The sequence below is a fragment of the Ruditapes philippinarum genome, unplaced genomic scaffold (genome assembly GCF_026571515.1).
Source record: "Ruditapes philippinarum isolate M1 unplaced genomic scaffold, ASM2657151v2 ctg4584_1_1_1_1, whole genome shotgun sequence".
Taxonomy (NCBI): domain Eukaryota; kingdom Metazoa; phylum Mollusca; class Bivalvia; order Venerida; family Veneridae; genus Ruditapes; species Ruditapes philippinarum.
This window is the reverse complement of record NW_026855646.1, coordinates 1-67422: the sequence shown is the minus strand read 5'-3', so window position 1 is coordinate 67422 and position 67422 is coordinate 1. Positions and strand designations below refer to the sequence as shown.

Here is a 67422-nt window from a genome sequence, read left to right as displayed (position 1 = left end):
AAGTTTGATAGACTGCAATTTTAGTGCATTACATCGATTCAGGGTCAGCTCGCCCGAGTCAGCTCGGCCCTTTTCCAACTCGGTCCACTTTTCAATTTAATTAACACATTGGTTTGTTTTATCACTCTTTATTGTTGAAACCACATAATTAATATCTGGACTTATTTAGAAACGTGGAAAGATATTTTCTTAAATTATAATTACATTTTTGAGGGCGCTTAACTTAAAACTACCTTTCGAACACATCTCTATTACTGTATTAGCTATCTAAGCTGGACAAAATAGGTCCAAAACTTGCCATGGTATACAGGTAAAATGTAATGATTGGTGAAAAATGATATTTTTCTATTTTGTGATTATGATTTTTGCAAGCGACTGGAGGTACTGCCCCAGTCCTGTAATGAGTTAAATCCTATCCTATGAAAGTCAAAGAATGTGCATAAATATAGTAGTCATATGTGAACTTTCTATCATAGAACGCTACAACTAACAATATATTGCAATATGTTTTGTTTTTAGCTCACCTGACCACGAAGTGGTCAAGGTGAGGTATAGTGATGGGGCTATGTCCAGCGTCCGTCGTCGTGCATCGTTAACAATTGGGTTGTTAACAGTCTAGCAGTCTCAGTTTTGATTGGATCATCATCAAACTTTGTCAGAACGTTTGTCTCAATGAAATACAGATTGAGTTCGAAGATGGGTTATCTCGGGTCAAAAACTAAGTCACAGGAGCTAAAAATAGAAAAAGCTTGTTAACACTCTAGTGGCTGCAGTTTTGATTGAAAGATTCTGGAAATTTGTCAGGAAGGTTGTTTTGATGATATCTAGGTCAAGTTTGAATATGGGTCATCTGGGGTCAAAATCTAGGACACAAGAGCTAAAAATAGAAAAAATTTATTAACACTCAAGTGGCTGCAGTTTTGAACCAAATATCCTGGAAATTGATCATAAGGGTTGTTTTGGTGATTTCTGAGTCAAGTTTGAATATGCTTTATCTCTGGTAAAAGACTAGGTCACAGGAGCTAAAAATAGAAAAATCTTTTTAACACTCTAGTGGCTGCAGTTTTGATCCAAATTTCCTGGAAATTGGTCAGGAAGGTTGTTTTGATGATTTCTAGATAAAGTTTGAATATGGGTCGTGTCCGGTCAAAAATTAGGTCACATTGCCCAAATATGGAAAAAACCTTTTTAACACACTAGAGGTCACATGTTTGACTCAGTTGTCATCAAACTTGGCCATGATGCGGTTGTGTCAGATGAGCGATCCAGGGCCATCATGGCCCTCTTGTTTCAAATCAGATTAACTTTAAAATGTCCAAAAGTGCAAATATATTCCATGTAAGAACTTTGTATGCGTATGAAATATGAATACATACTATTTTCTCATGTACATAATTTTCCTGTATTATAATCACCATGTTGACATGGTAAGCAGGTAAACATTGCGAAATTTTGTTCACTGTTGAATACGACAGTTTCTTAGTATGATATTCATTGTTTATATTTCATTATACCTTGAAAAATAATTGCAATCTGGTATAACAATTACTTAATCCTTTTGTATTTCCCTTATAAATTTAAGTGATTAATAATGCATAAAATCGTGTGAAAGAAATCCGATTCAACTCGGCCCTTGTCTAACTCGTCCCAAAATTCCTGGTAATAATTATAATTGAAATTGTTATACAATATAACTCAAGTTCAGATCTACTTATTTCATATATGTAGATCTGATTTCCACAGTTTTGCCTTCATCAGATATAGGATTTCATGATATTTATAGTCAGTCAATAATTTTATAGATTTTTTATTTGTAAATTTGTAGACATTTACATGTATATGAAAAAAGTAGTTGTATTAAAATTCAAAACCACAGGTCAATAATAATAAGATTACTGATTATATTATTAAATATAACAGATTCGAATAACGTGCGTATTGGCGAATTTTCGCTTCAAAATCAACTAAAAACGCACAATGTTACCAATTTGTTGCGTTCATTTACACACTCTGTAAATTAATTACGCAAAGAATGAAAATTTGAAGCGTTTTTGGTGTACTTTCATTTTCGAAACAGCTGATTGACAGCTTCCATCATACACTAATGAAACTTACCTCATTACCTTTGTTGATATGAACAGTCAATAAAAACAACTTGTCTTTAGCAGCGGGATTTTATATACATCATATTTAGTCATCTATATGATTATTAAACTAATAGTATTCAAAAGTCTTATTGATGGAAGTATGTGAATTGGTAGAGGAAAGAAAAATTAATCATGGCAGTGGCTAGCAGTATGAACCAGTATTGTTTGACAAAAGTGCTGGCTGTATGCGAGTCACATACGACTAGCATATACTCACTGTTGCGGCTAGCCGTACAGCTTTTTTAAAAATGAGTTGCCTAAAACAATAAAATGCAAACTTGTTTTTCTAAAAGAAGATTTTATTGAATATCATATATACAGTTTCAGTCAATGCGAAAGTCAAAAAAAATTCCAGCCGCAAGGACTGGGATCCTTAGACTGATAATTTTTCCCCGGCCCAGACTCTGAAAGGTATTTTTTGTAGGGGTGGGGGAGGGATATTGCCATAATTATAAACAAAAATATTTAGCAAATATGAATTATCAGACTCAACTATAAGATACTATGAAAAAAATATACAGAAACATAATAAATAAAACATTAGCATAATTCACAAGAAAACAATACATCTTTCAAAGATTTAATTTTGAAGATTGGAAAAAAAATATGTTTTGGTAAGGAAATTATCCAAGACAAGATGGTGGCTTACATTACTTAGCAAAAACTGGTCATACCGGTTATCTGGGTCTGTGAATACAAGCAAAAATGAAAAAAATAGATTGATCTTGGAAGCTTTGCATATTTTAGAAGGCCAAAAATTGTTTCAAACTGGCTGAAATTTTATTCGGACATGACGACTGACTATCGAAATTTATCTCGGCTCTCCTGATTTTTAGTTGGCGAGGTCCGAGGACTGACAGACTTTCGCACAGACCGCAATTTACAGTTGGTATAGTAATTTTTAGTGTTTGATGATCAGAAGATTTTTTTTCCTTCTGAAAATCATGGACTTGAATAATTTAAATCTGTGTGAAAGCGCAAAGAAGAAGAGACTGAAAATTAATTTATTATTTTTATGGACAATATAGATGTTATACATTTGTAATCAAACATGTGGGTCAATTTCCAGCAGTAGTTGAATTATGACAAAGTATTTTTGATAATTTTATTTAACTTTTAGCTACTTGAAAATTTCATGCTGGATGTTTGCTTACCATTACGTTTTGCTTTGACATTAAAGACCACTGGCCAATATCTTTCCGATATCTTGTTATAATATAAATGGCTGAACATCATCGTAGAATTATTAAGAAAAAATATATATGTTCATTCTTTGTAAAAATGTTAGAAGACTTGCAAGTTACTGACTTTATCATTGCATTTTGATTTATTTAATTTATTGAAAAAATGCTGAACGGCTAGCCTCAACAGGGTGTTATAGGCTAGAACTTTCAGTTTGCATTTAGGGCCAAAATATATTGTTACAGTCATGACAGCTTTCCCGTTGCCGTCAACAAATTTTAACCTTGTTCATAACTTTTTCAGATCTTGGTGTATTGTCTTCATACTTGGCCACAACATCCCTTCAAATAGACCAGACTAAACTTGACCTCCATATTAACATTCAAGGTAAAATGTCTAAAAAAATTTATTTTTGCTTGTGCAGAATAATACAAACCCAGAACAATTACTTGGTTTTGCAACTTCTGAGACAATGGATTTTAAAGATAGTTGTTTTCTTAAAATTTCAGGACAGTATAGTAAATTGTAAAGGCATTTAGTACATACTGTATATACACTATAATTACTATAGTATACTATAAAAATCTTTGTGCTTGGACAATTTTGAACAAATTGTTTTATTAAACAGTGTAAGAAATTAGGATTTGAATCGACTAGGCTGGTTGGACTACCAGATTGGAATATTCACTAGCCCAAAAGACATTTCACTAGCACGATTCATTTGTTTAAAACAGTTGTTTATATGCCTCTGAAAACACAGTAGCCTGGTCAGGCTTGTTACTGTGAAAAGTTGGTAGCCCGAGGAGAAATTTAGTAGTCTGGCTCTCGGACTACTGCTAATTTCAAACACTGCTTAAATTATTGATTTGATATCAACTAACATAATTATTGGGATACTATATGTATATCTAATAATGATTATATTTTATTTCCAATTTTCTGTTTCAGAAGGTCGGCCTACATGTCAGTATTGTGAATATGAACGGCAGGATATCGATTTTAAGGATGCTTTAGGGTCATTAAGATGAAATCAAGAGAGATAAAGGCTTAAATGTGAGACTGTCAAGCTGACTAACCTTGAAGTGAATAAATGGAAAAATGTTTCTTTCTATAGCATGGGCATTTAAGGAAGAGGTACATGATTATTTAGAAGTATTTGTATATGATATTTCTTAATTATTATATTCTAATAGCTTTTTTTTTCTTGACTTGTAGGCTGACACAGGACAGTTTATTTTAAGTCAGTGAGCTTCTGTCACTGGATAGACTATTGTCACAGAAAGCCACATTTATAAAAAATAATTACAGTGTATTTAAATATCATCTTATACTAGAAATTAGAAACAAAATTAGGTAGCAAGAACATTTGTGACATGTAACATGTATTTAGGAATTCAGCTTTCCTTTCCTTTTCACCTCAGGACAATTCACATTAAAATATTGAATATTCACAGTAAGCACTCTGACATATATGATCATCTTATCTTCACTTAGCTGTGTATAGCTTATCAGAATCACTCACATTTATAAATTTAAATAATTTTGTAGAAATTGTTGCTTAGCAAATACATGTAGATCAAATACTTGGGGTGTCTGTGGCAGGTTGGTTTAGTTTCTTGACTTTAAGCCTTTCACTGCTGTAGGTTCGAGCTCTGCAAGGGTTTACGGATTCTTTCATGTGAGAAAGCTATCCAGCTCATTTATGGAACATTGATGGTACCCAGGTGCCTTAAGTCATACACATAGGTGCACCAAGGTCTTCCTCAACCAGTAAAGCTGGAAATTGTGCTTTAAATCCCCCCCCCCCCAAAAAAAATACAAAAATAAAGGAATTTTAATTATGCAATTAACTTTTTCTAAACAAATATTTCAGGAAACAGAGGCGCTTGTATGATAGAACAGTAAAGGCAGGAGTGATAAGGAAAGATACATGTAGATGTGTCTTCATGTCGAAAACACTAGAGAAATTGAAATATTTGGGTTTTTCAAAACTTAAAAGAAATTGGAATATCAGGAGACTGCCTGCCCTTTGCAATGTTGGATAATGAGTTCTTAGATGTGATGTCGAAAGCCTCATGAATATAGTACCATGACTTAATCTAATTAGAAAAAGAAATGACATTGAGGAGAAAACTAGTCACCAGTCTTTCACCAAGAACATGAGATAACTTTCCAATATTTGAAATATCATAATATGTATAGAACTTTAATGAGCCATCAGTTTTTCACCAGGAAAATAAGATCACTTATCTATTTTTGAAATATGTATGAACAGAACTTTATCAACTTCAAGGTGAGAGTTTATCATGAAGAACATGAGATAACCTATGTATGGACAGAACCACATTTGTCTATAGAGGCGCCAGTTCATCACCAAGAAGATGAGCTAACTTATCAATGTTTGAAATCTGTTGTACCCCCGCACAACAAAGTTGTAAGGGGGTATATTGTAATCAACTTGTCCAGCTGTCGGGCGTCCGTCGGTTTTTTCTTGTCCGTCCAATAACTTAAGATTCCTTTGACCCACAGTCTTCACATGTGGCATGGAGGTTAGTCATTCTTAGTAGATGACCCTTATGGATTTTGAGGTCACAAGGTCAAAGGTCACGGTCACAGGGGCCTCGACTGAAGAAAGCTTTTCTGCCCAATAACTTAAGAATCCTTGGACCCACAGTCTTCATATTTGGCATGGAGGTTAGTCATGATTAGTGGATGACCCCTATTTATTTTGAGGTCACCAGGTCAAAGGTCAAGGTCACAAGGGCCTTGGATGATTAAAGCTTGTCCGCCCAATTACCTAATAATCCTTTGACACATAGTCTTCATATTTGGCATGGAGGTTAGTCAAGATTATTAGATGACCCCTATTGATTTTGAGGTCAAAGGTCAAGGTCACAGGGGCTTTTATTACAATTAGCTTGTCTGCTCAAATGGTCTCATATATTCATAATAAAACACCTCCAGGCAAGGCTGCATGAAGTGGGGGGGGGGGGTATTGAAGTCATTCAATGGCAGTTTCAGTTTTGAGGTCAATAGGTCAAAAGTAAAAAATTCTGAAAGCAAAGTGATCCTTCGGAAGAATTAATCACAACAAAATTGCATAAGAATTGCAGACTCGGTTTGATTGAGTCTGTACATGAGAGATAATGAATAAGTGCAACATCCCTCACGCCCCCTAGCACCGGCTTGAGCAGTACTCAGTTCTCAACACTTAATAGTGCTGGCATCAATGATCCCGAAGGACCAGAAAATATAACAACACTTTGATCTTTTCCACTAAAAACATGTAGAATACATAACTTAGCAATGCACTGGCTTACTTCCCTCAGATTTGGCTGGGAGGTTGTCTTTGAGCTCAAAATGACTACTGTTGATTCTGACAAATTGGTATACAGGGGTATTCACGCCATGACAGTGGCAGTTCTAGTTTGTACAGAAAAGTATCAAGGTGCAAATTTCTGTTATTAAGAACAGACTTATTGTTTAGATAACTTACAATATTTACAAACATTTATAATTAAATACCACACCCATTTAAAGTATTTCAGCTTAGAGTGTATTATCCAAAATACATGTATTGTTATAATGTACTTTAAAGTATATTTATTGATAAATTTATTGTATAGTTTTGATTCTACTAGATTTTAAAAACATTTAGATTTTACTAGATCTTGAAAATATTTTGTTCCATGCTCTTTCATTTAATTTTGAATAATGAATCCAATAAATACCTATAATAAGTATAGGATTAAAATTGATAATGTTTCTATCTTTAACTAATATAAAAGTACAAAAGTAATGTTTAAACTGTTAGTTAGATTTCAATAAAACTTCACAGGAGTGTACAGTGCCATCCCTAGTTGTGCACATTGCCGGCTTGTTCCGTTTCACTGCACAAAATGGCCCCCAGAGTTAAAAATAGAAAAATCTGTCACATGTTAAACCTCCAAAATTCAAAGGAGTGATCAGAACCATACACAGTTGTGGGAGACACGTTTTTGTGACAAAAGCCCTTCAAGTTCATATATGGCATTGACCTTTATTTGATAAAAAAAATCTTTGGAGTTAGCTGGAATTGTCATTACTTTGTTATTTTTTACAGATTTGATTCATGCTTGGACAAACCAACACAACCAACATGTTGAATTTTTCTGATATAACTTTGTACTTTAAATGACCATTACCTCCAAGGTTAAACAATTGAAATTCGCTCACATTGTCATAACTTTGTTTTTGTCTATGATTTGATTCATTCTTGGACAAAACAACACTTATCATTCAACTATGACCTTTACTTAAATGTGTTGACATTCAAATTTGAAATTTACTTTATACATTTATATTATGTTTTCTAGAAGTACTCTAATTGATATTACAATATTCTCCTACTGATGTGTTTGACTTTCAATATAGGAAGAAGCCGAGCATGGCCCAAGCTAGATAGTAGCTCTTGTTTTCAAGGCCAACTACATTATATGTATCCATTCCAATTTACATTCTCACATGTATTTTGTATTGTGCTTGAAAGGTTTCTACAAAAAATAAGTTTGTTCTTACAGTCCTGGTTTTATTTTAGAAATATTTTATAGACAGTTAAATTTTCTGTTTATTTTCTATTTGCATAATCATTTCTGGGAATAAATATAGTAAGTACACTGATTTATGTGTTATTCACTCACATAAGGAAGTCCTTTACATGAAAATTGTTTAAAAAATTATAGTTCCCAACAAATTCCAATGTCATATTTAAAAATGTTTATTCATGATATATCTTATATCAATTATGCATTTTGCCTGGGTTTGTTAGTATGTTCTTGGTACATGATTTCAATTTTGACAAGAGTTTGGAGGCAATACTTTTATATTGTATACAAAATGGGCACTTTTTCTACTTTGAAAGAAGAAGATATCAGCTTGGAACACCTGAAGTAGATTTGCTTTACAAATCTCGAAATTTTGTATGCAACATATTGCGCCCCCATCAGTGCTTTCAGCACTTTGATTCTATTTGCTGCAGCTAGTAATTTTATATTTATTCATTTAAACCTGGGTTATCAGTTAAGATTTCACCATAAAGATCTTCAGGACTCAATAAATATTTTTTGTGGTAATTTCAGAGGAAAATAAAATACTATTTATGCCAAATCAAAGCCATGGCGCTTGCCTATGGCTAAATAATTTAAACATTCATGGGACTTTAAATCAGAAAAAAAACAAAGATGAATGAGTAAATGTATCTATTTAAAGTTGTTATTTTAAATTTAAACATAACTTGGTAAATTTCAAAACATCAACAAAAAATATGTTAAGAGAGAACTGTTTAAAATGATATTTTAATTCTAGTGTAATTATTAATTTTAATGACAAATTGATTTGTTAAAAATCTGAGTTTTATTAGTTGAATATATTTCATATTAAGTAACAGTCACAACTTCCTGGAAAAAAATATTTTGGTGTATGATAATAGAGTAAAACACATTATTCATTATTCTAAGAAAAAAGATCTAGATAAAGTGTAAGAGTGAGATATAGCATGAATCCAGGGAACTTTGATATACAGCAGTTGCCTAGTTTCAGATGCAACCCTGGCCCTAGCAGTTTGGTCCCATCTGTAAGATTGTTGACAAATTTTATCATGATGAAGATGGGATCTTAGCTATCTCATGATCATCGGATCAAAAGATCAAGATGTTACAACTCAACAACAGATCACCACAATAATGGATAAGATTTCCAATTACTTAATTTGCATTTATTCATTGATAACACAATTTTAAAAACATAGTAGACAATGTATTTGTATTTAATTCAGGTAGGATTATGTCATGGTTCATAACTGTTCACTGTTTAGGGGAGAAAATGTTAAGTGGCCATATCTAGCAGGTTTACTAACCTTGCAAACCCGGGTTAACTATAAACTCTAAGGTTTCAATTCAAACAAAGATCATTCACAATTTTAGACGACTTTTATTAAATTACAGTGATTCTAGTTTATTACATTTCAAAATCTACTACAATCTATAAGTTAGTCATGATTTACAGAGTTTAATATGAAAGCAAAGTTAAGTTATTTAAGTTTGTTATTTAACTAAATAGAAATCACTCCTGAGAAAATATAATAAAAATAACCCTACATTGGTAAAAATTGTGGCTTATCTCGTTGACTAGGTAAAAGCTACCTTGGTGTCCTTGAGGCAAAAGCAATTGAGAAGGTCAAAATCTTTCTAATATAGTCTGACAAAAAGTGAACTCACTAAAAATCTCATGCTAGAAAAAAAGGAAATATGAAACAATTACTTAAGAAAACATTATCAATAAATAAGAATAAATATTGTTTTCGGTACTTTCTAGTTTTTGCTTCGTGGTATTTAAAAGTCTTTGGTATGAATAGTTCTCGTTTTTCTCGTGCATATTTCGCGGCTAAATAGTCATTCGAGTTTTACTACTGTACAAGTAACATTACTTTTGTTCAGTTAATTTATGGTCTAAACAAGTGAGATTGTTGCTTTATGTTGTAACAAAACTGTCCAACGGCTCAATTATCTGTATAATTATGTTGATTGAATATTTGTCTTTGGAGATATATATTGTCTTTATTACATGATAAAATACGTTATTACTCATGTATTGTTATGAGAAAATATTTGTCGACTTTAAGAAATAAAAAGTAGCAAACCGCCTTCTAACTCATACTGTCTATGTTTTTCCTTGTCAAGTATAGCAAATAATTGTTTTATTTTCGGACGAACGTAAGTGAGGGAGAAAATAATCAAAGCACAGAAGGCGCTGAATTTGTTTGGGTCTCAGAATGTAAGAAAGGTGCAGGTTGTGAGATTATATGTATAGTGCCACCAATGCTTTCCAGCGTTTTAATTGTAGTAAATTGGCTATAAAACTTATTGCAACACTGATATTTAATCCAATGTTTATTTGACTTAAGGTGTAACTCTCCAGGAACGATGGTTAGGAAACTAGCCGCCTATATAACTGAAATACTGTTGGGAAAAGGCGTAAAATGAAACAAACAAACAAAACAAAACAAAATTTGACTTAAACAATTTGAAAAAAAAATGAGTTGCCTTTACTGGGATTTGAACTCCAGACCTCTCGCTTCCTAGGCGAGCGCGAAAACCCTTCAGCCACGGTGAATTTATATGTGAAAGGCCTGAAGAAAACCATATTATTCTAAATTAGGGCTTGTAACGACTTTAACTGTTGTTTAACACAGATATAAATAATCCTGGAGCTTACTATAAGCATGTATATTTATAAAGAATCAAAGGGATGCAAGTTCTGTGGTATTTTCTGATCTTTGCAATCTTAATCGTACTGTATATATGTATGCATTTCCTGTATAAGTTTATTTTTATGTATTATAATTCATTTTGCAAGGCACCAAAGTTTGATACATACGGAATTCTGCATAACTAGAGATGCATCAAAAAATCATTTATGTTCATTTTTTTACGACAGTCACACTTTATCCTTGCATGTCATGGCTACTTCCTTAACAAAGACACTTAAAAAAGAATTAAAAAAAAAAGTTTCCTCGACTTGGATTTGAACTCCAAACCTCTCACTGCTTAGGCGAGCGCGTTACCCTGCACCACGGAGAAGTTATACAAATAATGTCTGAATAACATCAAGTCATTCTAGATTTAGAACTTCCATTGCATTTCGGGTTTGTAATCCTTATTAATTTCGAGGTATTTTGTTCAGGATAAACCTGTTGTTTAAAGTTGAAGCAAATAATTTAGCGAAAATCTTCTCGCCCAAACAGTCCGACATGTAGAATCTATATATTCCACTACTCGGTTTGTGTAGTATTCGGTAATCGACATCGCTAAAAATAGTATTTTCATTGATAAACCGAATTGATATGCCGAACTTGGCAGGTACCCCTTGAATATTAACATAAAGACTAGAATGATTAATTACTGGAATACACTAGTTACTGGAAAACAAAATAAACTATCATATCAGATATATAAATATATGCTTGAAATGCCAAATTTTGAATCAAAATGGATAAAAGGAATAAAAAACATTTTTAATGAAAAAGGGGCGAAATGATATTTGGATTAATCAAAATAACCTCCAAAGTAAAAATTTGGGAAAAACAGTAAAACAAATATAATTAGACCAGCATTATCAAAACTGGCATGCCTCTATGCAAGTCTCAACTAAAGGACTAAATTATTCAATTTTCAAAGAGTCATTTGACCTTGAGGGCTATTTACTTAATCAAAAAAAGTCTGACTGGCTGTCTTTTATTAAATTTAGATGCGGCAATCATTACTTCCCATGTGAAACTGGAAGGTGGCAAAATATAGACTATAATGAAAGAATATGTCAACTGTGTTTAAATGAGAATAGTACCCCAGAAATAGGAGATGAGTTTCACTATTTATTGACCTGTCCCTTTTTTAATCAGACTAGAAAATTATACATTAAACCTTATTATTTTAGAAGATGTAACATTCTTAAATTTAAAGAGCTACTTAATACGCAGTCAAAAAAGCTATGTACATTTATTAAAATTATTTTAGAAACGGTTAAACAGTAAGGAATCACATGAATATTTTCTCTGTAAAAATGGTAATATTGTCATAGAATCTGTACACCATTACTGTATTAATGTTTTCTTTATTCCATTTGCTTTTCCTTGTCACTGCTTCAGTTTTTATATATATATAAATATTATAATCCTTTTTTCTTAATTCTTTTTTTTGTAATTAATGCAAACTGTCACTTTATTGATACAGATTAACTCATATGGTCATTTTCTATTCTATTTTTTTCATAGTCAAGCTTTTTTTCCTTAACTTCTTTAGTTCTAGTTTACACTTTTTTCCTCATGTTGAATATAGGTCAGGTTTTGTTTTGTTTTTGTTTCATTAGATCTAGCACACTTTATTTTCTTATGTTGAATATAGTCATGCTTTTTTTCATAACATTAAAATACACCTGTCAATATGCCTATATAGATGTAGTTTATCAGTTGTATACAATCAAATTAATCCTTTTCCACGAGTACACAATAACTATGCAAATTCTTATTTAATTGATGTTTACATGTTCTACTTCTGTGAAGACACGTGACACTCATTATCAGGTTATGACATTTCTTAGTCTTCTGCTAAATTTGCTAAACTGATACTTTTTTGATCAAATGGTGAATAATTCCAGATGCTTAGAAACATTTTATATCCATCTTTCGAATATTTAAACTAATCATTCGTTGATAATCGTCTATTAATTAATTTATCTTACTTAACACATTTTACGGTAAGGCTTTACACAGCAGACGATTACACTACCTTTTGGGTATATAGCGCGGTTTCGATGCAGCGATTTAATTCAGGCTGCACAAATACAATACGAATAAACTCTGTTTCTTTTAAAAACAATATAAAATGGTGTTAATAATGTTCAAAATTCACATAACTATTAAAAAGCGTAGATTATTAAATTAGTTTTTAGCCACCCAATATCCGAAAATGGAACATTCCCAGACAAGAATTTATAGTCCTTTTCAAAAAAAAATAAATGGAGTAACACACTATCACTATTGTCAACCCCGTTAAGCAAACAATCTGTCACGTGACCTCACAAGGTATTTTTGTTCAAATGTATTATTCGCTGTATGCTCACATGCTTGTAAACATTGCTTGAGCTAAATAAAGTTTATGTTGTTGTTGTTGTTGTTGATAAAATCATATTCATCCGCGTAATTTGTGATTGTGCATTTATTGACAATTCTATTAGCCAACGCTATTTTCAAACTTTGAATGCGTTATTTGTTGGATACTTGTAACAAAATAAAAATATTTCTTTCTTTTAAATCGCTAGTTTTAAGCTGTTTTGAGAACTACTTGTTGTTAGGTTTGTTGTGAACTTCTGTGTCAGCGATTGAATGTCCGCTTTGTATTTACTTATTTTCGATCAGAAAATACAATAAAACAATATTAGAAATCTTCGACCATTCGGGAATTATTTTGCTTGAAAATTAATTCGCCTGTCTTTGACCATCTTTACGCAGTGATCTCCCCTGAATTTTTCGGCGTTAGTGTACATATAAAGGGAAGTAACCGCTTCAAAAAAGTGGACTACTTTCGGCGTTTGCAATTAACAGCATTAGACACTGAAATTTCGCTACCATTATATGTTTGGTCTGACGACCCAAACAAATAACAACCATAAAAGCGTAACCTTGAAATGACCAAAAATTTAAGAGGACCAATCTTACACTTGAAAAGTCATGGATTTAAGTGAATCTGAAATGCTATACCGTATTAAACAGAAGAAATTTAAAGAGAAATTACTTTAATGAATTAAAGATAAATAAAATTGTTTTAGAAATAATCAAAATCTGCCACACATATAGCTCGGTCGGTCAAGTTATGGTATGGTACTTTGAGGGTCCCGGGTTCGAATCCCGTTTAATCTGCACATTTTTTCTCACCCTGTTACAATTGGCGCCCAACTGCCTTGACTGCATTTAACTAAGCTCTGTATTACCGACAAACTTCAATATAGCCGAGAAGTAAATTATTATGGTTCAGAACTGTTCACTATTTAGAGGAGATGATGTGTAAGCAGCTTAATAGCTCAGACGGTAGAGCTGTAGTAAGGTATTCTGAGTGCCCCGGGTTTGAGTCCTGTTCAGGCTGCACATTTTTCTCACCCTCTTACTTAAGAATCTTGTGATAATCCTAAATATAATATATTTAATCAAACTGGACTAAAATTATTATTTTTTATATGCATTTAACATTTTAAAACTTGTTGCATGTAATAAAATTGATTAACTTGTATGAGTGATATTGGTGGAGTGACAATGAAAAAACCATATGTTCCTGTGTGTATGTATATTTAGAAAACAACTGTTGAATTATAGAAATTAAAAGGTAAATGAATTAACAAAATGAACAGGATTTTCACCAGAGGGCTTTGTAAAATTTCTACAAGGGGTAAAATACATATTTCAGGGGGCGTCCGTGGCCGAGTGGTTAAGGTCGTTGACTTCAAATAACTTGCCCCTCACCGATGTGGGTTCGAATCCCGACATGGACTTTGGATTTATTCATGTGAGGAAGCTATCCAGCTAGCTTACGGAATGTCGTTGGTTCTACTCAGGTGCCTGTTCGTGCCTGAAATATGCACGGAAGGGCACAGTGACGTCTTCCTCCACCAGTAAAGCTGGAACATCGCGATATGACCTATACTGTGTCAATGTGACATAAAACCAAAAACAAACAAACATAATTCAGTGTGTACATGTATTTGGTACCGTTGGCCTAGTGGTTTAGGTGTCTGCCTTCAGATTGTGAGGTTAAAGGTTCAAGCCTCCACAGGGAAGGTAATTAAATTATGAATGTTTATCATGGGACTCGTTCCTAAATAGCCGCTTCTTGAGCTGCTAGGTAGTTAAAATGAATGGTTACAAATTTATGTCCGCCTTGCGCCTGGCATATACTAATACTGGTAGGAGTTGGGAGGTACATGGTATGCAAGCAAAAGGTTTCTCATAAGTCAGAAATGGCTGGCCCTTTCAGTAGTGGTGACACTGTAATAAACAAGATCTTTCCCCTTTATATTTTATTTGGTATTTAACTTGTTTACAAAAAAGGCAAGTCCTTCATGTATAATATTATATTTATTTTATCACGGTTCATGGGAGAAAAAGTGTAAGCCCCTGGATAGCTCAGTCGGTAAGAGCTGTGGTACGGTATTCTAAGGGTTCTAGGTATGAGTCCAGGTCAGGTTGCACATTTTTCTCACCCTGTGACATTTGGTGCCCAATTTGGGGCTGTGACTGAATAAAGCTCAGAGTTAAATTCACATTGCTTTGTAACCTGAGAAATTTGAGGATGAATTTCAATATAGCAGGAAAGTATCTCAATAGCTTTCAGGGGAGTAAATGTATAAAAGGACGGATAGCTCATTTTGTAGAGCCGTGGTATGGTATTCGAAGGTCCTAGGTTCGAGTTCCGATCACGCTGCACAGTAATTTTTTGTTGTTGTTGTTGCTTTCTTCACTTCACTTTCTTCACCCCCTTGACTGTAACAAAACAAAATAATGGAAAAAAAAGAAAGTGGCGTCGATGGGTCACGCACAGGTGACAGTATGATTAAACGCCAAATTTAAGGCGATTGTACGCTAAATATGGGGCAACAAAATGATTTTTTATTGTCAGGGTTCAGAACTGTGCACTATTTAGTGGAGATGATGTGTAAGCGGCATGATAGCTCAGGTGTTAGAGATGTGGTACAGTATTCTGCGGGTCCCGGGTTCGAGTTCCGGTCAGGCTGCACATTTTTCTCACCCTGTGACACTTGGCGCCCAACGGGGGACCGTGACTGAATATAGCTCAGAGTTTAATTTACATTTCTCTGTAACTTTGTGAAATTCGAGGATGAATTTCAATATAGCAGGGGATCGAGTATGTCACGGTTCAGAACTGTTCACTATTTAGAATAGATGATGTGTAAGTGGCCAGATAGCTAAGTTGACTAAGAGCCGCGGTACGGTATTCCGAGGGTCCTGGGTTCAAGTTCTGGTCAGGCTGCACATTTTTCTCACCATGTGACACTTGGCGCCCAACAGGGGACCGTGACTGAATATTGCTCAGAGTTTAATTTACATTTCTTTGTTACTCTGTGAAATTCGATGATGAATTTCAATATTATGAGCAGGGGAGTATGTCATGGTTCAGAACTGTTCACTATTTAGCGGAGATGATGTGTCAGCGGCCGGATAGTTAGGTCAGTAGAGCAGCGGTACGGTATTCCGAGGGTCCCAGGTTCGATTTCCGGTCAGGCTGTACATTTTTCTCACCCTGTGACACTTTGCGCCCAAGGGGGGACCCAGGTTCGAGGTCAGGTCAGGCTGCACATTTTTCTCAACCTGTGACACATGGAAAAAATTGTCTCCCCTCCCTCATTTTATCTTTTTGTGTTGTTGCGGTTGAAGGGCCTATATTCACAAAATACTGGAAAAGGTAAAAAGGTGTGTGACAAATTTTTTTTTTTTTTTTGGAGAAGGTAATTACTTTTATAGATTATTGTTTATTATTTGTAAAAGTGTAACGGAAGTTCAACAATGACCAGAAATACGTTCCATTATTGTAAGAAATGCATCAGGCAGATAGTGACCTAATAAACTTTAGATATTTTCATGCAGCTTTCTGTAAAATGTCATTTTAATCGTGCGTCTTAAAATAAAGTAAACAAATAGTATGTATAACAAATGGTCATAAATTTGGTAAATCATTTGTTAAAGAAGGTCCTTCTTAAATGTTTTTTATCAGTCTATATTTAATTATATTTAAACTTTTAAAGATAAATTTGCATGTATTTCAGCGTCAGCAAGTGGTGGCAGCTTCAAGAAGAAAAAGAACATCCGATATTCGGAAATGAAACAGCCACCATTGATCAAACAGTCGGAAGGAATTTTATCTGAACACCCAGATGGTGGTCAAATACTGAAGGTATATTGAATATATTTAATTATTTATTCATGTTTCTAAATTTGATATGAAGCTGAAGCCATTTATATAATATTTACTGCACCTGTATTGTGTCAAACACTTTTTTTCAGTCCTCTTTAAGTGAGGTTAAACGTGTATGTAGTTGTCTTTTAAGGAACCATTTTCAAATTGGTAACCATGATTTAAATTGATTAATATATCAGCATCCACTGTGACGAAGATAATTATCTCTATGATGAGCTGTTTGAGTTAGCATGTGACTTTGTTCCAGTTACAACTAAATAGGATTTTATACTGATAATTAGGAGAAATAAACAATATAACAACTTTGGTACTCTCGATAAAAAGTTGTAAAAGCCTAATTTGAAAATAAAATTAATAATTTAAACTCCCAAATAATTAGGAGATGAAAAATTAAATCTTAGTTAGAAGGTACGTTTTTATACAAACAAGAATTTGATTTCTCCTTAATAGTTTTTAAAACTTTCAATAAACATGCAAAGTCCTAATTAGTTTTTAGACATTAAAACGTCACACCAACACAGTAACGCGATTTTCCAGAACACCTTTTGAACGGGAACTTGAGTAGAACTGCAGACGTACCATAAGCCAGGTCGTCATAGCTTCCGCACATAAAATAATCCTAATAAGTTTAACCCACAGCAGAGGCGCAAGCAGACGGACACTAGTCTACTTATAAATTTGAAATATATTTAAAACATGCTTATTTCATGTACCTAACATGAAGCTTAGTTGCACAATGGTTTTAACATTTTATTTGCAAACAAAAACAACACTCAAATGAATTTGGAGAGATAACATGTAATGATGTTGCTCAGGATCGCCATTGAAACGGTACAATATATCACCGTAGGGAACGTGCTACAGTATCGCGTTTTCCGGTTACCGTATAGAATTTTCAAGATGGAGGATTATTTATGGGAAGACAGGTAGGTGATTTTTTATTCAGGTCCATACTACAAGTAGATAACTTTCTAAAAGATGTTTTTTGTGCTTTGCTTGTAAGGAACAGGATCCGGTATCTAGCCATATATTTCTTCAGACCCTGCATCGCAGATTTATCTCTATATTGTCTCATAAATGTGAAAATTTGACTGTTTGGAAATTTGAATCGAGAGACCAACGCATTTTTCTCACATTCCGACATTATTTAAGCATGCATACATAAAGTGAATCTACAAAACGTTAGTCCTTTGTGTTTAGAAACGTTTATAAAAGAAAACATATTTCCCTGTTCGTCAAATGAAAAAATAAACAATGTTACAGTATAAAGCGAGGTGATTTGTGCAGAATTACAGCATAGACCTAGCGATTTTGATCCAATTTTGTTACAGTTTATACCCAGATTTCGGTTACAGTTTAGATACTTAAAAGTTCGTGTTTTCATTATTTTTTATAAAATAACTCATACCTTTCTATTTAATACATTCTTGAAAGGTTGTATTACTTTTTTTCTTCAAAAGTTATACTTTACTATTTTCCTTACTTTAAGTTTCAATTTGAGAGTTTTTGCAGAATAAGTAATGTCCTATGTAAGGACTGTTTCCACAACAACAGTAAGTGTTATCAAATTGTATGGAGAGAAGAAAGATTATTGTTTGATTCCATTACACATTATAATAATGCCTATTAGTAATAAAATATAGAAAAAAACAGAATCCTTAACAGAAGTCCAACACGGAAAATATTAAAATGTTGCAGGCTCAATTTGATTGAGCCAGTTCATGGACGGTACGTAGTGGTAACTGCAAGCTACCGTCCACGCCACCTAGTACCGGCTTCAGCAGAATTCACATTAAACATGAGCTGGTAAACTTACGATTTTTTAAAACATCTGTAGATTTGTTCATATGGCGGTTATCATTGAACTTTTAATGTGACACGTTATTGCCATTCCATGAAAAGGGGCATATTACCCCCAGGTTAAAAATTGCGTGTGCCTTAAACGATAATACAATGAGTGAAACTAGATAAAATGAAATTTTGAGAGGGGATCGGAGGTTATAAAGCCTGCATACCACAGATAAGCTGACAAAAGACACAATTAAAAAGAGGCAATACCCTAAGGGTGATTAAACAGTATTTAAGTGAGAAATACTGCAACCTTAAAACTTATTTTAAGTTGAAATTTCCATCTACAATAATGTATTTTGTAAGTGTTTGTTTGGTTTTCTTGGATTTTAAGTTTCAACGACACTGAGGTCATGTGAAAATATTCCTGCTTTAGTGTAAAGAAAAACCCCAGATACCCTTTGTGAATCAGTTGAGACACGAGTAGGCACCTGACGAGAACCACCGACCTTCCGTAAACTAGCTTGATAGATTCCTAACATACAAAGAATCCAAAGTTATGATGGGATTTCAACCACAGCAGTAAAGGAAAGATGATTTGAAGTTGGCGGCCTTGTTCCGACTCTGCCACTATTATGTACCTCCATCAGGCTCACTGGAGAAGATATTGTAATTGTCTGACCTTATTTTAAACAATATTATTTTCTTTTTCAGAAACATGAAAATTTCTATACATGAAGTCTGAAATAAAAAACTTTTAATTTAATAATGACAAAATAATCTTGACTTCAGCAAAGAAGCATTCGAAATGACGCCATGATCATGATTTTATTTGAATTCTTTTTGGTTCGAGATGAGAAGGATCTTTAAACATTTTTTTTAAATCTATATTTTGGGTTTTCATATACCCGATTGCAACCGAAACCATTTGAATAACTTTGGTAGAAAGTCATGCAAATTTCATCACATTTACTGAGCGGGTGAGATCGCACACAAATGTGTACGACAGACGGGGCCAATAAGCTCACCAGTTGAGTTTCTAGAGATTTAAAAGTATATGTTTCATTCACACATTTTACCTAGTATACTAGTATATAGAAAATATCGAAATCTAAGCTGTAACCGAAATCTGGGTATAAACTGTAACAAAATCGGATACAAATCGCTAGGTCTTTGCGGTAACCCTGCACAAATCACCTCGCTCTAAACTGTAACATTGTTTATTTTTTCAAACGCATTCATCGAACAGGAAAATAGGTTCAACAGATCATTTACTTTTATAAACGTTTCCTAACATTAAGGGCTAATGTTTTAAAGATTTACTTTTTCGAGGCATGCATTAATAATATCGGAATGGGAGAAAAATACGTATGTCTCTCGATTCAAATTTTTAAACTGTCAAATCTGCATATTTACGAGACAATATAGAGATAAATCTGCGGTGCAAGGTCTGAATAAATAAATGACTAGATACCGGATTCTGTTCCTTACAAGCAAAGCACAAAAACATCTTTTAGAAACTAAACTACTTGTAGTATGGACCGGAATAAAAATCACCTACCTGTCTTCCTCTATCTTTAAAATTCTATACTGTAACAGGAAAACGCGATACTGTAACACGTACCCTACGGTGATATATGCCCAAATTCAAATCCATATGTGGGGACCAAAATGATATTTCAATTAACTGGTTAATCCAAAAGTTATTGTGTGGAAACTTTCCATTGACGGAACAATTTGCAATGAAATATAGCACAAAATACCCTATGACAAAAATTGAAAAACGGAAATAACTTTGTTTGGACATAATTCAAAGTAAATTCAAGTGAAGAAGGTTTATTCCAATAATGTTGATTTCATAAATAATTTTCTGGAAACGCCAATAATTAAAGTGTATAAATCTATCTATCTAAAGCAAAATTTATGTTTGGATTCTAAAAAAAGAATGCTTCCAAAATCCTTGTATGAAATAAAAATGACATAAATTGCATAAAAGCGAGTGGTGTATGCACAAAGTCATTGCCACTACTTAAAGAAGCAAAATACTTTTTTGCTCTGGAACATTTTATTCTGTTTACATACATTATTCATGTGTGTTAAAGAACAGAGACATTGTATGTTACTACTTTTTCGGGAATCAACCGTATAATAATGGAAACAATATAATTTCATAAGATATAGATTTATACCCTTTAAAATATTATTCACGTCGTTTCAATGAGATAAACGTTTAAACAGAAGCAAAGTTTATGTGGAAAATTCATGAATAGGAAAAAACATAGTAGAAGAAAAAGATGAACATTGAAGAGAAACTTTATTACTTTGAACATTAAAAAAACAAGTTTGTCAAGTTCATATCTTTATTGTCACCACATTGTTCAGATTTAATTTTAAACCAGTAATTTTACGCGCACAAATCACTTTCATTAACATTTGTTACTCAGATTAAGAAATCAATGCATTAAATTTATATGCACAAACTGATTAAGCAACTGTAATGTAGAAATAATTGTCTTTTTGCCACATGTTCTGGTGTAAATAGTGTCACTGTAATTCATAATATTTACTCATATTTCAATTTCAAACACAAGTGATATGTCCATTTTGAAATAATGCATTTATATCACCATGATTGATTTGTTTGATATGAAGATCAGCAATTGAATCAATGTTATTCAATGATAATAAAAAATCTGTTATGTCCAATTTGTTCTTCATCCACCACTGTTTCATGCACTTAACGAGTTTACATCATGACACAATCATTGACGACAATAACAGCACGGTTTGATATCTGTTGACGTTTTATCCCGGCTGGCCAATCTCAGCCGGAAATACCCCATAGGCTCGAAATAATTTTTATCTAACCACCCTTCCGAGCAATGCATTTTTTCGGTAATGGAATGCTTCAAACCCCCAACAACAACATTCCTGGTCATACCATCTGATTAATTGTAGCACGAATTTCATTAAACTCATTTTTGCAGACGCTCCAGTCTTTAAGCACAAACAAACCTTTTATCAATAGGTCAGAAGGTTTTAGTTTGTCACATGTCGACACCAGCATATCAACTATGTCATCGCTCAAACGACGATATTTTTTGTAATCCTTTAACCTCCTTATTGCAATCGTGTCTAACTCGTCATCGTCATCATCATTTATCAAACTGAGAACACAGCTGAAGTAGTACATGAGCCGAGCTCTTGGGTCATCTGGCACGGTTGTTGAAGATCCTGTGTTTTCAATCTGTACTCGAGTCCTACCAAAAGCTGCTGCCATCTCGGTGATACTTTGAATATTTGATTCGTACAAACCAAAGTCTAACAGCTAACTGATGAGTAATTACAATGTTTTATGTTTATCTTTCAAAGCAGTGTTTTTATATTAGATGTAAGTTTAATAAATAATTACCGTTTGTATTCACTTTATTTCCGTACTTACACCTCGAAATAGACAAGTTTTCTATTAGGAAATATGCTAATTAATACTTCCATAAAAGTAATTTATAAAATGATAGGTGAATTAAAGATACTTCGAAATAAAGACATTTGGAGAAAACAACAACAAAGGGAAATGAAAAAAGTGTTTAATTTAAATTATCATTACATTTTGCTGTATTTGTCAATATGCTTGCAAGTTCTCAGTACTTTTTGTGATATAGTCGTGTTTTCCAAAATAAATTAAGATTCTGGCCTAAAACTATGAAATATTGCCGATATTGTGATAGCATTTACTAGTGAATGAAAGTCTTTATAACTAGCTTTAGCTTTATTTTTAAGATTTTAACATATTATTCCTTATTTTCATCTGTGTTTGCCATTCAAATCACAACAAAGACAGCACCAGCAATTTGTTTCTCTGTCTGCTTAATACTAGATATTAATAAATTTTGGTCATATATGGCCGTATTTCATGAATGACTAACGAGCAGTCACCAATGTCTCTTTAAGTGACAGAGTACTAATGGTCGGATTCAAAGTGATAAAAAAAGACCAAATACATGTAATAATTACAAATAACCAAATTGTTGGCTTCCGCGCCGAAGCGCGGCGCTCTTATGGAATGAGATCAGATTTTGTGAAAGGGCGACAGCAACTTCTCGAGCCTTTTAGTCGGTCATAATAAAAGCCGAAAATTCCGATCGGTATGAGGGTGCTTGATTATTAAATAAGAATGAAATGTCGCGATATGTTACAATGAATTTTCGCAATGCAAACATTTACAAATGAAATAACCTTTTCCGTCAATAAATCGCGCTCTTCGGGGTTTTTTATTTATCATTTTGTAGTACACAGTCGGTTATCATGTCATGGTATGTTATTGTTGTACATGTATCCTAGAATGATCAGTTGATGACCTAAATATTCCAAAAACCTATTTATAGATATATCTTTTTATCACTCCTATCGGTAAATGCCGGTCTCTCCCGGTCTATTTTGACCAGGATTTACTAGTGACCGGCGAATAGTACCACACGTTTATTGTCCGGTCTCTCCCGGTTTTGGAGTAGATGTTTGATATCGTTACAATTAGAAAAAAACAACAATAGCATGTTTCATTTTATCTATATGAGATAAAAACAATAAATATGTACACGGATTTATATGTAATATAAATCCGTGATATGTACAATAATTGAGAAAAAGGTACATTTTTTATGGTATTAAAATGACATTATCAACTTTGAAACATTTTATTTAATTATTCAATTTGTTATCCGTGTTTAGTAAAGATGCCGAGGAATTATTCAAAGTTACAAATTAGATTTTATGAATTATTCAATTGATCGATAATTTAAAAAATGATAAAGAAAAATACAATGTACATGTACATGGTTTAAGAATAAACAATATTATATATTGAAAGATAAACCATAATTTACTGACTTTTTCCAGTTAAGCTTTGACTTATAATCGTCGGTCAATATGACAATTGAATTCTTAAAAATTGTTTTACAATTTTAATAAAAAAGTGTAGTAAAAACTCAGTATTAAAATAGCACATAAAACACAAAAAAGAATAAAAGAAAACAATATTCATAAAATTTGTATTTTTTTTTAATTAAAATTAATAGATATTACAATTATTGTATAATAAACAATTATGCTCAACATGATCAACATGGTAATATAACCAGTGTCATATTTTTACTAACTTAAAGTGTGGACAGATACCTTAAGGGGGTCTTCGCTAATAGCGATAACATGTACATAATAAGGGACAAATGTGTGGTACGTGTTGATCATGCGTTACACATATGGATTATAAATGATTGCATACATGTATATCCGTTGCTATTAATAACCACGATCATAAAGAAATAACAAGTAATATTCTAATCTCTAGCATGCCAATCAAAGTTCATAATGAACAATGTCTTTCGTCCGCTCATTCATAAGTGGTATACATTTCTGGTAGTTTATAAGAATATCTTGTCATCATATGTGTACTAGTTCATCTTCACTTGCTGCATTTCTTGCTTGGACGCCCTTTGATGCTTTGCATCAATGCTTTTCTTGTATTTAAATGTAATTACTACAAATTTAATCTCCAGTAAAAACTTAAAAACAGACAATTTATAACAATCATCTAATGACTATTAAGTAACGGCTTTTATATTTTAAATCCACCTTTACAAAATGCAATTTTTAAAAATTGAATAAATTGTGTTATATGATTCCCTTTTTTCTGAAAAAAAATAGATTTAAAACATTCAAAAAGACCAAATCCATGTCTTGTTGCTGACAAGCAATATAAAAAGTTCGGAGATTGTAATAATTGTGTTTTATATGGTACATAGTAAAACAACACAAAAAAGATCTCAAAATAAAGCCGACTACTTTTTCAAATGAGTTTGCATCACATGCAGAATCACGACGGTGTCATTGTAGATTGAAAGATTATTTCCATTTTATATTTCACTATGAAAAAACAATTCCTGCTTTTCCAATAATGTTCATTGATAAATAAGTTTATTGTCTTCTACTGACATTGTGTAGCTTTTTGGAGGTTTTGTATATATTTTCTCGGATGTCCAAAAGCCTAAAACAATAAACTTGATTTTTATGCCACCGCAACCCAAAAGGCCTAGAGCTTAGATATTTTGCATAAGGCATTTTCTGGTAGACCTCTGCCAAGATTGTTCAAATTATAGCCCTGGGGTCAAAATTGGCCCCGCCCCGGGGGTCATTGATTTTCACTATATGTACATATAGTAAAAACTTAATATACATTCTTGTAAAGATATAAAAGGCCTAGAGCTTAGATATTTTGCAGAAGGCATTGTCTGGTAGACCCTAACCAAGATTGTTCAAATTATAGCCGTGGGGTCAAAATCGGCCCCGCCCTGGGGTCATTGATTTTCACTATATGTACATATAGTAAAAACTTAATATACCTTCTTGTAAAGACCCAAAAGGCCTAGAACTTAGATATTTTGCATAAGGCATTGTCTAGTAGACCTTTACCAAGATTGTTCAAATTATAGCCGCGGGGTCAAAATCGGCCCCGCCCCGGGGGTCATTGATTTTCACTATATGTACATATAGTAAAAACTTAAAATACCTTCTTGTTAAGACTCAAAAGGCCTAGAGCTTAGATATTTTGCATAAGGCATTGTCTGGTAGACCTCTACCCAGATTGTTCAAATTATAGCCCTGGGGTCAAAATGTATATAGTAAAAACTTAGAGTAAAATCTTTAAAAAAAATTATTCTAGCAATTGACAAATGCTAGAGGTTAGATATTTTGCATGAAACATTGTGTAATGAAACTCTAGCAAGAGTTTTCAAATTATTGCCCTGGGGTCAAAATCGGCCCCGCACCGGGGGTCATTGATTTTCAATATATACATATATTAAAAAATAATAAAAAATCTTATTGTCTGAAGGTACAAGGCTTAGAGCTTAAATATTTGTAAAATGTTATCATCTATAGGTATTCTACCAAAGTTGGTCAAATTTTGCCTTTAGTGTCAAAATTAGCCCCGCCCCGGGGGCCATAGGTTTTCCTTATATGTATATAGTAAAAACTTAAAAAAATCATCTTCTCTAAATTTACAAAGGCTAGAGTTGAGATATATTGCATGAAACATTGTGTAGTGAACCTCTAGCAAGATTGTACAAATTATAGCCCTGTGGTATAAATTGGCCCCACCCCCAGGGGTCATTGATTTTCACTATGTACATATAGTAAAAAAATAAACAATCTTCTTGTCTGAAGGTACAAGGCTTAGAGCTTTGATATTTGGTATATAATATCATCAATGGGTCCTCTACTAAAGTAGTTTTAATTATGCCCCTAGTGTTAAAATTGCCCTGCCCCAGAGGCAATAGTTAACCTTATATGTATAAATTAACAAATTGAAAAATCTTATTCTCTGAATTGACAAAGGCTAGAGGTTAGATATATGGCATGAGACTTTGCGATGTGAACCTCTACCAAGATTGTTTAAATTATAGCCCTTGGGTCAAAATTGGTTCCGCCCCGGGGGTCATTGATTTTCATTATGTACATATAGTAAAAAAAAATTGTCTGAAGGTACAAAGCATAGAGCTTTGCTATATAATATCATCTATAGGTCCTCTACCAAAGTTGTTCAAATTTTTCCCCTAGTGTCAAAATTGGCCCTGGCCGGGGGCAGTGATTCTCATTATGTACACATAATAAAAACAGAAAATAAAACAAATGTTTTCTGAATGGGAGAAAGCTACAGCTAAGATATTTGACTTAAAATGTTGTTTGGTGGACCTGTATCAAGATTGTTTTGAATTTAACCCTTGGGTCAAAAATTTGCCTTGCCCAAGGGGACAGTGACATACTTTCTTGTCCTTTGATGTACAGCTATGAAATTTGAACCATGTGCACAGATTAAGATGTAAAGCGAACTTTGATATCAGCTGACCTAGATTTTGACAAAGTGTCTTACTGTGTTGTCTTTTGATGTAGTCATGAAATTTAGGCTGTGTGAAATATATTCTTCACCACCAAATTCACTAGACTCAAGTGCATTGATATATTCCTTCTCTGATTGGCGTCCGCGCCAAAGCGCGGAACCCCTTTATGGAATGAAATAAGATTTTGTGAAAAGGCGACAGCAACTTCTCGAGCCTTTTAGTCGGTCATAATAAAAGCCGATCATTCCGATTCTTGATTATTAATTAGGCCGCTATTCCATTTATACGTGATCAGTGTTCCGCGTCCGTCATCCGCGTCCGCTACCGATTCGCTAATCAAAGAATACGTTGAATCTATTCCTTTTGTCCGTTTACCATCCGCTTCCGCGACTGCATCCGCAACGTTTCGCAGGATGAGCGATTTTTTACGGACGCGGACAGTCACTGACATGTCTCATCCCTACAAAATGCCTCGAACGGAATTAAATACTTTATCAATTTCGAAAGAAAATACTAAAGAGCTCACCAAATTAGTGTAGGAGAACCTATAAGTTTATGATGCAGCAATGACAGATTAAAAATAACAACATCTGGTCTTCGGTTGCTCAAGAGATGTTATTTGAAAACCTAACTGATATTCAATGTTTGTTACATAATTCTTTGATGTTACAACTGTTTTTGGTATTAGAACGAAATTATATCATATTCTACAAATAATATCCTCTGTTCGCTATACTTCAATTAAAAGTATATAGAAAATAACGTACCTATGGAATAAATACCACGGACATGCCCGGACACGGATCACTGACGCGGGTCACGGATCACGTACTAATGGAATAGCGGCCTTAATCCGTGGTACAATGAATAGCGAACTTGCAAACATTTTTCAATGAAATAACCTTTTCCGTCAATAAATCGCGCTCTTCGTTTTTTTTATTTACACAGTGGGTTATTATGGTATGTTATTGTTGTACATTTATCCGAAAGCTGTAAATAGAATGATGAGTTGATGACCTAAATATTCCGAAAATCTATTTATAGAGGGATGTGTTCCTATCGGTAATTCCCGGTCTCTCCCGGTCTATTTTGACCGGGATTTACTAGTGACCACACGTTTATTGTCCGGTCTCTCCCGGTTTTGGAGTAGATGTTTGATATCGTTACAGAACAGAACAAATAATTTACAGATAAATAAGCTTTTTTTCCAAAATGAATGTTTGTCAGTTAATTTGGTAACAATGATTAATGAACACAGATCAACTCTCAAATTTATTGATTATCTTTATACATAAACATACAATTCGAAACAAAAACAAGAACAACAACAATAGAATGTTTCATTTTATCTTTATGAGATAAAAACAATAAATATGTACAATAATTGAGAAAAAAGGTACATTTTTATGGTATTAATACGACACTATCAACTTTGAAACATTTTATTTAATTTGTTATTTGTGGTTAGTAAAGATGCCGAGGAATTATTCAAAGTTACAAATTAGATTTTATGAATTATTCAATTGATTGATAAGGAAGTGGCCGAGGTCATGGGGGAGGACCAGGACGGGTATTCCGAGGGGCCAACCGAGGGTACACAACCATTTGAAGAAAGGGAGGTCAGTGAATAGCAGATCAATTGATTCACAAATGTGTCAGAAAATAATAAATAAGTTAAATAGATTATTTTAAAAAAAGATGAAGTAAAAAAAAAAAAAACCAAGATCTCTTATAAGTAGTGCTTTTAGTACCAATATTGCCAATAAAACCATAATTAGTAACTTTAGGTACAGTTGTGGTCTGTTTAATTTCCAGTCACAATATAAATCTAAAAAAATTTAAAACAATTAGGATGCAAAAGTGTTATTTTGGTCACATTTCCCATTGGATTAAATTAAAACAAAATGATTTCTTCTAGTTACTTAGATGTTCAACTTTTGAAAAGTTAAAAAGAAATTGTTCTGCTTTCAAAGAAGCTCCATTGAGGTGCAAAAACCTGAAAATAGAAAAATAGTATTTCTTACATAGATCAACTAGGGCACTTAAAACAGAAAGATATGCCAAACAGTTATGAAATATAAATGTACTCTGAATAAAATTAAAAATTAAATGTTTGTGCACTTCTTAGACTGTTTTGAGTTGAAAGCATTTAAACTCTTTATGTTTGGGACTGTTTTTATGCCCCCGGGCATATAGTAATTGAACCGTCCGTCCGTCCGTACGAGGTTAAACTAGAACGGCAAGTTGGATATTTCTTAAGTTCTACCTCTACCAATGGCTTCTAAGTTTACACACTTACTAATCAATACAAAGTACATGATCTGGGCAAGTTACATAACTCTGGCTTTCATATTTACAAAGTTATTGCCCTTTTTAGCACTTAGAAAATGAATAATGGTTAACCTAAAACGGCAAGTTGGAAATATATTAAGTTCTATCTATACTAATGGCTTTATAATTTCCACACTTACTTATCAATACAAAGTACATGATATTGCCAAGTTATATAACTGTGTCATCCATATTTCCCAGTTATTTCCCTTTTTTCACTTTGGAAATAGGGCCTTGTCTGGTTAACCTATTTCGGCAAGTTGGATTTATCTTAAATTTCTTTAATGATATCTTTCATATTAAGTAGGTGGATACCTTTGATAGTCCTCTAATTTTTGTGGAGTAAGCGGTCTCTAGGGTCAAGGTCACTGGTTTAAAAAATAAATATAAACATTTTTGCTCATACAGCCTTTATTTTTTAGTTGATGTCTTAGTTTAAAACAAACATGCCAAGGGAGGTCTTCCTTCTTTGGGTGTAGTAGGGGGTCATTTGGGTCAAGGTCAATGTTACCAATGTCAAGGTCACCAATGTTAAAAATAGATTTGTACAGGTGTATTGACCTTATTCTATAGACAGATGTTATTTATAATTGATAGAAACATAAACTTTGATGGAGTTAGTGGTCAGTTGGGTCAAGGTCACCAGTGCTAAAAATAGATGTTTACACATTTGCTCATATAGCCTTTATTTATTGACAGATTTTTATTATAATTGGTAGGAAGATAACTTACATGGTATTCTTCCTTTGGATGGAGTTAGGGGTCAGTTGGGTCAAGGTCACCAGTGCTAAAAATAGATTTTTACACTTTTGCCCATACAGCCATTATGAAGTGACAGATATATTTTATATTTGGTAGGAAGATAACTTGCATGGTAATTCATCCTTTTGATTGGGATAGGGATCAGTGGGTCAAGGTCACTTGTGTTAAAAATAGATTTTTACACTTTTGCCCATACAGCTTTTATTTATTGACATAAGTATTCTATATTTGTAATGAAGATAACTTGCATGGTATTCCTCCTTTGGATAGAGTAAGGAGTGAGTTCGGTCAGGTCACCAGTGCTAAAAATAGATGTTTACACTTTTGCCCATTCATCCATTATTTATTGACAGATGTATTTCATATTTGGTAGGAAGATAACTTACATGGTATTCTTCTTTTGGATAGAGTTAGGGGTCAGTTTGGTCAAGGTCACCAGTGCACAAAATAGATTTTTATACTTTTGCCCATACAGCCTTTATTTAATGACAGATGTATTTCATATTTGGTAGGAAGATAACTTGCATGAAGTTGAATATTTTTCAACTTCACAAGTCAGAGCAATGACTTGGCAACTTATATTTTTCACAATTACAAAACGCCATGACTTTGTCAAGCTATATAACTTGTTTTTACAATTTTTTGGCAATTTTTCTGTCCATAACTGAGTGAATGGGTAAACATTTTTTGAAATATTGCTACTGACAAGAATCTGAGTCGGGGGCATTTTCGTTTAACAAACACGTTCTTGTCTTCTTTTTTTTACAATCAGAAAAATTATTCTGGAGTGAGCTAAAATCTGAAAATTTGAATACAAGTTGTTAGTCCAGACCTATTTCAAATGGAACCTAAACATAAAAAATATTAAAAATCTTGTTATGTCGAAAAACCACAGCGGAGTCGCACTAATTTGGAATCTAACATATTCCTAATGTCAAAAATGTGCAGGTAACAATGTAGTTACTAGAGCTAGAATATTTCTTGGTTGTTTTTTTAATATGTTTATGTATCATTACAGGATACTGGTCAAGTAGGTGAGAGTACAGAATCAAGTTTGAGGATGTGGCCTAAACCACCTGATGTTGGAGGCTCAATCAATGAGTAAGTTTTTCATTTGTGATTTTATTCGGATATTTAAGTTGTGTGAATTAAAGTATTAAGTTATTTGCTTTGCAGGTCATATTTCACAATGTATTATGAAGAATAGGGACAGCTATTGAACTTGGCCAGGCATCGGGCATCACACTTCAGTTATGTTTTTGTATTCAAGTTGGTATCTTAAAAAACGCCTATTTGAGAGCAAAACAGGAGGTCACGGTCTAGGGCCCATACCTCTGATTTGCATTCTGACAGAATTATGGCCCTTTTTGATCTTAGACAAAATTCTGCATATTTTATAACAAGCACTGAGAATAATGGAGCACACTGTCCTGACAATCTCTGTTTTACAATGCTTTGGTATTTTCTTTGGCATTATAAGCTAGAAGCATGAAATTAGAGTTTATGTGTGTCTTTTTTCATTTCTAGAAAATTTATTTTAAAATAACATGTGAAGAAACTTATTTGGAATTTTTATACTTAAGCTGGAAAAAAAACTCCATTTAAGCATTAGAATACCACCTTTTGACATAAGTACGTATTTGAGAAAGAAAAACAGTTTGCTTTGTGATTTCAGTAATAAATTAAAATTGTGCAAAGATTTAATACTGTGCTGTCTTATAATCGTGATGTTAATGTATTGGACTTCTGTGTTTGAGTTGTAAAGGGTGCTTTTTAGAATAATTGCTGACTTAGAATTTTTGCAACTCCTTGATTTGGGTTTGAATCCCGACAGGGTTTCTGTTGTGTGAAGAAGCAATCAAACTAGCTTACAGAACGTTGGTAGTGAAATAATGTACAAAAGGATGCATGAGGTGTTCCATCAATATAACTGGATAGTCGCATTATATGGCTTAAATTTATATTTAATAAAATTACCCTTGAACCAGAATTTTTTCAACATTGTATGTTGTAATACATCTGCAGGGTTGGAGATGTTGATGACACAGAGAATGTTGATGAAGAGGAAGAAGAAGGTGAAGATTATGATGATGATGATGATGATGATGTAGTGGTTGAAGGAGAAGAGGAGAATGTAGTGGAGGGTGAATCGGAGGGAGAAAAAGAGGGCGATGCTGATGAGGAAATAGAAGAGGAGATAGAGGAAGAACAAGAACCTTCGGAGGAAAGGTTAGTGAGCTTTCCAACCTATAATATATTTGAATATTTTCACATCTCAGGAAGGGGTAACATGTATTCACTCAAAACAAACAAATTTTCTATACAAAAGGTAGATATTATTTTAACATTTGAAAAAATATATATCAACTGCAATATTCAAGAGAATATTGACTGTGCTGTAAAAAAATTTTGATTTATAATATCTGTTGTGTGTTGCAGTTTTGATGTTCCTTCATGGAATATCTGCCCATTGAGTGGCAACAAGACTTGCCGAATTGCTTCCCATGGGCATATTCCCAAGGGATGGTGGGTTGCGATATTGTGCTCAGCTTGGTGTCGCCATCACACCTGGCTTAAGTTTTTGTATGCAAGTTGGTACATGTATCCACAAAACAAATAAAGGCAGTGAGTTGAAACTTCACACACTTGATTTCTGTGATTATCTAACATGATGGGCACTGGTCCCATAACTCTGAGTTACATAACTCGGAGTAATGCCTCATTTCTTACTGTCAAGCTCTGAGAATATTCAAGCCTGCTGTCCGCATACAGGTTTTGTTAAATACAGGTAGGTGAACTAGCAAACAACTTCACTTTGAAGATTTAAATTAGATTAACTTAGATATACATATACATGTTTTATTGCTATTTTGTTACAGTATGGATAACAAGAGGGAACCAATGGCAGCCCCTGTTGCAGGATCGGGCTATTCCTCTTCACCAAGGTAAACCTTTACTTTAAATATTGAACATTTATTCTTTAATAAAAAGTTGTTCTAAAATCTGCATTTACAAACAAAAACTTTAAATATATTTTAAAACAAAAGCTTCTTATATGTGACTTTTTTCAATAAAAAGCCACTATATGTGCATTTTAAAACAAAAATCATTAATTTGAACAATTTTAAACAAAAACCACACTACTATAAAACTAGCCGTATGCTAGCAGCCAATGTTAATTGAGAGATGTCTCTAACCTTTGCATGTATATCCAAAGTTTTGTTTTGTGATCTTCATAGTGCATTGTTTTCAAAGCTGATTGTGAAATTATTAAGATGAATTGTTTTTGTATCAATAGAGACAATAGACCAGTTGAAGTGAGAGAAATACACAGAGAGACTAATAGAGAAGTGTTTGACACTGCAGAAATACAGAAGGTACATTTGTATGTTCTATTTTTCATATAGAAGAATTGTCAATTTGTGCTCCTAAGTGTATTAGCAATGAGTGTGTTTGTTTGTTTTGGGTTTTACGTCACATCGACACAGTATAGGTCATATCGCGACGTTCTAGCTTTACTGGTGGAGGAAGACCTCAGGTGCCCTTCCGTGCATTATTTCAGGCACGAATTGGCACCTGAGTAGAACCACCGACGTTCCATAAGCTAGCTGGATAGAGCAATGAGTGTGAGTTGATTTACCGATGTCACCAATATAGAGCCAGGTTAGCCTGTACATCAATGCATGCTGATAAGAGCATGTCTACGTCTTGTTGGTTATTTAATTTTAGTGTTTTCCTGTTGAAACCTATCATATTGATAATGAGTAGGTCAGAATAAATATAAGTCATTTATACCAATTTAGTGGGATAATTGTTAAAAAACTGAACTAGGGTCAAATCAAATGTTTCTGGTGTTGAATAAAGACTTTACAGTATGTTCGAGATGAATAAATGGTTGTAATGTTGTTATTATTACTGTAAGATAATATCAGAAAAATCATGTCATATAACCTTATTCATGGATGTACTTACTTGCATAATAAAGCTTGAAAATGAAATGCCTACATTTTTAGCTCGACTATTCGATTAGAATAAGTAGAGCTATTGTAGTCACCCGAGCGTCGGTGTCGGCGTCTGCGTCGGCGTAACCACTTATGTTAAAGTTTTTGTAATAGTGCAAATATTTTCAAAGTCCATTGACATATGGCTTTGAAACTTTGCACACTTGTTCACCATAATTACCCCAACCTGTTAACAGGAGGAGGTAACTGTATCAAGCATTTTGACAGAATTATGCCCAATTTTCGACTCTGAATTTACGTTAAAGTTTTTGTAATAGTTCAAATATTTTCAAAGTCCATTGACATATGGCTTTGAAACTTTGCACACTTGTTCACCATCATTACCCAAACCTGTAAACAGGAGGAGGTAACTGTATCAAGCATTTTGACAGACTTATGCCACTTTTTCGACTTAGAATTTACGTTAAAGTTTTTGTAATAGTTCAAATATTTTCAAAGTCCATTGACATATGGCTTTGAAACTTTGCACACTTGTTCACCATCATTACCCCAACTAGCCTTGGTTCCAGTCTGTCGATTTTTAGCTCGACTTTTCTATGAAAAGGGGAGCTATCCTACTCGCCCCGGCGTCGGCGTCGGCGTCGGCGTTAGCGTTGGCGTCACACCTTGGTTAAGTTTTTCGTACCACCCCACTTTATTTCAGAAGTATTACAAGTATGGCTTTGAAACTTACCATACTTGTTCACCATCATAACCTCCATCTACAGACAAGAGTACATAACTCTGTCAAGGTTTTTGACAGAATTATGGCCCTTTTTTGACTTAGAAAGTGTATTGAGCTTGGTTAAGTTTTTTGTACCACCTCACTTTATTTCAAAACCATTGGAGGTATTGCTTTGAAACTGACCATACTTGTTTACCATCACGACCTTCATCAACAGACAAGAGGACATAACTCTGTCAAGGTTTTTGACAGAATTATGCCCTTTTTGACTTAGAAAATACATTGAATATGGGTAAAATCCACTTATTGCCTTAACCCTTTGAGATATTGCTTTGAAACTTTTAATGCTATTTCACATCATTACCCCCATCTGTACGCAAGAGAAGGTAACTCTGTCAAGGATTTGTTTTAAAAAATTAAGGCCTTTTATCGACTTAGAATCTTGGTTAAGTTTTTAGTACCAGTCCACTTTTTGACTGAACTGTTTGAGATATTAATTTGAAAGTTGGAATACTTGTTTACAATCATGATTCCCAAACATGTCCAGGAGAAGGTAATTCTGTCAAAGATTTTATTTGAATTATGGCCCTTAACTGTCAATGTTTTGTATTATAGGCAAGCACTAAAAAACTTAAAAAATCTAAAAAAATTCATTCCTATCCACTTGTTCACTTTACCATAAATTATGTCATATAAACATTGCTGTAATATTCAAGGGTATCAAAAATACAAGTACAAAAATATACTGCTTCCTTGGCATAGATTTCTTGAAAAATTATGTTATTATGTCATTTACCAAGGTGTTCTGAGTGACGTAAAAATACCTTATTCTCTCAAAGTGGGTTTAATACTATTAAATTTATTTAAGGCTCAACTCAGTTTTTTTTTCTTTCTTACCAGCCCTCTTTTGACTTAAACATTTCAAACTTTGCTGCAGTGTTCAAGGGTATCACACAATTCAGTAAAATAATTCTTCACTAAATATCTTAATGTTCATGGCCATTGTTCACTTTAAAAATACAGAGATTCTTGTATTGCCTTTTACTGCAAAAACTTTTTTTATTGGCAAGCAATAAAAAAGTCGAGCGCGCTGTCTTACGGACAGCTCTTGTTTATGTGCTTCTAGTCGGCAAATCGATACTATGTTGTGTTATCTATGACGATCGAGTATGAAATAGCGCGTAAGTTATGAATAAATAAAAAAATATCAACGCCTGAATCCCAGGCTAGATTAAACGGATAACGACTTGAAACCATAAAAATTTGAAAAATCCGAAATTACTCCGACTCATCATAAAAAGGCCACGCTAATGAATAAAAATATATATAAAATAACAAATAGTAGCAAAGAAAGTGTACAAAGTGTCTACTCGTATATATAAGAACATCGTTTGTATAAATTTTATAATTTTTTATAAATGAAATACTAGTATTGAGAAATATTAATAATAAAATAAAATGCGTATTTTCATTTTCCGTATTTTCACTGTAAAAATTTATTTTTCACTGCAGTTAAATATAAAATTCTGTATTTTCACTGGTGTCTTGCCGGACTACTTTCTTCTCAATTCAGACAATACACTAAATTTAAGAAAAAGTCTTTCAAATTGTAATGTATTGTGGTATGAAAATTATCATCTACAACCCCTCGTGAAATATTTATTTTCTTACCAATCACTGAAAACACATCCTGTTTTTATAAAGAAAGACTTTAATATCCTCTATATAGCTCGTACATATGAAAGATCGTATAGAAATAATAATAACAAATATAGATGTATAAGAAAATGCTGAATAAACATGAATAAACGATACCGATATCATCGTGACAGTTATCATATAATTATTTTGTTCTTCTTTTAGCTAACTTATTTAGTAGCGTTTTAATTGTCCTTCATGTAACTTCAATCCGAATGTTCGAAGTTTTCCGATCAGTTCCGTAAGTTTACGTTATCAGTCAAATAAAAAAAACTGTACAAGAGAAATCAACGACGGTTGTTCATGTGCGGTGTAATATATGATGTTTGATAGCTGAAACTTCCGGGTACAAAATTGCCAAATGAACGTTTTTGTGACTTTTAGACGTGAATACGTAAATCATAGGTATTTTTTCATCTTTTTAATTCCATTTTAGCATAGTATCAGTGAGTAAGTGTTGTTTTTTTTCCTGCGCTGGGGTAAGGGGTAAAAATGCACTAACAGTTTTAGAAGACAATCATGTTATTGTGCACATTAAACTATCAGCAGTCCCTACTTTATTCTAAATAAAGCCACTATTTTTTAATGGAGGAAACAATTGAGCGAATGTTACGCGGAATACGATCGGTTAGTCCGTCTTCCTAAGCTAAGACTTATATTGTTGATGTAGTCCAGTTAAAATTATTTCATGATACAACATGATTGCACTTGTTCAATAATCTGGAAAAGAAAAGGGGGAGATCCTTCTTGGCTTGGTTAGATTGGGTCTGTTCATGAAAGATGATAGATATGGTCCGGTAACAATTTTAATAATTAACACACAACACATTGTCAAATTAAATTGAACATACGTAAAAAACAATTGAACGATGATAATACCGCATATATTACATCGATAGGTATAAAACTCAAAAAGGCTGATTCGAACAAATATTTGAATGTTCTTTTGAATGTGTTATTCAATTGAAAGTTAGACGGCGAATGTTCATATCAACTCACATTTCATAGCTATATTCATATACATGATTCGCGACCTAGTTGATTTTTAATTCTTTTTTACGAATGTTTTTTCTATGAGTTAGTTTTTTATCGGCCCGTCATGAGGTTCAATTCCATAGCTTAAGGGTCCATGTCACATTTTGATATCAGGAAACTAATATGAAGTACTTCTTCGTAAACCTGTCTTTCTAGATAGTCCGTCGTTCCTATGTCGAATTTGAAATACATTTAAAGAGATGTAAACATTTGCATTTGAAATGTTAAGAATATAAAATTGTATTGAAATCCATGGATAGATTGTACTGTTTATTTGATAAAACGACATTGCAATATATGTAACTACTAAAGATAAACCATACTTAGATAATGTAATTAATGACGCATTGACACACTTATACCCATAATGCACTGAAAAACACTTGTAATAAAACGCTTTCAATATTCAAGTTTCACAGAAGTTTCGTCATCAAGTTCCCTGGTGCATATTGTCAGTATTTTACAATTCGAACATTTTTGGGTAAACTTTCTTAACAGATGCTTATTATTACAATCAACAAACATTAGAACAAATTAATTTTATTTATAAAACTAATCTATTCATTAGATTGTAGTAGTATAAATATATTATGTACTAGTGAATGTTAGGTCAAAATCCTTCGAGAAATATAGGAGTTGCGCACAAAAATGCATTTCCATGTTTTTGTAAGAAAACAAAGGGTCATAATTCCGCAAAAAAAATGTTTGAATCGCAAAACTCTGAAAATATATGCCATGGCACTTGATGTCAAAGCTTCTGTGAAAGTTAAGTCAAGATATCTTGAGAAATGTAGAAGGAGTTACGCACAGACGAAATTGTTTACGTCCAACTGCCGACAAACCTCAATCTAATAAGCAGTAAAATGGTTGCAAATGCGCGCACAAACCAAGCCATTTTAAATCAGACACAGACATTTGCGCCAAATTAAATACTACATGTAATAATAAAATGTTTATGGGAGGGTTTTAGCTGAAAGATATACAATTTACAAAACTATACTAAATTTGAGTTTGAGTAGCATATGTGGATAATCGAATAAGCCCGTGTTCGAGGAAAGCTGGAGGTGCAACCATGGACGCTGAAAATTAATCAGGCCATAATACAGTAATGGGTGAACATTTACACAGAAATTATACAGAATGTAACTAAGACAGAGATGTATGAAGATATATTTTATTCATTTAAATTTTTTTTGGTTGATGAATAAAATAATCGTATTATGTCGTTAATACCTTTTGTCGTGATTTTTGCGATATATATTTTTTTATTATTTTCAAGTCGTACTTTTATTTCTTCTAGAGTTTGGTACTGTTTGTTAACTGACTTCCATTTCAAATTTACCGACGACATACACACATCGGATGTCGATTTATGTATGTTGTGACTTTGAAAGATAGCTATTGCTTACAACCCAAATATATTTACGTTAAAAGTGTCTTTTATTGTAGTTCGTTCGTACTCTATTTAGGATTTTATTACAACAATTATATATCGACATTTATTCATGAATTTATGGAGGCATTCTACTTTCCATATTCATTCCTTGTTTAGGAGAGAATCATACGCAATCTCTCCAAAGTGTCTGATTCAAAGTGGAAAATTTACTGAATTATAATCGGGAAAACATGAGGTATCGTCTCTGAAGATTTTATTGATATATACTCGTAACTGCCAATAAATCAGGAAATAAAAGGGCTTGTTTTGGAACAAGTTTTTTGGTGCCATTCAGCCTTTCATACATTAATTTTGTCTATTTTTTGGTCTATGTATAAGAGCTAAAGATTAAAGCTACTCATTAAAAGATTCAATAAAACAAAGGCCAAGCGACGAATCGCGTCAAAATATATGCATGGCCATGCAATACCATTTTTACGGAGTCGCAAAATCGGCACGGGTCTGTGATAAACTAGTTACTGGTCGCCGACTGATGGTGCGTTACTTAACAAGACTACTTATATTTAAAAACAATGGTGAGGTACAATAAGATATTTATAAGTGTTTTAAGTTGATATTGTCTTTGTTATTACAGAAAAATATAACTGAGATGAACCCTGAGAAGAGAATCAATAACCCCAACTATCTAAACTGGATCAAAGGAACTTTAGCCCTCATGCATATGTGTGACGTCGTCCGTAACTATGCTTATCACATATTTGATAAGTTCTTAGATACTATTTCAGACCGGTCGCATTATAACTGTGGATCAAATTATAAATTTTTGGCTTATCATGCGAAATGGGATTCCAGTCAGTGGAAGTTTACAACGACTTATCAATGCGTGTGCCACACTTTATTTCAAGAAATATTAAGACTTCACTCCTTAGATGACAAACGTATTGGTTTTACAAATTGCAAAGCCAAAACTGTTGGAGGACCATGGGGTTTAGCAAAATTTTTCATGCCAGAGAGCAGGCATTGTGCTGATATTGAAACACCTGGAGAAACGGAACCTATTTCCGTCTTAAAGATGATTCAAAACTGTCGTCTTTTCGACCATATTGCACCTGAAAATATTAAAATTGTAAGTATTTTGGACACCTTTAAAACTTTAAGTGGAATAAAATATATTTAAGACATGTTTTAGTTTTTAACGCACAAATAAAATGATATGTCACTCCGCTTAAGGGTTCTGTAACAAAATAGAATATGAAAGAAATCACACCAAAGCAGATGCACATGCTCAGTTATTTCTTCAAACAAGCGTATTCATAGTATTTAATAATTCCTCTTAATTAATTGCACAATGCCGATTGGAGAAATATATATAATGACAATGAATTTATTCGTAATATAGCCCAAAATACAATCAGATTTTCAATTTAACAAAGAGTGATGAATGCATAAATATATAGAAACGTATGTGTATATTTACAAGTTTGTAATATGCTGATATAAAGTTAATTTATTTGTGAATTTGCAACCTGTAATTAAGTCTTCACAACCGCAGAATGTATATGATAACCTTTAAATTTCTTTAATTAGTCGTGCAGAGCATTTGAGTTCCCGCTGCATGAATAAAGAATATTTAAAGGGCATTAAGCTTTATCTTATGATTTTCTTTTATAATTGCTTCCTCTATATTATGGTCGATTTTCTACAAAGTATTTTTCTATTTTTCTTTCATTGAACATGCATGAATGATGTACATAAACAATAAAATGTCCCGAGACATGTGTTTTAACACTTACTTAAAATATCATCTACTTAAAATATCATCTACTTAAAAATATCTATTTTTTTTATTTTCTACAAATTTTCGTATGAAATTGAAAACATTGGTGACATATAGGTATAAACATCTGGACTGATTGTTTTCGATTTTTTTACACTTTGTATTGCTCAATTATTTCTAATAACATTCGGTATGACGTAAGTCCACCATGCTCAATCTTATGTCTTAAATGCAGATAATTGAAAGTAGAAATGCGATGATGAATTCGCCACTGAATAATATAAATGATGCAGACTTGGAGAAGTACATTGATGCTATGGTCGACTTTTTGAAAGATGCTATGAATTCACAGATAAAAAGCGACATTCGACAGCAGCTGGACAAAGCTCAGAAGGAAATCCGTGAGGTAGTCTCAATTTTATCCTATCAATTTTTTTTTATTTTAGCAGTAGCAGAAGTGTTTTTTTTTTAAATATTTTTATTTAGTCACAGCAACAATGAAATATTAAAACCAAGTGGATGAAACTTTTCATTCGGTTTCAGCTCAGGTATGCAAATATGAGAGTCTGCTTCGAGAAAATGCAGAGAGAGCGATAAACTTCAAGAAAAGATTGGTCATTGGTAGTAGAAAGAGAGAGTATGAAGAGGCCGATGTTGCTAAATTAGGTGAATATCTCGACATCCTGGATGAACTCGGAGGCGATCTTCTAGCGTGGAATAAAAAGAGCTGGGAAATCGGGAAGCTAAAAGAAATTGGAAATTACCGGGACATTCTGAATAAAGCAATAGATGAAAGAGATGAAGCAATAAAAAGTTTGGTTGAAAAAAGAAAAGAGCTTGAAAATGTTAAGATTGAATTAAATGACACGGAGGACAAACTACGTGCAGCCGAAAAGAAAATATTTACTGTACAAAGAGAACTTAAAGATACACAAGAAAGATTGGATGCAATAACCGAACAACATAAAGATAAACAAGACGAGTTAAATAGCCAAAAAAAAACAATTAGATTCAGCAACCAAAGAAAATGAAAGATTACAAGACGAACTGAATGAAACAATTGAAAAATAAGATGCAGTAACAGAAAAAAAAGAAATACTTCGAGACTATTGCTGTACAACCTGTTAGAAGAAATCCTTTTGCAGCCATGTTGATTTTGTTATTCTGTTCGAGATATGTTCCTAATTTGTCTATATGTATGAAAATTAATTGCTCATAATAAACCTTTATGTATTTTATTATAATCATGTCTTAATTATGTTCATTATTTTACGTTGCTCATATATGTTATATTTAGTGGCAAGAGGAAAACAATTTTGAAAAGGGTTACATACAAATGTTTTTAGTGAAGGTGTAACAGCGAAGATATTATTGTTTGTTTGCGTTTTACGTTGCACCAACACATATGGCAACTTACCAGCTTTACTGGTGGAGTAGGAATGATATCGTTATAGAAAATATATAATGGAGATGTAAAATAAAGGTGTATCTGTGTAAATATCATCATGTTGATGGTCATCATGATAATATTGTTACTTCTTATTAGTTTACTGACAACTAAGAATGTACGAGTCTTTTTTAATCTAAAAATATTGTATGTACTTACTATAGTCTGTCCCATCAAATTTGAATATTCCATTTTTTATTTAATATAATAGTAAAATCATTTGAATTAATATCATGTTAACCCTGACGTCAATATCTCTAGGCATGTTTTTCATTTTTTTCATAAATTCAATAATATATACAAAATGATAAATAATAGTTTTTTCCCGTTGACTTACGTTGTAACCTGACGTGACGTCCATTTCAAAATGGCGGCGCCCATATAGACGTCATTTAGGGTTCGTCTCACAATTAGCATGAAATATACTCGGTAATTATAAAAATTTGATTATTCTTTTTTACTAACTAATCAATAGCTAAATGTTATCATTAAAATGAAAAATGATAACAAAGTTGGTGTCAAAAAGGCAATTTTACTACATGTACTAGCAAACCATTATTTAAAATAATCAAAATCTTTGAAGTGAAAACATCAATAACCGCTAAATATAAATTCTAACACACAAAGATTTATATAATTACCATAATACACTGTCGTATTTTATATTCTTTTAAATGAAGTGATTTGATTAGATAGCTTTTTCAATCAAGCGCGTATCTTGAATACAGCAACGCGTCGTAGGGGAACGGGAACACTAGCTAGAATACTATGAAAATGGTTCTTAGCTAATTAATGTTTACTTTACATAATTCTGTAGTTGTCTGAGTTTTGTCCATTAGCATGTATCTCGTCTATTCAAAAATGATTAAATTGACCAGGTTCGATGGGATACAAAAATATGTTACCCTTCTTATTTCGGGTGCGTTGTTCGTGCGCTTAAACTTTCCGTAGGTTTCAACTTTCACAAGAAATCGCCAACAAATACTACATTATCATGCAAATCTGACAAGAAATATATATAAAGGAGAACTGATTCACTATAAAAAAAGCTCGCGTTCGAGAAAAATGTAAATAATAAGAATATAATGCCATGCTTTCTAGTTTGAGAAATCAAACGTAGACCTATGCACTTTAAGCTCGTAAATACAGATTTAACTTTCCGTCCCACAATTTAACAAAATGTCCAGAAATATCGGCAGTGATTTGATATTATTAAGAATATGTTTGAATTGGAGCATTCAATAAGCGACAATAAGTGTTTTTCTTTCTTTCTTTTTTTTTGTAGATTCAAAGTGTTACATATCATCATTATGTTAATATGAAGGGGAGATCGAGTCAAAGAGAAACACCGGGCGACGTCCTCAATAATTTTAGCCTTCCTAAAATTTGAAAATATTCAGTGAAAAAAAAAAACAAAACAAAAAACAAACAAACAAACGATAGCATATTTTTCGCGGGAGAAAAATACCGCGTATTGTATATTTTATAGCTAAAAGAGATTTACTGACGTCCTGAATAACGAGATAATATGTAGGGAAATCATTTCTAAGAAATATAAAAAATAGTTTAAAAGCATATTTAATAGGTTATATGTGAAGAAATGGAAGAAGTATTGTAACAGTACAATAAGTTCATTAAATATAATATAATTTAATATAATTTTCATTAAGTCTGTTTAAAATTATTCAAATGTTATCAAAAGTTTTATTGTTAATATATGAATTGAAGGTGTAATTTTAACAGTTAAGTTGCAAAATCTGGGTATACAAAAAATATCTTAAATACCATCAAGGCAAATTTATCTCAAGGCTTAAAATTATATGTATGAGGTTACATATGCCTTACTGCCCTCTGTCAATGCCGCACCCGGAATCATCCATAAAAAACGCGAGGCATTTTTGTTACGTCATACATTTCGTAAATTGTTGTTGACGTAATAAAGTTTTTTCGTCAGGAATCCATTTTCAAGAGTTATAAACATTGTGATGTTGACAACTAAAATTGATGGGCCGTTCTTGAATTATGGATTTGGAACATACTGAATTATGATATGTTTCATGTACATATTTCATTTGCTAACCCAGATATAACTCCACAAATTGAACAATGTGTTAATAATGAGACGGATTAACAGTTTAAAAAAAATCTGGATCATCATTAGTGTAGGGGTCATGACATTTAGGAGTTTTGAAGATCTACGGAACTGGATAGAAACTGGCAATGAAGGAATCTTCAGAATGCGAATTTGTTGTGACGTTTATAAAGATCTATTTCGAATTTCAAAGGGATTTTATTCAGCTTAAAAGTAAGCGCAGTTGATGTGACTCGGTGTTCTTGTTGCTTATTTTTCATTTTTTTAAAGTTTAACATCATGCATTGCAACTAAACTGTTACATCTTGTAGGTCCAGCTTTTTAAAATAATTATGAAACGACCCCGAGAACCTCATGTATATTTTGGAAACATGACACGTGCTTTCTCCCGTTTATCTTCAAATGAAGAGTACTTCGGCAATGGCTACGAAAAATAAACAACAGAGATTTTCCATAGGGAAATCAAAATTTGCTTTCACAAGAAAAGTAGACATTTTAGAGTAAAATCCTGAAAAATCTCGAGGGTGACTTTTTTTTAGTTTACAAAAATAGTTTAATTTTTATTCAATCTCGTTTTGTTAATTCATACCAGGCAAAAGTTCATTTCCATTTTCAATGGGACAGACTATAATTGTGAATAAGATAGAAAATAAATATTTATAACAGTGTGTAAGTAGCACATCTTGAATTAATCTATATTCCATTATACTAACATTTAAGAAGTGATAATAGTTTTTCTATTTGAAATGTAACAGTCTGTGTATAACTGTCTTATATCTAATCTGAAATAAACTTTTATATATCAAATATCTTTCAGTCTTTATCACAAACTTAATTTTTACTTGAAAGATCAGTCATACTTATGCTGGTTTTAAGTAAAACAATGTTTTAGTAGAATTGTCATGTATTTAAATTTCTGCATGTGGGTTAGTTTACATGTACAATTTCTCTAAAAGTTGTACAATACAACTACACATATTAATGGTGGTGACAGTGATGACAGAGTGGTCAGAGAATTATATTTACAACATACTTCTAAGATATCATTATGCAGCTGAAGACCTTAAGCGACAATAGATCTTCAGTCCATCATTCTTGGTGCCACAATAGATGAAAGAGGAAAAGTGAAAACAACTTGGTAAAGTTTATCAGCTTCTTTGACACATATTTTAGTCTCTAAGATTCAGTAATTTTAAAATATTTCACCAGCTTAACATCACAGTTGTCCATTGTAGTATTGCAAAGGGTTGTCTCTGCCTTCGAGAGGGTCACTCATTTTGAGCAATCTCTTTTACTTGGCTGAAAACAGCTATGTCTCTATTGGTGTGGAGTGTCCAGCATATCAAAAAAGATCACAGAGGCAGGCAATTGTAAAGCATAAACAAGAACCTGTATTTGGGGAACACATATTCCTTTTCTCAGTAATCAATGTGCCAAAAAGGTTCATTCAAGAAACTTGAAACCATTATAACTTTGCAAAATAATGTACTTTGTATTGATAACTAAGCATGTGTAGTATAAAACCACTGGTACAGATAAAACTTTAGATATATCCAACTTGCCGGAATAATTTAACCTCATATGGATGACAGTTCAATTACTATATGCTTAGGGCATAAAAAGATGGGGTTTAGGATCTTTGGTCTCTGATGCCTGGTCAACTGCAGCTAAACATTTTGATCAGATATAAAATATCCCAGGTCCTATTGGATGAAAATATTATGTGACTGCAACCTCAATGCCATGGGGAGAGGGGAATTAATTAAAGGAGACACAAAGAGCCAAACATTGTGGGGCACACACCGATATGTGGCGCACATTAAAAACTCTCAAGTCCAACAACAATCAAGGTAAATAAGGTAAGTTGAATATATATGATTATGAAAGATTTCTTTGTTAAAATGATAAACAACAGTTTTAATGAGTTTTTAATACTTTAATTTAGCCATCTGCTAATTTCCTATTCTCAGTTAAAACAAAAATATATACAAAACTACATTGTAACAAAATACGAAATAACTTTGGTACTGTGTACAAAACCTACATAACTCTAACTGCTCAACTAAAATGAACCTACAACTAAATGAGGCATTTAATAAAAAATATCTCCAAAAAAATCTTAAGATAAAATTAAAAACTAAGCACAAGTTTCACTTTATTACCTTTAAAGTTGGTACTGTTGATAAGTAACACAGATCTAACATCAAATTGACATTATTTGAAAATCTTTGTAAAAAGAAAACAACAAAACAAGGTCAACTCTTAAGAAAAAAAAGCTTACTAACAGCATAATGTTGCCAAATCATTTATTAAGTCAAATAATAAACATAATAGTATCAATTAACAGGGTACAGTTTTACTCTCCTGTGAATTATGTCAGAACAAAATATTTAAGTATTTCTTAACATTAATGAGAATACAAACTTCTAATAGAATATGCTAATACAAGTCTTGAACTATTTTGAACCTGCAACTGATAAAGGTGATAAAACAATAACATGGATTCTACAAAATGACTGCTGAACTGATTATTCTGTTCTTAAATTAACATACACATCATGTAATATTTGAAGATTGAATGTTTTTTTATAAACCTTTAATTGTTCACCAAGTTCTTTCAATTATTTATCACTCCAGTCTTTTGAACTTCAGATCCTTGAACCATGGCACTTCATTTTCTTAACCATTTTCACACTTTTAATCATCAATTTTTACTTTTACACCATTTATGAATGATAGTAATGAAGAAAAAAGCACCAATTTATTTGATCAAGGACTCTGAGGCCATGAGCAACATTTTTAGTGATCTTGTCACCTTGTCATTAGGGTGAGCTGGGATATATATTCTTAGTTTTTGGTTTAGGGCATACAACACTCCTTTCATATGTTCCTGTGTGACAGAATCATGGGGGTCAAGGTTCATCACAGCTTCTTCCAAGTATCTGAAAAATTATAGAGAAAATTCTTGTTAAATAAACCTACAACAAATTTTGTTACATATAAATAAGCATAATCATTTGGGAAAAAAATGTTCATAAAGCAGCATGCTCCATTTTTCTCAGTACTCAACAATGAAATAAAAATCTTGCTTTCACTTACCAGTAACTAAACAAGTTTGGGGGATAATTCGATAATTCAAAGCATATATCATAGTAACTTCCCTTGGCAACAAACTGGAGGAATCACAATACATATGCATTCAAAGACAAGGCAATAGTTCTGAATGTTTTTAGTTTATTGACTGAAACAAAAAAAAAGTTATTTGATGCTGGTTTGTGAGAAAAAGGGGCATGAGCCAAAATATTCTTTTAAAAAGATTTATAAGGTAAGTAAATAAATTTGAATAGCTAAAATCTTTAAACTTTATCACTGAATTTTATCACTTTCTACATTTTCATAAAATATAGGTAGCATTCTTCTTTAATATTCAAGTCAAAATATTATGAGATAACTAACTCAGCTAGCCTTGGTGTCAAAGAATGAGAAGCCACATTAAAACTTTGGAAAACCAGTTTTGTAACTTACGAGACCCCTTATACATTTTTCTCCTATCATTTTGAAACCGTGAGAAATTAAACTGACTCACAGCTATACTATGATGGTTTCTCATTGGACCCAAACTATGACAGGGTGAGACTTACTTGTATTTAAGATCTGTATGATTTTCTAGATCAGCTGACAGCTGCTGTATGAGTGATAGGAGGACAGGCTGGTGTAAGGGACATGGTTGCTGGTTGAAAACTTGTGATGGATTTACTGTCTCACATAGACTCATCACAAGTTCAAGGTTAGCCGCTGACAATGCCTGAAATTATCATCATAAATATTGTATACTTGATTCAAATCGTTAATCATTTGCTCATTCTCTTGTTTTACCTCTTATGCTGGTATTCACCTATTTTGATCAAGAAATATACATCTTGTTATATCATAAAATAAATTTCCACATATATGCACTCTCAAGTTATCTCATTTCAATTGAACAAAGATAAAAGCCTTTTCTAATACTTAAGGACTTTTTTTTGATAAGTAGTCTTTCTTCTAGTAAGATAAGGAGTCTTTATTTCAATTCTATATAAATCTTTACTTTATACTTGTACATGTATCTTCATATTCATGAAGTTTTTCTGGTTTATGTTGAAATGCAAGACTCAGCAAGTACACTGTACAAAATATAAGGGGAACTGTCAGACAAAGTAAAGAACAGCAAAACTACAAAATGTCTTAGCCAACATAAATGCTTGTGATATTCAGGGATTCCATTAAGTTTCAAAGACTACAAATCTCTGATATTGGAAGTCACATTATATAGGTAAAGAAGGAAAAGCAATAAATTTTGGAAGTCACAAGCCAAAATCATGGAGTAAATGACTCCCAAACTTCCATTAACGGAAGCCTTGGATATTAATAGCATGAACTTTGCTCCACTTACCTGCTGAAATGCTGCATTTAGCTGCCCTTGTCGTAACAGATTCAGTATGTGTGTTTTCTCTACTTGAGGGTCAGGGGTCGCTCTCATTGGTGTCACTGCCCCTGACCTCATAGCATTAAGAACACTATCACTAATGGAGCTTCCCTGCTCCCTCATAGCAACCGCTACCTCTTCCCTCACAGCTTCCCTCACATACAGGGACATATCATCTTGTAACCTGTTAGATAAGTACAACACATTTACCTTTTCCTGAATAATCAATTACACAGCTTATTTACACAAATTAATATAATGGCATTTTCATACTTTAAATTTCGAACCCTGCAGTACATATGATGCTAGAATGGAATGCAGGCCTGATACTTTATATGAAACTTATAAGTATTTTCACAACAAGAACTATACAAGTTAAATTCCAATTAGCCAAAAAAGCTTACGGTTATTTTTAATGTACATAAATGTTACTGTCACTTGCCATGGAAATTTCAGATAAGTTCATTTAACTTTCCATTATTGTATGAAACTTACAGAGACATATTCTTAAAACTTATTCTACTGTTTTATCCTATCTCTATCTGAAAATGTGACTTATGATCACTGTAACAGAATGTACATCTTTTTCTTCATCTGTTGACTTTAAAGTGAAAACAACACTGCCAAAGTCATATGGTGACTTTCTAGCTTTCCTACAAGTTTCCCCTCTGAGTTACATTCCAGGCACAAACAGGAGCCAAAATGGAAAAATATACTACCTGCAAACTTGCTTTCCCGACATGGAAAACAAGAGCACCGCTAGGCGGAGCATTATATGCCCGAAAGTGTTTTTTTTAGTAAGGATGAAGCATTTGTAAGACATGGAATTCGCTGTTCATCCTATAAAATTTTACAGCTGTAGGTTGATTAATACTTAAGTTATTAATAATGACCTTAACCTTTGACCTTGTGACCCCAAAATCAATAGGGGTCTTCTACCTTATATGGACAATCATCCTAAAAAGTTTGAATATTGTGGGCCAATTGGAACTTTAATTATGCTCTAGAAACTGTTTTCAGTATTAAGGTAAAAGTGACTTTGACCTTGTGACCCCAAAATCAATAGGGGTCTTCTACCCAATATGGATAATCATCCTATGAAGTTTGAATATTGTGGGCCAAATGGAACTAACGTTTTGCCCCGGAAACTGTTTTTGGTTTTAAGGTAATTGTGACCTTGACCTTTGACCCAGTGACCCCAAAATCAATAGGGGTCTTTTGCCCAATATGGACAATCATCCTATGAAGTTTGAATATTGTGGGCCAAATGGAACTTAAGTTATGCTCCAGAAACTGTTTTCAGTTTTAAGGATATAGTGACCTTGACCCTTGACCCCAAAATCAATAGGGGTCTTCTACCCAATGTGGACAATCATCCTATGAAGTTTGAACACTGTGGGCCAAATGGAACTTAAGTTATGCTCTGGAAACTGTTTCCAGTATCAAGGTAATAGTGACCTTGACCTTTGACTTTCTGACCCCAAAATCAATAGGGGTCTTCTATCCAATATGGACAATCATCCCATGAAGTTTGAACATTGTGGGTCAATTGGAACTTACGTTATGCTCCGGAAACTGTTTTCAGTTTTAAGGTCATAGTGACCTTGACCTTTTACCTTTTGACCCCAAAATCCATAGTGGTCTTCTACCTAATATGGACAATCATCCTATGAAGTTTGAACATTGTGGGTCGAATGGAACTTAAGTTATGCTCCGGAAACTGTTTTCAGTTTTAAGGTCATAGTGACCTTGACCTTTGACCTTGTGACCCCAAAATCAATAGGGTTCTTCTACCTAATATGGACAATCATCCTATGAAGTTTGAACATTGTGGGTCAATTGGAAGTTAAGTTATGCTCCAGAAACTGTTTTCAGTTTTAAGGTCATAGTGACCTTGACCTTTGACCTTTTGACCCCAAAATCAATAGGGGTCTTCTACCCAATATGGGCAATCATCCTATGAAGTTTGAACATTGTGGGCCAAATGGAACTTAAGTTATGCTCCGGAAACCAAATTGCTAACGGACGGACGGACAGACGGACGTACGGACGGACAGACAGACAGACGGACGCCAGGGGGTATAACATAATATGCCCTTTCGGGCATATAAAAAAGTATTCAAATATAGAACATTTACCTTGATAGAGATTTATGGACTTCATTACTGAGTTGAGATTGAATTGTTGCTATCACATGAGATTTCATTTGTTCAGCTGATGTTTGGAAGGAATCGGTAAGTTTTCGTAATTCTGCAACAACTGGATCCCGTGCTTCTACATGTTTCTGTCGAATACTGTCGAGATGTGATTCCAGTTGTCTAGTATCTGTAAAGTAAGATCAGATACAGGGATATAGCTTTAATCTATTAAGGATTTATGTATTTGAAGTTTGATGCAGATACCTTTAAAACTAAAGAAGTTATAGCAAAAAATAACAACTGAGCGACTCAATGATAAACATAAGTTTCCCATTGACTTTTGCAGCAGGATGACTTTTGCAGCATATCCTGCTGTCAATATTACTCTGCATGAGTACAAGGGTGAATTTTCAATTTCAAGGATACAGGCAATTCTAAGCATTACACAAACCGGGTACCAAACTTGTTACACATCTTCATAGTTAACTCACTTAAAAATGATTTGGTCAAAATAGCAAGGTTTTATGTTAATTATCTTACAGTCAGTATCAACCTTGTATGAGAACTTGATAGCATGCTTGTGTATAAATAATTTACAGTTGTAATTTCACACCACCGAAGAAAGATGGCAAGTCTGAAAGCTTATTATTACATTTTCATGGTGATTAGAACATTAAAATTTAACCTGACTGATAAAGACAAAACAAGCTCAAACTTACATTCTTTTGTACCTCTCTGGAAGGTATCTGTAACTTGTTGGTACATGTTTTGTGTAGTTCTCTCAAAAGAAGGTATTACAATATTCTGGAATGCTTCACGGTATGCAGCCTGCATTGGTGCCTGTATGGCATTGCCTGCTGCCACACCCACAGCCTCTACTGTTTGCTAGAAAAAACAATGGAATGTTGTAAATCTAAGATTAATGGTATAAATGGTACAAGTTTCCTGTAATGCCACTGAAGATCCACCCAAAAGACGAGTGTCATGACCCTATATTGTTCATTTGAATTGTACTGCTCAAAAAAGACTTAACAATAGTTCCAGAATTAACCAACAGAAGCAAGTTATATACCTCCATACAACTGCTACAGGCAGAAAATGCAATCTTATCCTTAGCAGTCTGTTAAGACTAATCTTGTGAAAGAATTAAAATTAAATTTAAACTTCCATCTTAAACAAGATTTTCAAAGAATTTTCTTCATGAAGACCTGAAAATATCTCACATACCCACCTCCATCAAATGAATTTAACAATGTTAATATATACAAACTGCTTTTGGTAAACTGTATGAACCAATTCACTATCTATAAATCTGGAAAATGTTCATAAATATAATTATTTGAACTAAAAATACAACAATGACATTTCTTTTCATTATAATCTTTCATCCAGAAGAACTTGTTTTCTGAATAAGCTAAGCAAACTAACAGACATGCAAAACTATGTGGTTTTTTTTATGTACTCCTGCGCAAGTTTCTATATAACAATAAACACATACCCGTGATCTGAATGTCTTGGCAATGTGGGAAGCATTTTCTCTGATGAGGGAATCAGCTGCTGTCAGTTTCTGTGTCATGTCTTGATGTATCTGGTCTTTCACTGGTTCCAATACTTTTGTTATACCTACATAATATAGTTAATATACAGGATAGATAAGACACACTAACAAATCAATCATCTCTGATAAAATTTCACTTCAATGATGCAAAAATGATGGACATCTTCTTCAATAATTTTTTTTTCTACAGCAGACAAATATTCTCTCATCACACATTGTTTTAATAGTTCAGTAACAGTACTTGCTTGCATAAATTCTTCCCCAAAATTTTAAGGATTTAGTGCATAACAACTGTAACATGCATGTGATAAAGGAGATGGCACAATTTTACACTAAACCTACAGTAAGTATCATTGGAATAAATGAAGGGAGGCAACTTGTTTTCAGAATGTAAAATATACATCAAAATAATGCAAAAGGAAAACTGTTTCCACATCCAAATTGTATGTAGACCAAAATATTTAATCTATACAGATATATGAAAAATCTTTTAAAAGAAATAGTTTTCAATGGAAATATTATTTCTACAAAAATATGCTTTTACTATGGTGACTTACTGGGAACAATAGTGCTACGAACTACTTTATCCATGTGACTGTTTACTGCCTGTGCGAGTGATGTAGCTACTGTATTCTGTAATCTCTCTTGTTTACGTTCATCACGAGCCTCTGCTTGTCTCATTATATCCTGTACTCTCTGATGTTAACATGTGTTAAGGTTATCAAAATACAAGAAACAAAATGTCAAAATATGTTACCATGGCAATTCTGCCCTGTATCCATAGAGATATATAGTTTTACTATGTCCTTTATTTCATAAAAGGAATTTATTTCTTTTTAAATCTTTGAACCACTTTTGAAAGCAGGTTTAGTAGTATCCTAATTTCTATCATGTTTAATTTGTATATGGTACTTAATGACTTTCAGTTGGAGAAAAAAACTGTCCAATGTCAATGTTTTGATATTTACTTGCTAAATTTAAGAAGACAGAACAAGAGGGCCATGATGGCCCTAGATCGCTCACCTGACCCATCAAACTCATCCGAACAATTACCTAGACAAGCATTCTGACCAAGTTTCATGACAGGTGAGTCAAAAATGTGACCACTAGAGTGTTAACAAGGATTATCCATATTTGAGCAGTGTGACCTAGTTTTTTACCCAGATAACCCATATTCGAACTTGACCTAGAAATCATCAAAACAAACTTTCAGACCAATTTCCAGGATACTTGGATCAAAATAGTAGCCACAAGAGTGTTAACAAGATTTTTCTATTTTTAGCTCCGGTGACATAGTTTTTCATGCGAGATGACCCATGTTCAAACTCATCCGAGCAATTACCTAGACAAGCAGCCTGACCAAGTTTGATGATAATTGAGTCAAAAATGTGACCACTAGAGTGTTAACAAGGTTTTTCCATATTTTGGTGGTGTGACCTAGTTTTGCATCTGAGATGTTCGAACTTGAACTAGAAATCATTAAAACAAACTTTCAGACCAATTTACAGAATATTTAGATCTAGAGTGTTAATAAGATTTTTTCTATTTTTAGCTCAGGTGACCTACTTTTTCGTACATAATGACCCATGTGAGAACTCATCCGAGCAATGACCTAGACAAGTATCCTGACCAAGTTTGATGATAATTGAGTCAAAAATGTGACCACTAGAATGTTAACAAGGTTTTTCCATATTTGGACAGTGTGACCTAGTTTTTGACCCCAGGTGACCCATATTCAAAGGTGACCAAGAAATCATCAAAACAAACTTTCAGACCAATTTACAGGATATTTGGATCAAAACAGTAGCCACTAGAGTTTTAACAAGATTTTTCTATTTTTAGCTCCTGTGACCTAGTTTTTCATCCGAGGTGACCCATGTTCAAACTCATCCCAGCTATCACCTAGCCAAGCATCCTGACCAAGTTTGATGATGATTGATGCAAAAATGTGACCGCTAGAGTGTTAACAAGGTTTTTCTATTTTTAGGTCCAGTGACCTAGTTTTTCATCCGTGATGAACCATGTTCGAATTCATCCGAGCTATCACCTAGACAAGCATCCTGACCAAGTTTAATGATGATTGAGGCAAAAATGTGACCACTATAGTGTTAACAAGGTATTTCTATTTCTAGCTCCGGTGACCTAGTTTTTCATCCAAAGAGACCCAAGTTCAAACTCATCTGAGCTATCAACTAGATAAGCATCAAGACAAAGCTTAATGATGATTGAGGCAAAAATGCGACTGCTAGAGTGTTAACAAACTAAATGTGGCGAACAACGGACATTTATTGATCCTAAAAGCTCACCCTGAGCAAGCTCAGGTGAGCTAAAAATAACATTTGACAGTACCAAATTTCTAACAGGGAAAGTCTATTGCACAATACAGTTGTCATAGGGTTAAAGGATATTCTGAAATCCTATATTTTAATAATAAACAGTTCTAAAAGCAGGTCAATTTCAATTGTGTACAAATCTGTCTTATAAAAATTTGTTAAAAGGATATTTTCTTTCTGTGAGTGTTGATTAAACAATCTCTCTACCCTTGATGTAACAATGTTCTCTAGTTTACCAAGATGTTCCTCTATACTTGGCTGGGCACCTTCAGATACTTGATGTAACTGTTCCTGTTCCAGCTGCCGACGTCGTAGCTACAACAACAACACAATTATCATATAATTCATAATTCTTCAAATTGACCTGATCCCTCAACAGAAAATACTCTATAGCAAGTTTTGATTGAAATAAAAAGTAATGGATCACAATAACAATAAAAGTTTATAATTTCACAAAGTGATACATGTTTCTTTTCCAAATTAAAATAGGCAGGAAAAGGCCTGACTTTTTTTGAGGCAGTAACAAAGGTAAAAGTTTAGTTTATGGAAATTTGAAAAAAAAACACTGGAAAATACACAGAACAGCTCTCTGTACAACAACTACCTCTGTGCAGCAACTACCTTTGTACAACAACTACCTCTGTACAACAACAACCTCTGTACAGCAACTACCTCTGTGCAGCAACTACCTCTGTACAACAACTACCTCTGTACAGCAACTACCTCTGTACAGCAACTACCTCTGTACAACAACTACCTCTGTGCAACAACTACCTCTGTAACAACAACTACCTCTGTGCAACACAACTACCTCTGTCCAACAACTTACCTCTGTGCAGCAACTACCTCTGTACAACAACTACCTCTGTGCAACAACTACCTCTGTACAACAACTACCTCTGTGCAGCAACTACCTCTGTACAACAACTACCTCTGTACAACAACTACCTCTGTACAACAACTACCCTCTGTACAACAACTACCTCTGTGCAGCAAACTACCTCTGTGCAGCAACTACCTCTGTACAACAACTACCTCTGTACAACAACTTCCTCTGTACAACAACTACCTCTGTACAGCAACTACCTCTGTGCAGCAAACTTACCTCTGTACAACAACTACCTCTGTACAACAACTTCCTCTGTACAACAACTACCTCTGTACAGCAACTACCTCTGTACAACAAACTTCCTCTGTACAGCAACAACCTCTGTGCAGCAACTACCTCTGAACAGCAACTACCTCTGTACAACAACTTCCTCTGTACAACAACTACCTCTGTACAACAACTTTCCTCTGTACAACAACTACCTCTGTGCAGCAACTACCTCTGTACAACAACTACCTCTGTACAACAACTACCTCTGTACAACAACAACCTCTGTACAGCAACTACCTCTGTGCAACAACTACCTCTGTACAACAACTTCCTCTGTACAGCAACTACCTTCTGTACAGCAACTTCCTCTGTACAACAACTACCTCTGTACAACAACTTCCTCTGTTACAACAACTACCTCTGTACAACAACTACCTCTGTACAACAACTACCTCTGTGCAGCAACTACCTCTGTACAACAACTACCTCTGTACAACAACTTCCTCTGTACAGCAACTACCTCTGTACAACAACTTCCTCTGTACAACAACTACCTCTGTGCAGCAACTTCCTCTGTACAACAACTACCTCTGTACAACAAAACTACCTCTGTACAACAACAACCTCTGTACAGCAACTACCTCTGTACAACAACTACCTCTGGTGCAGCAACTACCTCTGTGCAGCAACTACCTCTGCACAACAACTACCTCTGTACAACAACTACCTCTGTACAACAACTACCTCTGTGCAGCAACTACCTCTGCACAACAACTACCTCTGTACAACAACTACCTCTGCACAACAACTACCTCTGTGCAGCAACTACCTCTGTACAACAACTACCTCTGTGCAGCAACTACCTCTGTACAACAACAGTTTCAAATTTTCCGAGGTAAAATTTCAAAATAGATTTAACCACTCAACAGCAACAACTCTCATCAACAAACAACATGTGTCTTCCAAAGGGGGGTTGCTCTGCAGAGGCTATACTGTAATTTTTGATTTACCTCAAGATAATTTTCTTGTTGAGCAGACATATTGTGTTTCAGAAATTCCAGTTGTTGTTGTTGATTCTGTATAGCTTGAAGTATGGCAGCCATACTGGAATGTAACTGCAACAAAAATAATAAATTTTTTTATCACTCTCCAGACAATAAGATAATTATTATGTTATCTATCATAACACTACAGTCATTAAGTTATAATAAAATAAAATTCATAAATTCTTTTAAACCTTAAAAATGTAGGCATTTCATTTTCAAGCTTTATTATGCAAGTAAGTACAGCCATGAATAAGGTTATATGACATGATTTTTCTGATATTATCTTACGGTAATAAGAACAACATAACAACCATTTATTCATCTCGAACATACTTTAAAGTCTTTATTCAACACCAGAAACATTTGATTTGACCCTAGGTCAGCTTTTTTTACAATTATCCCACTACATTGGTATAAATTATGTATATTGATTCTGACCTACTCATTATCAATATGATAGATTTCAACAGGAAAACACTAAAATTAAATAACCAACAAGACATAGACATGCTCTAATCAGCCTGCATTGATGTACAGGCTAACCTGGCTCTACATTGGTGACATCGGCAAATCAACTCACGCTCATTGCTAATACACTTAAAAGCACAAATTTACAATTCTTCTATATGAAAAATAGAACATACAAATGTACCTTCCGTATTTCTGCTGTGTCAAACACTTCTCTAATAGTCTCTCTGTGTATTTCTCTCACTTCAACTGGTCTATTGTCTCTATTGATACAAAAACAATTCATCTTAATAATTTCACAATCAAACTACAGAAAACTATGCACTATGAAGATCACAAAACAAAACTCTGGATATACATGCAAAGGTTAGAGACATCTCTCAATCAACATGCTATTATACGGCTAGTTTTATAGTAGTGTAGTTTTTGTTTAAAATTGTTCAAATTAGTGATTTTTGTTTTAAAATGCACATATATTGGCATTTTATTGAAAAAAGTCCCATATAAGTAGCTTTTGTTTTAAAATATATTTAAAGTTTTTGTTTGTAAATGCAGATTCTAGAACAACTTTTTATTAAAGAATAAATGTTCAATATTTAAAGTAAAGGTTTACCTTGGTGAAGAGGAATAGCCTGATCCTGCAACAGGGGCTGCCATTGGTTCCCTCTTGTTATCCATACTGTAACAAAATAGCAATATAACATGAACATGTATATCTTAGTTAATCTAATTTAAATCTTCAAAGTGAAGTTGTTTGCTAGTTCACCTACCGGTATTTCACAAAACCTGTATGCGGACAGCAGGCTTGACTTTTCTCAGAGCTTGACAGTAAGAAATGAGGCATAACTCTGAGTTATGGGACCAGTGTGCATCATGTTAGGGCCCAGTTACACAGACGGTCGGTCCCCAATCGGTCATTTAATTTTAAATTTACTCGCTGTTATGATCGGTTGTCATGCGTGATTTTATTTCTGGTTTTCTGTGTAAACAGCCATCAGTGACAGAAAGCAAACTCAAACGGGAATGGGTCGATGATTAAATGCTGAAATACTTTTGGTTTTTATCGTTTGTAAATCGGAGCTAAATCGGGCGTTAAGCTGATTAATCGGTGTTTGATAGCTAGTCATCAGTGGTTAAACACTTTCCATCAGATATGGCCAGTGATTCATATTTGGTTATCTTTGTCCGATCGGCGATATCGGTGATTAAGAGCTTGCATATTTCGTGATATAGGTTGCCGTCGGTTATTTTAAAAATATTTTCACCGATCGAGAATTTTAAACATGTTTAAAAAACCCAATCGGTAATTTTTCACCGATGAAACTTATCTTTCCCAAATAGCAGTTGATAGGTGGAAAACAGGTGACCAATAGGTGATATGGGTGTTAAATATGTTGTCATCGGTTCACTCCATAATTTGGCTAAAAAAACTATTGATCAATCACCGATGGCTCTGTGTAACTGGAATGTTAGATAATCACAGAGAACAAGTGTGTGAAGTTAAGATACATGTACCAACTTGCATGCAAAACTTAAGCAAAGTGTGACGGCGACACCAGGCTGAGCACAATAGCTCTCGCTACTCACCATCCCTTGGGAATATGCCCATGGGAAGCATTTTGGCAAGTCTTGTTGCCACTCAATGGGCAGATATTCTAGGGAGGAACATCAAAACTGCAACACACAACAGATATTATAAATCAAAATTTTTTACAGCACAGTTAATATTCTTTTGAATATTGCAGTTGATATATATTTTTTCAAATCTTAAAATAATATCTGCCGTTTGTTTTGAGTGAATACATGTTACCCCTTCCTGAGATGTGAAAATATTCAAATATTTTATAGGTTGGAAAGTTAACTTACCTTTCCTCGGAGGGTTCTTGTTCCTCCTCTATCTCCTCTTCTATTTCCTCATCAGCATCGCCCTCTTTTTCTCCCTCTGACTCACCCTCTACTACATTCTCCTCTTCTTCTTCAACCACTACATCATCATCGTCATCATCATCATCTTCACCTTCTTCTTCCTCTTCATCAACATTCTCTGTGTCATCAACATCTCCAACCCTACAGATGTACATACAACATATAATGTTGAAAAAATTCTGGTTCAAGGGTAATTTTATTAAATATAAATTTAAGCCACATAATGTGACTATCCAGTATTATTGATGGAAGATCTCATGCGCCCCTTTATAATCTAGTTGGATTGCTTCTTCACACAACAGAAACCCTGTCAGGATGCAAACCAAAATCAACGAGTTGCAAAAAATTCTAAGTCAGCAATTATTTTAAGAAGGCACCCTTTACCACTCAAACACAGAGGCCCAATACATAAACATCACTATTATAAGAGAGCACAGTATTAAATCTTTGCACAATTTCAACTCATTACTGAAATCACAAAGCAAACTGTTTTTCTTTCTGAAATAAGTACTTATGTCAAAAGGTGGTATTCTAATGCTTAAATGGAGTTTTTTTCCAGCTTGAGTATAAAAATCCTAAATACTTCACATGTTATTTTAAAATAAATTTTCTAGAAATAAAAGAAAGACACACATAAATTCTAATTTCATGGTTCTAGCTTAGAATGCCAAAGAAAATACCAAAGCATTGTAAAACAGAGGTTGTCAGGACAGTGTGCTCCATTATTCTCAGTGCTTGATAAGAGCCTGGATTATGCAGAATTTTTTCTAAGATCAAAAAGGGCCATAATTCTGTCAGAATGCAAATCAGAGGTATGGGCCCTGGACCGTGACCTCCTGTTTTGCTCTCAAATAGGCGTTTTTCAAGATACCAACTTGAATACAAAAACATAACTGAAGTGTGATGCCCGATGCCTGGCCAAGTTCAATAGCTGTCCCTATTTCTTCATAATACATTGTGAAATATGACCTGCAAAGCAAATAACTTAATACTTTAATTCACACAACTTAAATATCCGAAAAAAAAAATACACTCAATGAAAAAACTTACTCCATTGTGATTGAGCCTCCAACATCAGGTGGTTTAGGCCACATCCTCAAACTTGATTCTGTACTCTCACCTACTTGACCAGTATCCTGTAATGATACATAAATATATAAAAAAAAAACAAGAAATATTCTAGCTCTACTGGCATGCGAGCAGTTCCCGTACAGAAGCAGTACCCGTATTTTTCATTTAAACGCTTGATTGTTACTTGCATTCTTCAAAAAATCATTTCAAATCAAGCAGATACATAAACCAGACAAAATCTAATTGTCAGTTCGGCAGTACGTATATAAAGTCTCATTTTAAATCACTTTCACCTGTGCGTCGTCAAAAACGTGACCTTGTTTTTCTCCGGGGATTCCGTCCTTGCGCGCATGCGCAAAAATACTTACACGTGAGGCTTGTTAAAGGGTTTTCCACTAATACCACCTGTTTTACAAATAAGTAGGCAATGAGATGAAAAAATTGTTTAATTATCAGAATGTTGACCAATCAGTACTTAATAAATAATAATTTTATGGCTTTGATGCGTAAAATACCAATGTATACAAGCATGTTACTGCCTATGAATGCGTTGGAGTAACGGAACTGGGAAATAGATACCCGCGTTTAGTCTACGCTCTATTTCCTGAATTACATCTATTTATCTTTTAGATAATGGTCTGTTTCAACAATTGTAAATGAAAAATAGGTCCGATATAATAAAATTGTATCATTATAATGGGGTTAGATTTTATGTATGGGGAACTACTTCTCTTCATACAAAATAATGGATAATTTCGGTACCCCATATGAGGCCTCATAAGTAAGGGTTATTCTATGTTTTAGAACATGATGGAATTTCCATGATTTGTGTGACGAGCCGAATATTGATGTGTAGCATTCAAATATTGGTGAGTGAGCGTAATAAAAAATAATGATTAAGTAACTATGATTTTTGTACGGGAACTGCTCGCATGCCAGTAGACTTTACATTGTTACCTGCACATTTTTGACATTAGAAATATGTTAGATTCCAAATTATTGTGACTCTGCTAAGGTTTTTCGACATTCCGTAACAAGATTGTTAATATTTTTTATGTTTATGTTCCATTTGACATAGGTTCAAAATTTCAGATTTTGGCTCACTCCACGTTTTCAGAATGATTTTTCTGATTGTAAAAAAAAAAAAAAAAACAGTCCCAAACAAAAAGAGTGTAAATGCTTCCAACTCAAAACAGGCTAAAAAGCGCACAAACATTTAATTTTTAATTTTATTCGGAGTACATATATATTTCATAACTGTTTTGCATACCTTTCTGTTTTAAGTGCCCTAGTTGATCTATGTAAGAAATATTATTTTTCTATTTTCAGGTTTTTGCACCTCAATGGAGCTACTTTGAAAGCAGGACAAGTTTATTGCAAAAATTCACCAAGGTGAGACTATTTCTTTTTAACTTTTAAAAAGTTGAACATCTAAATCACTAGAAGAAGTCATTTTGTTTTAATTTAATCCCATGGGAAATGTGACCAAAATAACCCTTTTTGCATCCTAATTGTTTTAACAATTTTATTCATATTGTGACTGGAGATTAAACAGACCACAACTGTACCTGAAGTTACTAATTATGGTTTTATTGGCAATATTTCTAACTCAAAAGTCAAGTACTAAAAGCACTACTTACATGTATAAGAGATCTTGGTTTTGTTTTTTTCTACTTCATCTTTTTTCAAAATAATCTATTTAACTTATTTAACTTTTTCTGACAGATTTGTGAATCAATTGATCTGCTATTCACTGACCTCCCTTTCCTCAAATGGTTGTGTACCCTCGGTTGGCCCCTCGGAATATCCGTCCTGGTCCTCCCCCATGACCTCGGCCACTTCCTCATCCATCTCGTCATAGGAGCTCTGTGACTTGCCATGTATTCTTCCTTCTGATACTTCATATGCCCCTGTACTTTGTGTACTGTCCAATGATACCATCTATAACATTAAATGATAGAGACATGACAAACACCCTCCACACTTACATGACCTATCATAATACTGAATGTATTTAAAGATGTACTATGCTCATCGTTGAGGAAAATATTTAAATCAAAGAAATTTATTGAAATCTATGAAATTCTTACTGAGTATGTCTAATTTGAATACAAGAGTGAGCAAACTATGTATGGGAAGCTCCGTTCTCTATTATAGGTCAAGTAAAGTTTGTCTTTTCTGATAAAAAAAGTGCCAGCAAGTTTTTTTAATGACACTACATATTGACAATGCGACCACCTGTAGTGTGTACAATTTTAAACATAACATATCTACTTTGCGTGAAGTCTAAACATATTTATTTCATATTAACAAAGAGACTGTGTACGATAATCAATATTTTCTTATATCAAAATTGAGCAAATTATAACTTTAATGACAATATTTTGATGATTAAAAAAGTTATCAATATAAAGATTGCAGCAAATCTATCAATTTATCACTAACCTGCAAGTCTCGCTTCTCGGTCGTCTGCTGCTGGAAGAAATCATCTACTTCCTGTGTCTCCTCAGGTGTTGGAGTAGCTTCCCTTACTTCTGGCTCTCTAGCAGTGGAGGTGGGAGTAGCAAGTTCATGCTCTTCACTGGAAGAAATAGGTGGGAGCGGGATAGAGGATGGTGTTGTTTCACTTTTGGATGTAGCTGGGGACTGGGGCTCCATTTTTGGCGTGGTTGGAGTCTGGGTAATGGTGCTACCAGAGCTGCTCCTTGGTGACAGGAAGTCATCATTCATAGCAGATACCTGGGTAAAACTGCTGGTGCTAGACATACTGCCTCGGACACCATCTAGCATACTGTCCTCTGGATATTGCTTTCTGTGACGGAAAAATACAATATGACATTTAAGCAATAAAGTCAAACCATGAATACCAACATCAATTGTTTGAGAATAATTTTACATTCAAAACAGTCAAATGGAAATAGATAAGACTTACAATAATAAGAGTTAACCAACAATACTGTAATGGTCACAATATCTATATACCTAGGACTAGAAGTAAAAGCATCGGGAGTTAGAAGCACAGGTTGTCCCAGGGCATGTTCTGTGACAGCTCCGGAGAAAGAATCACTCTTGTTATGTTCTCCACTACCCTCCATGTTCATGCTGATGTCAGAGAGCCCATCTACCATCCCACCTTCACTCTGTGATACCGAGCTGACAGATGGTGGTGGGGGCTGTGGGGCGGAGGACTCGGGTTTGAACCTGATGAGCAATTCCTGTAAGGCCTTTGGATGGACGGTGTAAAGTTTAATCTGTACAGAGATACTGGATGTGTTTTGTTCAACCTTCTTATCTTCATCATCAACATCTTCCTTTATTATCTCTCCTGAAATATCAGAAGATATAATAAGTTGTTATACTGTTTCACAAGGTCTATAAGCACCTTATAGATTTGATACTTGTTTAATGAGATAAAAAGCTGAAAGTCTTTTAAAGTGACTCCACTGCGATTTTTGGACATGAGACTGGATAATTTTTTTTTGAGATTTTGTACCATTTGATGTAGGACTAGATCAATAAATGCCAAATTCCAGATCATTTGCTCACTCTGTTTTTTTCCCAGAAAAATCATTTTCACAGTGCAAAATGACCTCAAAATGAAAAGCCTTTGAATGTTTTTAGCTCAAATCAGGCTAAGAATCATACAAAAATTGATTTCAGATTTGTACTTCTTATATATTTCATATATTTTTCTGTTTTAAGTGCCTCGGGAGGCAAGAACTGTTTTCAGACTTTCGGACTTCCTTTAACCATTAAACTGCATAATCTTCATTACCTTGTTCTGTTTGAAGTCAGAAATATTCAGTATAAGCTTAAGAAATTTCAACACCAAATTAAAAGTATTGAGATGCTGACAATACATATAATGTAGTTATATGACATACCTGTAGTTATTTCATCTAGATGAGAGTCATCTCCCTTAGACTTTTTTAATCTCTTGGTACCAGCATCTAATATAGCAAAGCTCAGGCAAGGCTGGGCTAAAGTAAACTCTGATACTGAGCTTACATGAGCAGTATTCTGTTCACTATCTTGATGAATTTGTAGCACATACAGGACCTGTGTACAATGACAAATATTTAAATATGAAAGGACTTCAAAGGGCTATTTGGTAAGGCAAAAAAAAAAAAAAAAAATGACTGATAAAATAAGAACATGAAATGTACCATTGATTATGAAGGAACTAGATACTTACGATAACTCTTTTTTTCTAATTTGAACATGTTTCTTAAAATTAGAAAATAAACAAGTTCATTTCTGGAAAATGCTTGTTTTTAGCAAAAGTAAAATAAAAACAATGAAGTAAATGGTCAAAATCTCAATTCAAATTTTATGATAAAGATTATATAATTATAATGGGGGAAAATACTTAATAGCATTAACTATTGTAGTAATATACATACATTTCTTTTTATATCAGAAAGAACAAAGAATTTGGCACTAAGGTCTATGGAAGCTTTCATACATGGCTCCACACTAAAATTAGACGGCAATCCTGGTGGACACAGAAACCTGCACAAATAACACATCAAAATATAGTTATAAAATACAATGATGCACTTTCATTTAGGGGAAAAAGAGAAAGGTATGGTAATTATTCAATCCAATATTATCACAAGGCTTATAAGAAAGAAAGATGTAACACAACTAAATAGGGAGACAGATTTTACATAGCTTTATGTGACATTTCAAATATTTTCAATGTATTCGTTTGACACAATAAGTGTCCAGTCACATGTAAATATCTTAAATGAAACCTAATTTACATATACCTATCTGCAGAAAAGTCGTCATTTCAATTTAGTCACTTCAACATTGCATTGACAAAAAAAAAAATTTTTGGATGTCTGAAAAGGTAAAATAAGAAAAATTACTTAAGAACCACACTAAAGTTGTCAATAATAGTAATATACCTGATTGTTTGAAGACAGTTCCACGACTCACAACTCCAGATTTTAATCTCCTGGTTGTTGCTGGAACCAGTTACAGCAAATTTCCAAAATTGAGCACTGAAAATTAAAAATTCACATTTACTCTTACTACATGTAGATAAAAACCAGAAGTCAAAATATGATTTTGTTGTTAACATGGTAAATTAATGTACAATAGATGTGTAGTTAGCATATTTAAAAATAACAGCCGAGTTGTAACAAAGACTGCCCTATAACTGAACAATGGAAACAAGTTCATGATTCTATACACTATTTTTAATGTTTTTAATACTAAACATTGGCCTGAACAAGTGTTTCATTAAAGTTTTATCAGGCAGTTAAAAAATCAGAATTCTATGACGCCATACCATGAGTATCAAATTTACAGATAACTTCTCCAAATTAATCCTTTGAAATGCCTGTAATGGCATTAACATGCTGCTTATATTACATGATTTCTCAGTTTATTTACTTATTTTTAACTTCTCTTCTCTTGTATAGAAGAAGCATGAAAAAGCATGCACAAAACTTACTCAGGGCTGCAGTTTTTATGATCATCTAAAAAGAACAAACAAGACATAGGCTTTCCATTGTGTGGTTTCCACTGGTGTAAACATCTGAAAAATAGGAAAGATTTTTTGATTAAGATACAAAAGTGAATTTCGAATGTAGCCAGGTTTTGAGATAAAATTCTATCTTATAAGTTTAGTTTACACATATCTATTTTAGCTTGATTGTGACAAAAGGTTTAGAGCTTTTATGAACCACTTTGAGCAAACTTATCAGAACTAATATGTACTGGTTCAATTTTAGAAAACATGGTTGTAAATAGATTAGGGCTGGAACTTATCTCTAGGTTGACCTGTAGTCACTCTAATCACCTGCCATCTTTATGCAATCTATGTTATGAATATTCCCTACAATACTGCATAAAGGCACAATTCAACTGTGTGGCTTTTTTCTTTTATTCACATGTAATTGAATAGAATCAAATTTACCTAGAAAATTCCCTTCAAAGTGCTTGGTAAGTAAGTTATCTAACAAATGGTTGTTTTAGCACTTCATAATTTTACCAGAGTTTTTCATGCATGTACATAAGAACTTCCACTTCACCATCAATACTGGCTGTAACAGAGCAGTGCCATTCAGAGAATGCTATTGGGCTGGTAAATATATTACTTTACTAATAGAAATCAGCATTTTTTATGCATAAATATTTCAACAGATATTCAACTATTTGGTTTAAGGTCATATCATTATTGTAAAGATTGAGACAACTTTCCAGCTTGTAACAGTACTCTAATTGCATTATTCCAGTCACAAGTGGGCACCTGGGTAGAAGCTAAGAGCCAAAACATTTCTGTAAGCTAGCTTGAATAGCTTTCTCACATGAATGACAAAACTTTATAGTCCTGACAGAATTCAACCCATAGCTGCCAAAAGCAAATGCTTTAAAGTTGGAAACCATAATCACTTCATTTCAATTATCAGTGTGCAGTTGAAATTCAATTTTTAAAAATTTAGCTGGAGAAGATCAATAATGAAATACATTCCAAGTTATTTTAGTAAAGTTATTTGAAAATCCAGTCACACCAGCAACAATCCCTATAATTACATTCCATTTAATCAATGAACTGCAAGCCTATTATAACGCTCATGTTTGGGCCTAAGGTCTAAAAACAGAAATATAATGCAATGATTGCGAAATTACTGCATTACCTCACTTACTGCCAATGATCAATCCATATAAATTAATACATGCTTCACCTATTCAGTATATAGGAATATAAGAAAATATATATAATTACAGACAACATACCTTTACATGACTTTTGATCTCTATCAATCCAGTTTCTACATCTCGAGTATACAGAGGTCCAGATCCATACTCTTTGGTTACTATATCTATGCTCCATATCTCAGCCTACATCAAACAAAAATATTTATCCCAATATGACAATGCAACATTTGAACGACATGATGATGTTTAATAAATTATTATCTCAAACTGTGTGCCCTAATTAATTTTCTAGTATACTCTTGATGAACATAAAACAATAAGAAACCATGTGTGTTTAAGGATGGATAGGTTTATGCAACAGCGACGTATTTCCTTTAAATTGGAAGTCAAACTGGAAACAATGTGTCCCCACCACACTCCTATAAGTGAATTTCACTGTTATGTTGGTCTACAGAAAGACAGCAAGAAAGACGTGCATCTTTCGTTTAAAAGAGAGTCAAAATATACGACAATAAAATCATGAAAACAATGTTATTGTAGTTTTTATTTTATAGAATATTTCATTAGTTAACTTTACACCATTTTGATTAGCGATGTTCCAATTGTCGCAAGTTGCCAATAATCAGTTACTGTTATGTAAAGAGACAATAATCAATTCACAAAAATTTATTCTGCGACGTCATCGAAAATGTTTAAAGTATCAAAGGGAATTAATTCTGACAGTAATTTTCTTTTAGGAACACCTAGCGGATTGCAAAAAAAAAATCTCAGAGACAATTTGGAGTTGAACAGGATTCAATAAGTGATGTAAACAATAGTAATATAATGTGATGTGAATGTTATTATTTGACATCCATTGAAAAATAAAATCTAATAAAAATTTTTTAAATTTC

The 67422-nt window shown here is 33.4% G+C and overlaps 2 protein-coding genes across 3 annotated transcripts; one reads left to right on the top strand and one right to left on the bottom strand.

The window, feature by feature from the left end:
• Nucleotides 1-16658: 16658 nt before the first annotated feature.
• On the top strand, nucleotides 16659-41778 carry LOC132743989 (uncharacterized). 2 transcript variants are annotated; one of them, XM_060732587.1, is made up of 8 exons: nucleotides 16659-16822; nucleotides 30641-30723; nucleotides 31648-31851; nucleotides 32502-32567; nucleotides 32921-32999; nucleotides 39072-39563; nucleotides 40450-40620; nucleotides 40758-41778. In XM_060732587.1, exons 1-8 carry the CDS (start codon nucleotides 16748-16750, stop codon nucleotides 40809-40811), a joined length of 1224 nt encoding a protein of 407 aa, XP_060588570.1. In that variant the 5' UTR covers nucleotides 16659-16747; the 3' UTR covers nucleotides 40812-41778. The 2 variants fall into 2 exon arrangements, with proteins under 2 accessions (XP_060588570.1, XP_060588571.1); XM_060732588.1 differs by lacking the exon at nucleotides 16659-16822 and adding an exon at nucleotides 28061-28148.
• Nucleotides 41779-45664: 3886 nt separating this feature from the next.
• Nucleotides 45665-66712, bottom strand: LOC132743991 (enhancer of mRNA-decapping protein 4-like; the record flags this gene model as incomplete). Its single annotated transcript, XM_060732589.1, is given in 24 exon segments — nucleotides 45665-46695; nucleotides 47395-47558; nucleotides 48186-48402; nucleotides 50357-50543; nucleotides 51076-51241; nucleotides 51855-51979; nucleotides 52472-52615; nucleotides 54418-54562; nucleotides 56357-56461; nucleotides 57045-57123; nucleotides 57474-57539; nucleotides 58727-59015; nucleotides 59658-59755; nucleotides 59837-59922; nucleotides 61616-61798; nucleotides 62303-62669; nucleotides 62840-63182; nucleotides 63742-63916; nucleotides 64261-64369; nucleotides 64771-64866; nucleotides 65322-65408; nucleotides 65625-65659; nucleotides 65891-65951; nucleotides 66597-66712. Coding segments are annotated over 24 exon segments (3624 nt in total), but the record flags the coding sequence as incomplete, so codon positions are not given.
• Between the last annotated feature and the right edge of the window lie 710 nt (nucleotides 66713-67422).

Bases quoted from the DNA above. Each gene is read 5' to 3' on its own strand.
- LOC132743989 (XM_060732587.1), top strand. From the start codon at position 16,748: ATGAAACAGCCACCATTGATCAAACAGTCGGAAGGAATTTTATCTGAA. The intron at 32,568-32,920 runs GTAAACCTTTAC...TTGTATCAATAG, and splicing joins GGCTATTCCTCTTCACCAAG to AGACAATAGACCAGTTGAAG. The intron at 33,000-39,071 runs GTACATTTGTAT...TTGTTATTACAG, and splicing joins ACACTGCAGAAATACAGAAG to AAAAATATAACTGAGATGAA.